The following is a 60,948-nucleotide window of genomic DNA, read 5'->3' on the forward strand; positions in this document are numbered from 1 at the left end:
TTTTGATGCGTTCGGTAAAATGTGTGGTCTAGAACTCAGATCTTTGTTGGCCTCTTTCAAAATCTGTACTAAAGTTTGGGTCTTTGTTTCCATTTCCAGGAGCGCGGCTGTCACAGTGACCTTGGCGTGTTACCAACATCATTACCTACATGAGGCAATGTAATGAAAGTAGTTAGAGGGGAAAAGGTTGCTTAAAGCTTAAGCGTCTCAAAGATAACGGAGTATCAGGCTTATAAAAATACAAACTAAGTTGCTTGTTCAAAGAACAGTCACTTTTCCTAACAAAGGGATCGAAACAAAGGAAAGGTCTGCAGACAAACTCTAATCAAAGTCCATCCGCAATAATTGGCGACCCTATAGGATCTTCCATCGTGTCCATGATCGGACATAGATTCAGAGATAAAGAGCGATCGGTAAAAGCAGATAGTGTAATGGCAAACACAGATTAAAAAGGCCCCATGCCTTGTATTTTGAAAAACCGCACAGCAATTGCATCTAGGTCGAAGGAAGCATGCTCTTGCATTCCCCTAAACGGAGGAACGGGTGTACACAACACAAGACACACGCACATGTACACCCATCCAAGTACATATATGTAAGGATTTCGTCCTCGCAGGGAATTAAAGTGTGCGATGCCGATTGTTTCCCGCTTTCAGTTTAGTTTATTGCATCATTTTAATAACGTACATTCCAAAAGAGTATTGTACGTATAACGATGGAGATCATGAAATTCGTCAGACAGAAGTAGAATGTAAGTAGTCTTGTACGAATGACAAAATGAATGGAAGCAGAAAACTTGGTTACAATTAAAGAACAATGGGAAGTGCACAGTCTAATCTGCAGATGTACAGTCCTAATGTCACCCTGTGGACCAGTTTCCAAGATTATTTATAGACGTCACTCAGATCTGGCGATGATCCTACACCAGCTGAGGGGTTTTCTATGCGTCATTCATACAAATGTACGTTTCACTGTGCTCTCTCTTTTTCAATTTTAACACATGGAAAATTTAAAATTAGTTTTCCGAGGTCTGTCTTTTACGAAAATCAACAAAGCCTGAAGTTGTTACTGTTGCCCAGAATTTGTTTTCAACAATGGTGCGCCGAGTATCATATCCACTGAAAGCATTGCTGATATATTTACTATTGACGAGTATGGCCTGAAAGAATATAAAAGCACAGACAAATAGAAAGACAGACTAGAAACGGGTATTGTTCAAGGTATGAAGCGGTTGCCTAATTCTCTCCATGTACGCCTCGCCTCAGGAAGCTCTCGACTCTGCTTTCCGAAGAGTGCCGAACATGCACTCTTCGGTAGTTTCCGGATTTTCGCCAATTTTTATGCGATAGTATGTTCGGCAAAGTTCGTGTTGTTGTTGTCGTGTAGTGCTGCGCGAAATTGGCATGCTGACGAAAACGGGAAAAGGTTAGAGCCTCGAGAAGGTGAGTTTTAAAATTTTAAAAATCCTCTCACATTTTTATAAATATATAATAAGTGTGTTTGAACCAAATTTTAGAGTTTCTTATCGATACTGTCAGATTTTACTCAGTGATTTAGATCAAACATCGTCTTCTTCAAGTTCGTCATGGGAGGAAGTTTTTATGAAACTGCTGGCGTGTTATGTTTTGATTGGCGTGAAGCAGTGTTTCTGCCCTGAGAGCACGTAAAGTAAGCATGGTTGCAACGCAACAGGCAGTACGATGCCATCTCGTCCTACTTTTCGCATAATCTCGTCAATTATCAACCACGCACCAAGTCTCAAAAACGTTTAACACCAATGAAGCTCATTTTAATATGAAAAGGCCATAGTTTATCGAGACGACCATGACATCAAACAGCGTGCCGCATTTCTAGTCTGTCCTTCTATTTGTCCGTGATGAAAGTAAGTTTCCCTATGATGGCTGATCCGAAAATAGATATCTGCTCTGACGAAAAGTTTTTGTGAAAAATGGTATTCAGACAAACGCTTTCTCGAGCATACGTCTAAACGTGTCTGCGTGTTATGTCCAATGATATCCTAAAATGGTAGGCCGGACAAGAATTCGTTTGTCGATAATGTTGTGAACAATGCGTCTTGTATGTTGGCAAAGACAATTTGCAACAAACTCTTATGGAACATAAGAAATCAAACTTTATTCAATTGCAAACGTTAATATTTTTCCTTTAAAAGAACTAGAACAAAGTATTTGTTTTGATGCTTTTTTTTTAAAAATCACATTCGATAAGGCAGGTATATTAGCGATTTGAAATGTGCTGGACGACACGTCTTCAATTTTTATTACAGACAGAGAAGTATGAAGGAAACGGTGATCAAAGGCCGACCGACTGTTCTTTGCCGTACCGTACAACGAGCTTTTTAATAAGCATCCATATTATGGACAGTGGAAAGTAATTGCAACAGAGAAGATACCAAAACTGACACAGTTTCTGTAATAGTCGCGCCAGCGGCTTACTGACTACGCATGCGCTTATTCATAATATACTATGCGAGTAACCGGAAGTGTACCCTTCTTTCGTGGGCGCCGCCATGTTTTTTTTTTTGAGTACTCGTAAATAAACAAATACGAAACAAATTATTATTATAAAACATGCCATTTATAAAATATACCTCTTTTATTAGCCAGTAAATGTTATTATGCACCTTGTTGCTGATACAGAATATCGTTAATATAGATAAAGGGAGAAAACAGTCGTGCATATGAACGGTGGCATACGCAAAGAATGCTGGGATTGAATTTTAGAAAAGCGCCCCCAGTGTCAATAATTAAATTCAAAAATTGCCAGTTTTTAGACGGAACGCTATAGTTTTCAGCTTGCAAGTGGAAGTTGGGCAGTGCGGTTACCATTGCAATGATAATGATTGCATGATACGTCCCTTGTTTAACGCAATAGGATGTTATCAATGTAAAACTTGCCAATTTTTGTCCAAAATTTTTACACGTTTAATACAGAAAATCTATAGGCCTACCAGCACTGCTGCAGGGTTTGACGTCCGCGCGTGTACGTACGTGAACTGCTTTCATCAGAGGGAAACTGGGCATAGTTGTCATACTAGTATATACGTTTATGAAGTAACAATTAATTACATTTTATCATGAATCAATACAAATAACATTGCCAATCTTAACCCCTGGCGCGACACCAAGGGCTGAGCCCTATATAATATTAGTGAAAATAAAATCATGTACTAACTACACACATAACTGAAATGGTTTGTAGATGGGACAGTTTTTGGGACTCTCAAACATTTACAATACTTAAGTTCTGGTATAGCGCTTGTGTAGGTTCATTTTGTAGTCTGTGTGTCAAATAAAGTCTCTTTTACACCGCCTTCTTTTCGTCTTTGTTGAGTTATTAACAATCAAAATTTAATTTTTCCGATAAAGTTGACATAGATTATAGCGGCCATTTGGAATGTCAGTTTTCAATTATTTCTACTGGGCGATTCATTATTTAAATCCTAAATTTTACCTTTTTACCCCCTATTTGTTACACTTGATTATGAAAGACAATGGTTAACAGTTTCCTTGAGGAAAATTCGAGTAACAGTTCAAAACTCTTTCAGGGCGAGTATATATTTCGTCAGAGCTTCAGGGTTGATTGAACGCCAACATATGTGATGCAAGTCTTACTATACTGTAAAGAAATGTTTCGAGTTTTGATGTTCCAACTTTGTTCGCTTCAACTTACAGTACCATAAGCTTCTGCAGTGTGTGAAAATATGAAAAGAGGGGGCATCTGCCTTGTCGATTTCAGTCTTTGCTCTACGTAGGAACTTCATCGTATAAAGAGCAAACCTGTGCTAGTTTTAACCTTCTTAAATCCCTTTGGACAGTGTTTGGTTTTATTTTGTTGGGTTCATGTTGCAAACATTTCCAATTTACAGGTGCTACTCGAGGGAAAGGGATACATGAACGAGCACTAACTCCTCGTATACTTGTAGCTTCACTTGTGGGTTTCACGCCTCGTCAAAAAAAGAAAGGCTAGAGGCCTGTTAACTTATGAGGGCGCTATAATATCAACTTGAAGTCTTTCAAGTCATAGGTGGGCAAAGGACGTGGGTAAAGGACGGTCATAGTACATGTACGCTGTCCTCCATTTTTCATAATAAGAACTATTAAAATTGATAGTACTTACACGTGAGAAGCCCAAGTGAGTGTCGTCTTGCACTTGACAATGAGTGAAAGTATGGCTTGCTCACATTAAGTGACAGTTCATCAGTTGAGCTACATTTAATTGTAGAATTAGATGAGTTTTCCAGTATATTTATTCTGTATGGAAAATAGTTTTTTTGTACTCCCAAAATCATTTCGAAATGGCTTGCATCTAAATTGTCTACGTAACCTGTATGTTTGCAATGCCATTCAAGTTATTGAAAACTGAATTGTAGTCCAGACTAGAATTTATTTTTCAAAAAAGTACATCGCTTATTTTACACAATGCAGTTCGTTATGATGGAAACATGCCTTTTGACATACTTAGGGGAGGGGAATGAAAAAATGTACTCGTTTTGTAGAACAAAAATAAATGGAAATATCACGAAAAGTCACTACTATTCTCTCTTTAACATTATCACCGGGCCAGTCGAATACGACTACCTGTAGAATGGCCCACTAATTTGTTCGTATGACACAAAAAAGAATGAGTAAGACGTAAACAGTACGGCAAATTTCACCCATTGAACTGGTTTAGGGGTATGAATGGATGCCCATCATACAGACATATGATGGCACGGTAGCTCCTGTGTTTCCTCACACATATTACGTGCATATTCAACTAACAAAGAACAGCCCCGCAAGGGCGAATAAGAAGTGATTATATCAATTTGATCAGAGTGTGCAATTGTAACTTCGAAAGGAGCAATACAGAAAAATATCGTATGGGAGGAACAACTTTATTATGTAGGTAGGAATATCTATAGTCAAATAAAAATGTTGGTCAATATGAGGAAAAAACTCATAAGGAATGTTTTTGATGGGATTTAAAAAAAACCCCGGAGAAATGTGTTGCCATTTTCCTAAATGCTCGCTACAAAGATAGAATGGTCAACATAGAAAAGAGTCCACACGGCGATAAATACGAGGAGACGCACGACGATTCCTCCGAACGAAAGAACTTGTATTTCCAGTAACACACACTACACAACAATACTCCAGTTGTAAAAACACAAACTTTATCCACTGATAAGTATTAAACAATGTGAAAATCACAAGAAAAGGGTTAGTTTATCTTCTCTTTCCGAGGCGATCGTTTGCAGCAAAGGCCCAGAACGAACGAAGAGACTCGTTTGAGCAAGAAAATGGACAGGACCAAACACACCAACAAAAAGGCCATGACGTCAAGTGAGAAATACTGGACGAAATTAAGATTGACTGCCTCAGCTCTGAGATGCTGGCCGCCATGTTTGATGACGTGTTCTATCCAGAAGACGGCGGTGTCGACAGGTGGCATAGGCTTGTCTCTGTGGATCCTTGATAATTGCATAGCATTTTCTTTGTATCTGAAAGTGTATGAAAACTTTGAATGTGAAAAGAGAGTTCAGAACAACAAACAATCCCTCCCTCCTCTATCTGCCCTTTATGCCACTAAGTCGGAACACTGTTTGGTAACAAGCAGAGAAAAACCTTGTTGTTTGGGATTTTGTTTGGCTAGGCTTCAGAGGCGGCAAGTGAAATTTCTTTTATTTTGTTCTGTACAAACCAGAAAAATGTTCCGCTATTTACATGATAGTTACTGATGACTCGGAGTCTAGATTTCACAAACTGTCCACAATGATAGAGGCATTACATATACAGGCAAAGGGTCCTCAGGCTCCGATGATGATGATGTTGTTGTTTTTATTATTGTTGTTGTTGTTGTTGATAGTATTTGCAGAAAAGAACAAAGTATGCGCTGCGAAATTCAATACAGCCTAACTATACATGTGCGTTGCAGCCTAACTATACTATGCGTTGCAAATTCAATACAGCCTAACTATACATGTGCGTTGTTGCCTAACTATACATGTGCGTTGCAAATTCAATACAGCCTAACATTACCCAAGGGTTGTCACTTCATTGCCACACACTTTTTTTCAATCGCCAAAAATGCACCTAGCAAGCATCGAAATCGGTAAAATTCGACGTAGGGTCAAAGCACATTAGTCCTTCTCAATCATACTCAGACATTTTTACCTCTTGCCGATGAAAAGTCGACAAATCGGCAGGTTTTTCAATGCATCTCGTCGTCTCTTGATTCCAGATTTAAAAGGCCGCGCGAAAGATCTAGTCACGTGGGCGCATTTCAAATCGAACCAATAGCAGAGCTGGATGGGCCCAGCGTGAAAACCCGGCAGTAACGCAAGTTTCTTATGTCTTTTGAAGACTATGGGTGACACTGTCTGCGTGCGTCTGCGTATGAAATTCTGGTAACTTTAACAGTTCCAGTTCACCCATAGCAAGAGAACGTTCTTTCCAAAGACGTGAGAAACTTACGTTACTGCCGGGTTTTCACGCTGGGCCCATCCAGCTCTGCTATTGGCTCGATTTGAAATGCGCCCACGTGACTAGATCTTTCGCGCGGCCTTTTAAATCTGGAATCAAGAGACGACGAGATGCATTGAAAAACCTGCCGATTTGTCGACTTTTCATCGGCAAGAGGTAAAAATGTCTGAGTATGATTGAGAAGGACTAATGTGCTTTGACCCTACGTCGAATTTTACCGATTTCGATGCTTGCTAGGTGCATTTTTGGCGATTGAAAAAAAGTGTGTGGCAATGAAGTGACAACCCTTGGGTAATGTTAGGCTGCATTGAATTTGCAACGCACATGTATAGTTAGGCAACAACGCACATGTAATGTTTAAGGCTGTATTGAATTTGCAACGCACATGTATAGTTAGGCAACAACGCACATGTATAGTTAGGCTGTATTGAATTTGCAACGCATAGTATAGTTAGGCTGCAACGCACATGTATAGTTAGGCTGTATTGAATTTCGCAGCGCATACTTTGTTCTTTTCTGCAAATACTATCAACAACAACAACAACAATAATAAAAACAACAACATCATCATCATCGGAGCCTGAGGACCCTTTGATACAGGCAGTGTTGACAGAACAAATTCTGAGCATACCACATGCTCCCAGAAGAAAAGAAACATGTAACAATATGCACGACAAAAATGCAGTTGCAATACGGAAGTAAATATTTAAGTGCCGTGGCCATTAAAAAACCCAAAGAAATTGGCTAGGAAGTAGGGTGCGGTAGAAAGGCGATTGAATAATTGAATTATTCTTCCTGGCCTTACTTGAACGATGACAAATTTTTTTGCGGGCTGCTTTACAAAATAAACTCAAAAGAATGAATTGTTGTCTCTTTTACTGTGGATATTCAAAAAACAAAATTGCATCGCATAGGAGCCGGAAATATAGCAAATAGCAATAGACTGAATATTTAGCTTCTTGATGCAATTTGTTGCCTCTTGATAACACTTTGGTCATTCATGTATTCTGTATATTGGCTAAATACATTTTAAGCCACACTCCATGATCAACGTGTGAAATTAATTGAGAAAACAAAAACGGGCGCATGTACAATTATACAAGTTCCTTACCTTGGTTCGCGTATGATCATGTTGATGGCCTGATGAAGTTCAGCCGAGGTCATTGTCACAACGTTCAAAGTCACCGCCATTCCTTTCTTTGAAAGTCTGACGAAGTTGTCGTAGTGGTCACCGTACAGCGGGATGCCTACCACAGGAACACCATGGAAAATTGCCTCGTACACTCCGTTGATGCCGCCGTGAGTTACGAAGGCCTTGGTCTTCGGGTGACCTGAGAAAACAAATCGAATGACTACATTACTATTGTCGGAGAAACCGTATGACACGAAGTACTAGAAGTTTACTTTGGTGACGTATTTGCACAACAAACTATATAAATATACAAATTATGAAATTATCACATGATTCTCTAAATAAATATGCAATTCCGTTCGGAGCCTTCGCGTGTCCAAACAAAGTTAATCTAGATTTGTAATGCATTTTATCAAATGGAAAAGCTCTCAATAAACAGCACTGACAGAAATCTTTACTGAAAAATGAATGCTCTCAGTTAGAATTCAAAACCCGTTATGAAATAAAAATTAGATGTTGTCGATTAGTAATAAGGCTCGGCCTCAAATATTGGACATTTTGAATACAACAAAGGTGATTAGATTGGAATAGTCGAAACATTCGATGATATGACCTGGTGCTGTACTGCATGTGTTTGTCTGTTTACCGTTGACCGTGTTCTGACTTCTCTTCCAAAATCATATTTCTGTATTTTGTTCACGAGCAAACATCATGGTACTAAAATTAAGCTCATCTACGCCTGCTACAACTTGTGTTCGTCGTCATTGCTGTTCTGTACAATTGAGCGACTATGTCTTTGTGAAAATTACAAATTATGAGTAGAATCGTCTGTCAGTCGAGGTTTTCCTACATTTCGAAAGGTATGAAGCAAATCAAAAGTTCATCACACATCTTCCCACCTAGCAGATCATTCTGCGGTATCCATTCTGCTAGTTTTGTGTTCTTTCCCAGACTCTTGGGTGGCTGGCCTTCGTACCGCATCACTACCTTCTGCGGCAGCCTGGCCAACGCCGCCGTCACAATTTCTGCCTTTTCGGGATCAACCGCTAGGTTCGCGTAACCGCCGAAGGAGAACACAACAATGCCATCATCAGCGGAATCGACAAACTCCTTCCATTCCTAGCGAAAATGGTGCAAAAGGATTCACTTTGGTTTATTACTATAAAGGATGTATATAATAAATAAATAAATAAATAAATAAGTAAATAAATAAATAAATGAATAAACTCATTTGAAAAATATAATAAAATAATTTGATTTACTGAATTTGATGACAGCGAGACAACGGTTCAACTATCGGCCTAGGCCTACCAGCTCAGAAATATTAACAGATACTGAATTTTGAACGTATTCAGTCATGTTTTGCCATACACTGTCGCTTCCTAAGCTTAGTCAACTATCTATGACTTCAAGTGAAATTTATTTTCAACATGTTGAAAAACTAATCGTATTTACGTCTTTAAGTGGAGATGGTTCCTTGGCTAGTAGACCACCGATGAAGACTGTGTTCGGCATATAAGGACGTGGAAATTCAAGGGCCCAGTCCACACCGAAAAGGGCTACTTCTGCACCAGCAAGCGATTCCTGCACGGTTTTATGAGGTTGGATGTTGTATTGTTGTTTTAGTTCTTCGTACGGCTTGAGCATTACAAAGTTGAACATGTAAAAAACGACCACGTTCATGAGCAGGTTTTGCAGCCGCTGTACAAAGGTCATCTGATCCGATAGTCCGGATTGGAGGGCCGGTACGTATGAGATTGGCGTGGGTATGGCTAAATAATTCGCGTCGACTTGAGGCACTGGTCTGTTAGTAGACGCAATTACGAAAGGTAAAACAAGCTTCTGTGCGATAAGTGTGCTGCACGCGGCGACATTGTCCAAAACCACAAGGTCAAACTTGGAGGTTTCCAATCGTTTAAATAACTCGATATCTCGCAGTAACATTTTGCAGTCCTCTAGCATAGGCGCCGACATCAGTTTAGCGTCTTCAAAACGTTGCTGTCCTCTGAGCGCTCTGGAGATAAACGTAGTTTTTATTTTCGTAAAATGGTCCTCGTCCAATTCCGTGTGGTAGTTTTCGACTTTGAAGAGTCTCTCGTGGTCCGCATTCTTCCTGAGATCATTGTAATGACCCAGCAGAAAGGTCACGTTGTGCCCCGAGTGGACGAGCTGCTCACCTATTTTAGCCAGGTACATGTAATGGCTGCCTGTAGAAAGAGCGGGAAGAAAGAGGATTTTATAACAGGAAACGTCCCTGACGAACAAGACACAGAAAGTGACAAACAGATTAAACAGCCCATGGGGCATGTACGATAGCATTCTATGCGAGGACGCCATGTTTACATCTGGTTTGACCTTAAATAACCTTTGTACTGGTTTCACGTCAGCATGCCGAGGTCAACCAACTTGTCCATCGAGAGCTCGCCTGTTTCGACGAAGCTATATGGGACGAACCATTAGATCGCATATTTTGAGCATGACTAGTACTCGTTCTGCTTATAATAAATGCTGTACTATATGCTGTAATTATATCGCCAAATGAGTCCCTATCTGACACCCTGTGTGTTTTGATAACAGATGATCTGCAACACTTAGCAATACTATCAGCCAATAAATCACTTAGCCATATGTATGTTTGGGGGTTATGGTGTATAATCTTTATTTATTTATACGGATGTAGCGAATGAAATTGTCCTGTAAACAGACTTCATCAAACTTAAAAAAATACAAATCTGACCGTTTACTTAGAAAAAAAATAAGCACATCATGACTCACTTGGGAAAAAAATTAAAAATTTACAATTGTAAAAAAAAATATTCACAATCTAATTATGACCAACCCCTCCCAAACTCTAATGGTCGAGCTCAATGGTCGGTCCCTACCTGAGAGATGCTGAGTACGTAGCACAGCCTTGGTGTTGTGGGTTGGACGTGGACGGCCGTCTATTTTTGTACATTCATTCATGGTCCAACTAACAGCATCCAGGCAAAAACCTCGAGTTATGTAGAGTACTGCAGTCGGAACACAGAACAGTGGAACACCTAATCAATTAAAGCCCCAATAGCTGCGAACGTGTAATAAACAGATCTCAAAATATCCTGAGTTTTCCAAGAGTTTTCTTTGAATTAAAGACCCATTAAAGACTGAAAAAGTGTATATATAACACTGTCATAAGTGTCGAAAGTGACATGTATATCCTGCCATTTTTAAAAAAACTAATCATGTGACAGAGAAAATAAATTACAACAACAAAATGATGGCCATCGTATTTGTACATTCAAGTAAATGGCATCATGCTTGTTTCCTTTATGGTCACGATGTTTATGTGCAGGAAATATTGCTTTTTTGTTCTTTTCTGTGGGGTTCCATTTTATGAGTGCGGCACCCGTTTATTATTTAACCTGTTGAAATACGTAGGCATGGTCCAAATCAGCGAGCTGTGATAGTTCTATCAGGGCTGTTAGTTATTAAGTTTTTTATCAACTGGCTGAAAACATTTATCAGGTGGCTAGATAAGGCAGCGACTGAAGGTCGCTGCGGCCGATGACCGAAGGTCATCGGCAGGAGGAGAGCTAGAGAGGGGGTATGTGCCCCTCTCTCGAAGGGGGTTCTAGAAAATTTTGAGATCTGGCTTTTTTACAACTATTTTGTGGCTTTCCAGATGCTTTTCTATGCATTTTAGGAGCTAAATTTATTCAGCATTTTATCAAGTGTGATAGCTATATTTTTTGTAAAATCATTAAAACACAAACAGTGAAACAAAAATCCAAGGACAGCAAGTTGCAAAAAGTGACTGAGGAAGAGACCGCACACTGGTTTGGAAACATAGCGTCAAAGGATCACGCTGTCATTTGACAGCCAGGTTACGGCTACTTCTCCCCATGGCTTTATCTACAGCGGTACCAGTAGAGTAAGGCCCAAGGGTGATCGAGTCACTTGCTACATCATCATAGCTGCAAACAATAGAACGTATTATTACACCTCACGTATAATTCAGGTACTGTGATTGGCTGAGCCTCACTCACGTGATATAGAACAAAAAGTGATAGAACATGGCTAAGGTGATATAGCCCTGTCGCGTGCGCTGATATAGCCCTGTCGCGTGCAGTGATATAGCCCGCTACCACGTTCTGGAATACCGCGCGTATACTTTCTGCGCGTACCACATCATCGCGTAAATTTGCTTGCTATTTTCTGTAAAGCAATGGCTTTTGAAAAGGTTCAAGAAATTAGCTCGACCTGAAGTTCACGACGACTTTTAGTACATTAAATGAGAAATCTTGAACAACACTGTCTTCGTTTTTAGACGTTAATTCAACTTCATGTAGCATTGCGATCGAGCAACAAATAGAACGTTTCACTGTGGCGAGTCTCGATCGACACTTGACTGCATTCTGAGCAAAGTTTCGAAAACAAGTGTCTGTTCGGTGTAATAAAATTAATAACACACGCTAGCTCGGGCAAGATCACGATTTGTTGCCAGCCCTCGGGCTGGTGCTCATGACGGTAATATTGATGATACCCTCGCCTTCGGCTCGGGCATCATCAATATTACCGTCATGAGCACCAGCCCTTGGGCGGGCAACAAATCGTGATCTTGCCCTTGCTGGCGTGTGTTATTATTTAACACCAGTACTCTAGGACTGGCGCGTCCACTGTATAGGGGACCGTGTTCCCTGTAAAAATTACACCGTGGTTTTGATGGAAACCTATCTTCATACATTATTGTCAGAGCTTTTATCATGAAAACGGACGTTGTTAGTGATAATTGAATGATCATTATATTATCTTTGAGTGAATGTCGATATATGGCGTGGTCATTACTTTTAAGTTTGCAACAGCTTTAACTGTTGTTTTGGAAGGCCTGAGAAGTGGTAATTTAAATTTTTATGCACATGTTCAACGGAAAAATAGCTAAAACTTTCATTTATTATTCAATGTGGTTGTAAGTAAAACAAGTGCAGCACTGCAAGAAAGGAACTGAAAGTAAGTATATCGGGTTGGGTAACGCTACGGGAGATTCATAATTTCTGTCATTCGAACTGGATAAAGTGGATGTATTTCAAATTAATCTGGTGACATATTGATTTTTTGTCGTAATCTCATCCTCACATTTAAAGCCCCAACTCTCGTATAAAAGCGCGAGAACCTACGAGAGTGGTCATAATGGTGGGATATTCAAACGTACTCGGTACGCTCTGGACGTCGTCAATAAAAACCGTTAATTTAGAAATCTACCGATTAATTTTTTTCTTGGAAATTGAGGGATATGTGTATAAGTATTTGGAGCACAATATACTTCGTTTCTGACAAAATTAAATTAAAAATGACGTCTGGAACCAGGAAAAGGATAAAATATTTGCCGGTAATATCGCCGGTATAACGTTCGATGTTCAGTTTGAATCTGCATGATTGACATGATATGCAAATTGCAAATGAGTCATGAGCGATACATTGTTTACTTTTTACGTACGTAGCGTTGATTGTTCAACGCGGGGAAAAAAACACCAAATACTCGGAGTGTACCGAAAGATACAAACGCACACACACTGTGTATAATAAATACATGCAAACACATTTGATCAGGTAGTTCTCTTTTTGGAAAATTTGTTGGTCCTGAAAAGGACCGTTTTCATTTATGTTGGCCTACTGTAGTACCTGAGCCGTACATTTTACAGACAGGAAGGCCTATACTGTCATTTATGCCCGACATAAAAAGTACGTCTGGTATGTTCGGGTTGAGACCACGGACAAGTACCAGCACAAATTCTGGCATGATCTCTCACTTTGTCTACAATGTCTGTATATCTTCTGTCTTCTTTTCAAATTTCAAGTTTTACCCTCGAGTCAACGTACTGTTGAAGCGCAATGCAATATCGCAATGCGATATGCGTAACTATCGCTTACGCTTAGCTGTTTCCAAAAGTGATATACATTTTCTTTCCCGATCTAAAGCCGTGCATGCCTATCACAGGCGTGATGTTAACTGGGTAGTTTGTATAAGTGTAGTTTATGCTACGCTCCGACGTTCTCTTCCGTAGGTGATTAGGCTACGGAAGAGAACGTTAACGAACGTAGGATCGTAGCATAAACTACACTTTTACAGACTACCCAGTAAACATCACGCCTGTGATGCCTATGTGACACAAAACAAGTAGCCTCCAGAATCCAATATGCTGACAAAACCGGGATTTTTTTGACGCCTGCTATCGCCTTCGGTCGAAGGCCTAGTGCGCCTTATGCCGCATTAGGTCATCGTGGCGCACTTCGCGTGGTGGCAGCTCGCGAACATGGCTCCCCGAAAACTTTAATTTTCTTCAATGAAAAGTTGTACCAAACTAGACCAAACGGACTTAAAAACAGTTTTGAAGAATCAAAGCTCTTACTGAGCGTTCTGGACGTGATATGAAGCTCGAACTCACTGATTGTCATCATATTCACTTTCGCCTGCACGTAGACTGACGAATATGGCGACCAGCAAGGCACAGCCACATGGTGACAATCGAGGGACACAACACAGCGATACATGCTCAGAAGTTGCGGTGAGTGATACGAATGATGAAAAACGTACGAGAAAAGCAACAAAAAGAGATGATTTCGTATACTCTCTTGCAAATGAAAAGTTCGAAGATAAATTAGATAAACGAAGAGGCAGAGACCGAATGGCTGACGAAAATGACTCGGTAGTACACTATCGCAATACGCATACAGGTAACGCCGAGATCCAGGGCTCGACGTAAGGTCAAATCATCCACTAGCCTGAAGGACTAGTAGCAGTTCATTTTTAGTAGTCCTAAATGAAATCTACTAGTCCTGCTCAAGCAAAGCCAAATGTTGCTCTCATGTTGTAAAGAGGTGTATATATGACCATTCTCATATTTTTTGTCGCAAAGGTTTTTAAACCCAATAACTAACTTTCATGCAAGACTAGCACATTTGCTTACTGCAAAATGTTTAACTTTGAATCATATATAAACCACAAAAATAACCTGAATGAAATGTCCTGTGTAGGAGGAGAGGTCATGAAAATAGCCTATTGCCATCAAGAATAAAATCAGAGGTAGGGATGAATTTGTTGGAAAATCCTTCATAGCTCAGGTAGTGCGCCATTAATTTGCAAAGAACATGTTTGTTCATGCTGGGGATAGATTTGTTTCTCCAGAACTGAAATTCATAAAGCCATTCACAAATGTTCCTGTGGAGTGCCTTCATATTTTTGACATATATCACATTTTAAAATTGACCAGCTTGTGGGGAGGACCTCTCATTTGTAATAATGGTTTGTGAAAAATTTTGTTTTTAATAGTAAAAATGTTGCATTTTACCATTTCATGTGCTTGTGTCTTTTATTAGTTTTCGCCAGTTACTGGAAACAAAATGTGATTAGCACAAAATAACCAATGACTCCCAGAAGTGATTGGATACAACAGTTTGATACACCCATTTCATACGTTGTTTTTCACTACTGTTTTAAGGGTCACTTCACTATTATTGCCCCAATAATTTACACTTTTCCACTAAAATGGCAAAACAATAAGTTGCTAGCACCAAATTATTATCTGTGAGGAATTCCCTCACCTGTACAAGCAGTAGCAACTTGCCATAGCACTGTTTTGGCAAGCTAGATGGCTCTTTTTAAGATCAGCTTCAATTAAGCTAGGGGGTCTTGACTATATATGGAGGTCAGCATGTGGAGGCATTCTAAAGCAGGGTCAAGCTGGCTACGAACTATCGGAGGTGTTGTTTGGGAATGCCCCTGAAGAAATCTTGAGAAAAATCTTCTTTGAAAGGCAAGGATACAGAGTTTGAACGAAATTGTGGGGTTGCTCATGTTTTTAGGCGAAGTGATGAGCTTCAAGCAAACCAAAATACACGACGTGCAGACAATTCCGTTTGATGCTCAGCGTTGCATTGAGCCATGTTTCCCGGGGCCATGTTACTGGCATGTACAGTACAATTTGATTCTCCGTAGCAGGTAAACTGTTTCATTTTAAGTTGGTGATCAATAAAGTTTGCTTCACTGTTTCACTGTCCAATTTGTTTGGGTAAAAGTTAGTTTATTTTTATATAAAATGATCGAGGCTTGGTTCATTCTTATCGAATGAGTGGCCCGGCGTCCCATTAGTTTTGTAGCGATAAACTTTCCTAGACAGCTACGGAACTTGAAAATTGCACTAGTCCGCAGGACTACCTCCGAAGACATTTTTACTAGTCCTCTTGAAAATTTACTAGCCTCGGGCTAGTGGGCTAGCGCTTATGTCGAGCCCTGCGAGATCAATGATATTTGTTTTAGAACGAAACAAGATCGTCTGCCAAAATGGATAGAAGTAGCCAAAAAAGCATACGACAGAGACTTTGAACAAAACAACAACGTACGCGTTACATGGTGCGAAGTACCAGGTGGAGTACAAATGAAATGACTGACGGTGATGCAAACAATCGTCATAGTAATGATATTGACCTGAATAAGCAGATTACGGTTTGTTTTTATACCTCATCTGGAGTCATCTTCATACAAGGTCGTTATATCCAAAAGTGGGCTTCAACGGAATTTTCAAAGCTTCGTGAAAAAGTCAACAAATTAATCAGCGATGACGGTGACGCACCTGTGCCATGTGAAAAGGAAGTGAAGGAGGCTGATAGTGATAGCGGTACAGTTGACAGAGAAGAACCAACAGTGACTGAAATGAAAACTCCGTCACCCATCCAAAATGAATATCCATCATGCACCACACTATCAGCTGAATGTGAAACTGCAATAACACAACATAAACCTGACAAGGTTGACAATGCAGATGATGATGATACCTGCATCATGAAACCATTTAGCAGCTCTCATCCTGATTCCACTCCATCCAGACAGATGTTCCTGCGCAAAGCAAAAAGGCTCAGTATGCAAAGGGAACAGTCATTTATGAGTGCCGTCGAGGAAATTGAAAACAATGTGCGATCATTAAATGAAAAGATGGAAGACTTTGAACAGAGTGAACTTGATAACAGAACATTAATAAAAAATCAAAACAAATTAGTTGCTGAACAGCTGAAGAATACTACAGATGACATGCAGGAACTGAAATCAGTAAGTGATAAGATAAACAGTAAACTTGGTAATACAAATAAAGAACTCACAAATTTGAAAGCAAATATGCTTAAACTACAAGAAGAACAACATAAAATAATCAGAATGTTGTCACAGATTGTGGATAATTCTGCTACTGTGGTACCTTCTACAACAGATCAATGCACACAGACTGACTTTGTTGAGAAAGATACCTCAATCTGCTCAGTACCACACAAATTTGACAAAGAAAGTCAACTTGATCACGTAAATAAGCATAACTCTGATTCACAACCAGGGCACGGTAATGTTGGAAATGAAAATCATGCTCAGAAATGTCCACTTAATATTAAAACAAGATGTTTTGAGCCTATTCCAGTGAGGAATTATTATGAGGTGTTATCAAAACTGAGTGATGATGATACCAGTTGTACTGCCTCAAGCAGTAATGTTTCACCAAATGATGTACATGTAAATATGGGTAATACTAATAAGGGTATGAAGTCACATTTATCCATGTCAAACAACAAAAACAGAGGTAATGTTGACTTTAAGCCTAATAAAGACACAGAGTCAACAATCAAAGGTGGTATAAACACTGTAATTTGTGGAGACTCAACTGTCAAAAGTTTTGATAGTCATAAATTCTCTACAAGTAGAAAAACCTTTATTTCCAAGATGAACGGTAAAGGTATCAATGATGCAACCAGCTTCATTGCAGAATCAAAATTCAAAGATCCTAAACATATTGTATTTGAAGTAGGGTCTAATGATATTGCTAATGGAAAATCACCTGATGAATGTGTTTCAGAATATGACCATCTGATTGATGTGACAAAAAAGAAATACAACTGTGATGTATACATATGTGAGATCCTGCCGAGAATTGGCTATACGACCATTAATGAAAGAATCACAAATTTGAATGAAAGGTTAATGAAGTTGTCACAAATATATGAAAATATCCACTTCATTAAACTGAATTTCACAGATGAATTTGGTGATTTCAAACAGGAGCTCATGAGTGACAGAGTTCATCCAAATGAACAAGGTACTGAAACAATGGTAAGACAAATAAAGAAAATGACATACAATATAACAATGAAAAAGAAGCAAAACTTGCCTGCAAGTAACAGACATGCAAACTTGAAACAAGGTAAACCAAAGTCAACTATATATAAAACTGAGCATGACTCAGGAAGTTTGTCATACACAGAAAGGGTAAGAGGTAATCATTTAGTGAAACACCTGTTCAACACTACTTTTGATGACAAAACAGATAAAGTTATTGAACTAGTGAAAGGATTCACATCCTTGTTTAATTAGATTCACATAAAAGGTCACTGGTACATGCTTTGACGTGTATTTTTGTCAATTGCACAATATGTGTAGACATGTTAGAGATGTTAGAAATTCTGTATCAAAGATTATTGATAAGAAATGTGTTTTGAAGTTTTCTAGTTGGAATGTTCATGGGAATGGAGAGACCAAAGTTTTTGATGAGAGTTTTACTGTTAACGTTAAAAATTTTGACTTTATTACTCTTTTAGAGACAAAAAGTTGTGAAGATTCAAATTTAAACATACCAGGTTTTAAACATTTTCATTCATACAGAAAACAAAAACACAAAAAGGCACCTTATGATTCAGGAGGTATTGTATTTTATTTTAAGACTGAATACTCAAAAGGTGTTTCCTGTGAAAAAAGCTGTTCTGATGATTTAATTTGGGTTTGTCTTGATAAAAAATTCTTTGGTCTTGAAAAAGATATTTACGTTGGATCAGTGTACATTAGCCCTGAAAACTCTAGCATTTATCAATGGAAAAATGAAAATATGTTTGATATTCTGGAAAACGACATAGAGAAATTTACTAAAAAAGGTAATGTAGTACTGTTGGGAGATTTCAATGCAAGGACTGGCTCCTTAGAGGGCTACTGCCAGGATGAAAATACTGAACATTTTACACAACTGTCTTGTCCAATTTATAATTTAAGGGAAAGACAATCACATGATAGCCGTACAAACCCTTTTGGTCAAAAACTCATAGATTTATGTGTAGCGTCAGATATGTATATTTTAAATGGACGATGTCTTGGTGACCTCACTGGTAAATTTACATGCTTTCAAACTAAGGGTAGCAGTGTGGTAGACTACTCCATTGTTAGTAGCTCCCTTTTTAATGATGTTTCATGTTTTTATGTTAAACCACTTGACATTCTTTTATCAGATCATTGTCAAATCTCATTTCATTTAAGAATTAAGAAATTGAATACAGAGTATAAAACTAAACCATCATCAGACATGAAAAGCACAATTAAGAAAAATTACGTTAAATATATTTGGAAATCTGATTCAGCAGACAAATTTAGAGAAGCCCTGCAACACAGAGATACTAAATCATTTATAGATACCTTTCATGAAACAATTAAAATAGATACAACTAATACAGCAGTTTTAAACAATTTAGTTGATAAGGCTACTGAAGACATTACAAATATTTTTCATTCTGCAGCAAGCAAATCCCTTAAACTTTGTGTTAAACAAAAAAACCATAGAAAGAAAATAAATGAAAGTTGGTATGATAATGATTGCTCACAACTTAAAAATGAGGTGAAAAAGTTGTCGAACAGGCTTAGTCAAAACCCATTTAATTTAAATCTAAGAGAGGAATGTCTAACAAAAAAGAAAATTTATAAAAGAGTTGTGAGAAGAAAAAGAAGAGAATTCAGAGAAAACATTCTAACAAGGTTACAGAATTTAAACAAATCTGAAGGAAATGAATCCTGGAATTTATTGAAAATACTACAAAATAAACAAAAACAGGATAACTCACAGTTAATTGATACAGATGATTGGTTAAATCATTTTAAAAAATTGTCTTCTTCAACATTTAAAAATAATCCTTTACATTCTGAACTAGATAACTTAGAATTAAAAAATTCAAATAATATTGATCTTGACTATGCCATAACTTCTACTGAACTACATCAGGCCATTAATAAATTAAAAAATAAAAAGTCCCCAGGCACAGATAGAATAACAAATGAAATGATCAAATGCAGTCGTCACATACTTGAACCACAATTAGTACAGTATTTTAATTTTATTTTATCTAGTGGTCACTTCCCAAACCAATGGAATATAGGTGTCATTTGTCCAATCCATAAATCAGGAGATAAAACTGACCCCAATAACTATAGAGGAATAACCCTTTTAAGTTGTCTTAGCAAACTGTTCACCTTAATTTTGCAGCAAAGACTGCTAAAATACTTGAAAGAAAAAAACATCATAAACAGGGAACAAATAGGTTTTATGCCTAAATGTTCTACTCAAGACCATGTATTTGTGTTGAAACAAATGTTATCTAAATACTTTACTAAAAAGAAATATATTTACTGCTGTTTTGTTGACTTCAGTAAAGCATTTGATACTGTGTGGCATGATGGTTTGTTTTATAAAATGAATAACATTGGGTTGGGGGGAAAGTTTTATTCATTTGTCAAATCGATGTATTTAAATTCTAAAGCTTGTGTACGGGTGCAAAATAAGTTGACATATTCATTTCCAGTTGAGAGGGGAATTAGACAGGGTGATGGTCTAAGCCCAATTTTATTTAATATTTTTATTAATGATATTAAAAGTTGTTTTAGTGAAAGAGAGAGCGCCCCTTTAAAAGTAAACAATTTGATCGAAGCCCTTGGTTCACTTTTATATGCTGATGATTTGGTGGTTTTATCGGAAACTGCCACAGGTTTACAACACAGTATCAACAATCTCAAAAATTATTGTGAAAAATGGGGATTAGCCATAAACTATAACAAAACAAAAATAATGATATTTAACAAATCTGGCCATAAAATACATAAATACAAATTTTTCTATGATGATAAAGAATTGGAAATTGTTCAAAAATATAAATACTTAGGATTAACATTAACAAATAATGGTAAATTTAACTTAGCAATAAATGACCTCAGTTACAGAGCTCTTAAAGCAAAATTTAAGATCAGACAACTATTAAGATCAGAAAATATTCTTCCAGTACGAACATTTTTAAAACTCTTTGAAGCAGTTATTCAGCCAATTTTACTTTATTGTGCAGAAATATGGGGTCCACAGGTGGTAAACTTAGAAGCTTTAAACTTAAACTCTAGTGTTGAAAAGACACAAACAAAATTTTTGAAGTCAGTCCTGCAGGTCCACTGCAAAACAACTAACATTGCTGTCTTGTTGGAAGTGGGTTGTTTACCATTGCAAGCGATAATCGCACTTTCTATGTTAAAATATTGGGGAAAATTATTTCAAGTCCTGAAACTAGTTTAATAAAAGAAACATACCAAAATGAAAGGGAGTCAGAAACTACTCAGAACTGGGTGTTTACAGTACATAAATTATTGTCAAGCTTTGGCTTTGAAAAAATTTGGAAAAATCAATATGTAGACAAAACAGATTTAAAAAACATAGGTTTAAAAATAGAAGAACATTTTAGACACAAAATACATAATGTTTTATTTAATGATAATAAACAGGGCAATATGAAAAATAAATTAAGGACATACCGCTTATTCAAAACACACCAACATTATGAAACTTACTTAGATACTGTGAAAAATCCACGCACAAGGGCTTCTCTAACACAATTTAGACTAAGTGCACATCAACTTAACATAGAAACAGGTAGACATCGTAAAATGGGAACAGAAAAACGTCTCTGCCCATGTTGCAAGAGTAACAAAATAGAAGATGAAATACACTTTTTACTCTTGTGCCCATTATATAACAAAGAAAGAATACAAATCCTCCGTTTAAAAGACAAGAAACAAAGTTTAACTGAAACATTTATTGAAATAATGACAAACAATAACACAGCTGTTTCTTTAGCAAAATTTATTTATTGTTGTTTTGAAAAGAGAAAATTTTATATTATTTCTAAGTGAATCTGGAAGTTTTTCTCTTTAATTATGACTTGTTCAACTTGAAGTTGAAAATCTTTATTGTATGTGCTAATATGCCAGAGTGGCATACAGTTCAATAAAGATCAATTCTATTCTATTCTATTCTATTCGGTCGTCACTGCTGGGTCACTTATGCTGATCAGACGTCGAGTTGACAAACGTCGCCGGCGGCAGCTGAGGTCACCGTACCGATCAGTCCCATAAGTTGCACTCAAATGTCCGCGCTCGATCCCCATCACAGCTAGCTCCAATTCATTCCTGGCAAAGAAAATTCCCGAGGCTGCCTCTAGTGCTCATCAGTGACCACTATCTTCATAAAGCCAGCTGATATAGTGTGATTAGCAGTCTGACTCTGACTACCACGCGTTTGTAATGAACTAGTATCGCGACTGAGTGGACAGTGTAGAAGTGCAAGTGCACTCGATTTTGGCGGGATCGTTCAAAGTAGCGAAATACTAGAGCTCACCATTTTATAAGGAGGGATGGACATTGAAATGAATACTCCGAGAGATCATGCGATTACTTAATTCAGATTTTATTTTAGGTGATTAAATATTAACAGGTTTGATTTCTAAAATAAGTATTTTTCAGAAGCTTTTTGAAATAATCATAAGACAACAAATCGACACCACATTTCATTTCGGTCACCATAAAACGTGTAATCGAAGCCGGGGGAATAGTCGTCGGTACCCTCCCATCCGCGACAACGCCGAGTTCATGAGACAACGAAATTTTGAAAAGGAAACTACAACTACCATCCCAGAACTGTGGAAAACTACGTTTTATAATGGAGACACAGCCCTGCCTCGCTAAACTAAGGTCGAATATATAAGGAAAGGATTGTTTGTAAGACAAAAGCTCTACAAAATTTGGTAGACGACTCGGCCGTTGAGCATTGTGGTAAATGTCCAACGTCGTCCATTGAAATAACCACACTCGATAAATTTGGACATCTAGTAGGCGAATTTGCCGTTCTTTTAGAACTGTTTTGATTTTTTCCCGTTCTTTCCTGAAATGCGGCATTTCTAGGACGGCGTTTGGACAAAACGGTGCTTCATTATCAAGGCAAATACGACTCTGCAATCAAGACTCCCTGCAAGAGTGATGTACACTATGACGAGCCGAGGAAAACTCCGATAATAGATCCCGTGGCAGAAAAACTACTCGTTGGATTTCTGCATCGTTTACCCGTATACAAAGATGCGGATAGCTATTGCCACTGTCTTGATACGCATTACGTCGAATAATTCAAAAACGCGCAGAATATAATGACAAACGCTTCGTTTTCGGACGAGAAACGTATACCATGACGCATGAGATCTAAGTAGTGTCGATCGATCGCCTGGCAACGTCATCACGGTTTGTACAAATCCGAGGCGCCGCCGCGCCGAACCTCTGCTGCAGTTAGACTTCGAAAAAGTCTATGTTCAAGACAAACCTATGGGGGAAATGAGTGGATGTATCGTATGGAAAGTAAACCGTAAAATTGGGTGAAAATAGTATACGTAAAGTCACCGTGCAGTCAATGTTTACATTATGTGGCGTGCACGTTCTATTTTTGGAGGTGTTCAACCAGCTGTTTTAATTTGCTACTTTTTGTTCACAAAGAAACCATATTAGTTATGTTTTGCTCCGCCCATTTTTATCGATTTTTCTCGGTAGGGCCCTACCGAGAGTTACCGGTTTAAGTCTTACTGTTAAAAGAAAAGTAACGAAAATTTTTGGTAAAAAATTTAGTGGCTCGATTACCCTTAAGTCGCACCTTTTCCAATCCGCCCAGAACAAACTCGCCCGATTCCAGTTCGCCCGAAATCAATTTGTAATTTTTCATGAGTACCTCGTCCGGCTAGTTACAAGGAAGGATTCACGACACGACGCACGATACTTGAAATCGACAACAACAATCGGCCAAAACACGCGCAGGACCGTGGCGTACAATATGTTGAATTTCTGACGTATTGGAACTTATTTTGTAATTTTCTCAAGGTGGAACATTGTTTTCTTCATTCAAGTGGAAGAAGAGCAGTTTATTTGTCTGAAATGTGGTGAATATTGGCGAAAAAAGTCCCGCTTGTCAATAGCCAATTTCCCTGGCTCCCAATTTTTGACAATCGCCTGTCAGTGGACACTCCGTAAATTTTACAACACAAGGCAAGTAGAATCTATAACACTACATATATATCTCAAACTACGGGCGAGTTGGTATCTGGCGAGTTGGTTCTGGGAGGGTTGGAAAAGGTGCGAGTTGACTGTAATCCATCTACATCAAGAGCCAGACACACAAAAACAATCGTAAACACAGAGAACGACACAAATAGTACAGGTGATGTGTAGAGCCGCTTTCCCTTTATTACATTTAATAACAATAATGTGAATCGACCAGTAAAAATTATCTTGTGTGATCAGTATAGTATACAACTACACTGGAGTAAATTTTGTTGAACCAAACACGGTCCCTCTATCACGGTGATAGAGTGACCGTGAACCAAACTTAAGGGTGTCGAGACACTGAGGCCACGGTTGAAAGTGGAGACTGTAAAGCCACAGTCACCATGTACGGCATTAAACAAATTAGAAACCGAAAAAGTCAAACTTTTTCCAACCTCATATTGAACGTTACAAATATGAGTATTTTATGACTCATTCGACTCACTATTCAAGGTGAAATATCGTTCTGCAAATTAGCTTTACCCTTAGTGATTGATCGTTTCTCTCGCTGCTCGATCGCCAGAAACGACTACACACGTTCTCCACAATATATAAGTAGTAGTACTAGCCTCATGGTTTTATTCAGTTGACTTCGTGAATCCCAGATTGCAACTACGTAAACGTCCGTATTCCATCGTGGCATAAATTCTTGACTTTCAAGAAATTTGAAACAATTAAAAATTACCTCTTTTCTTTCCTTCCGACCCCCATAAAATCAAACAAAGTCGTTGCCGGCTGCTTGAAATGGCCAGGTCGCTTCGCAGACGCAATTATGAATAGGTAGGGTAGTACACAATATAGACGAATCACATGATCCGACATTTGATGATAGTGGGCATAAATCAATCAGATGACGCGACGCATCAACATTAGGGACGGACCATTAGATCTTGGGAGGGGGTGGTCAAAAACAGAAAAAAAAAAAATTTCAGAGCAAAAAGTTAGGAAAAAAAAATCTTCAAACTAGTTTGCAAAATAAAAAAAAAATAAATCAGAAGACAAAGGCGTAAAAAAAAAATCTGCAAAAGTCTTTAAAATTTTGAATTTTTTTTAAATTTTACCGACAGAAAGCAACTTTCTGTATTTTTTAGTACATCCTCCAGGCACATTTTTAATTGTAATTTATACATTTAGAGTGACTGTATCCCTTATACTGGAAGTTGTGATTATCTTAGCTTTTCAGGACTTTTGTATTCTGATCACTTGAAAATTATGAAATTATAGAGCCTGTTTTCTGCTTGTTTCCTGCGTACAAACCAAGCAGGTACACTAGGTAAAACATTGAAACTATGGTATGGTTGTCAAGACAGAAAGTTGTATTTGCCTTTTAAGATCAAGGTAAACAGATGCAGGCCACATCAGTTTCATTTTTTTCACAGCATTTTATTGCAATGAAGAATGCAAGAATGGCTGAATAAGTAGAAACACGTCAATAATGATAATACAACATATCAAGTCATTATGTATTATTTTGCTTTTAAAAAGGCATTTTCAATTCTTTTTTCTCAAAAAACAGCCTCAAAAAACAACAGCAACACATGTTTTAACATTCAACAATACACTACGTAGAATGCCATCTATCCAACAAATCCCAACACAAAAACACACAAAAGGATTGAACTTTGAAAGTTTCTCGATAGCAAATACTGAATAAATCTGCATGAATAATCGTTTTTGTGTAGCAAATTTCAAAGAAATTGGACAAGCCCTTTCAGAGAATACAGATTTTTTTACCATGAATGGCATAAACTGCCCTAAAAAGACAAATATTGAAATTTCAACACATCTATACACATCCAATCAATTTGGACATGCTGTTACAGCGAAATAGATGTTTTGATCAAAAAAGTGCATCAATTGCTCTAAAAACATAAATATGCAAATTTAACTATTATTTAGCTTATTTTAGCTTCTCAGCTTGTCAAAATCAATTGTAAATCATGAGATATGCATGATGTTTGGTGGGGTGAATGTAGGCATTTCACCACGCAGTAGAAAGGGAAGCCAGGAAACCAAAATAGTCAATTTTCAAAACTTATAGGAAGCTAATGAGGAGCAAGAAGACCATGTTTCAGAGGAAGATGTGTTATCCGAAAAAAATGCTCCCAAAGTGCCACCAAATAACACCATTATAATCTCTATTTTTCAAAAGCTCCAACGGCAGGAGGGGGAACCCCCTCCTGACCACCCCCCTGCAAAAATACTCCCCAAGTGCCACCAAATAACACCATTTTAATCTCTATTTTTCAAAAGCTCCAACAGCAGCAAGGGGACACCCCTCTCCTGACCTCTTCCCCCCCCCCCGTGACCGCTTCGTGGCCACTTGTGGTGCTTGGCACCACATCTTTGCCCTCTTTATCTTCAGACAGCGACGAACTAAAAAAAAATTATAAATCTGAAAATTTACTTTGAAAAAAAAAATTTGCACAGCTAATCTCAATTGGAAAAAAAAAATTTCAGAAATTTACAATAGTAAAAAAAAAATTTTCACAATTTCATTGTGACCAACCCCCCTCCCAAGGTCTAATGGTCCATCCCGTAATCAACTTGATTGGACTATTCGATCATATCTATCTGACTCGGAGTGAAGCTACGTATGCGAAAGTAAGTTGGCGAGGCAAGTTCTGTGTAAAACCCGATCATACTGGGTAAAATAAAGGATCAGTGCTTGTTTTCAACCGGCGTTCCCCGTTGTCAGACGGCGATGACGGCTGTTATTGAATGAAAGCCCTGAGTCTATACATGTGTACATTTACACGAACGAACTTTGATTTGAAAATAAAATCATGAAAATAATGCATAAAATTCGCAGCTATTGGGGCTTTAAGCTTTGAGTCTTGAATGAGAACTTAAGTATAGTCTGGTTGTTGTTCTTGTCAATTTTGTTATTTATTTGCTCATTGAAACTGAAAACACGTACTTGTTGTTGACGTTGTTTCAATCATGATTCGTATTGATATCGTTGCAAGTATATAGTTCTGGTCTTGAGGAGTACATTCCTTCGAAGAACTGCATGTGCTGATATGAGACACCTTCAATACTGAATTGACTATTCATTGTGCAGCGAACGCCAAAGAAAACACAAATTGATTCAATGTTGCAAATATTGCTGAGTCACCAGCGTGTGTGATTGGTTGGTTAAATGACCGCTCTCTTATTGGTCGAAAGTTACCCAGCTATGATCCTCCCGCGAACTATATAAGCAGCGATTTTGGGTCTTGGCTTCACCTCTTTTGTATCCATTACAAGCTTCTCCAAGTGTTGAACAAGATGTCTGGCCGTGGCAAGGGAAAGTCTAAGCGCAAGGGCAAGAGTCGATCAGCCCGCGCAGGTCTCCAGTTTCCAGTTGGACGAGTTCATCGTTTACTGAGGAAAGGAAACTACGCAAACCGCATTGGTGCCGGCGCCCCAGTGTATCTAGCTTCTGTTATGGAATACCTGGCCGCAGAAGTGCTAGAGTTGGCGGGAAACGCCGCTCGTGACAACAAGAGAACAAGAATCAATCCCCGCCACTTGCAGCTAGCCGTTCGTAACGACGAAGAATTGAACAAACTCCTCGGCGGCGTGACCATCGCCCAAGGTGGTGTATTGCCGAACATCCAGGCAGTACTCTTGCCTAAGAGGAGCCAAGCTAAAAAGTAAAGTGTTGTTGGCGACACGCATACCAAACGGCCCTTTTCAGGGCCACTACATCCTCAAAAAAGAGAACTACCGCAACCTTACCAACACATGATGAAGTGTGTCAAGTTCACAAGCTCCAAGTATGAAAGAAATTTATCTAAAGCCCTTGCACAGTCGAGTTTATCATAGTCTAGTCTCTAGCCAGAGTATTTTTGCCTTCGTCCATATGGCAGAAGGCCAATCATCTTCGAAGGCAAAATATTCCAGCGAGAGACTGGACCACAGGTGTACGGAGTTGCCGGTGTACATGCATAGAGAATTCTCTCTATGCATGTACACCGGCAACTCCGTACACCTGTGGACTGGACTTTGTTTAATCTTATTACCTCCTTGATCCTACTAGAATCAGGGCTCGACATAAGCGCTAGCCCACTAGCCCGAGGCTAGTAAATTTTCAAGAGGACTAGTAAAAATGTCTTCGGAGGTAGTCCTGCGGACTAGTGCAATTTTCAAGTTCCGTAGCTGTCCAGGAAAGTTTATCGCTACAAAACTAATGGGACGCCGGGCCACTCATTCGATAGAACCAAGCCTCGATCATTTTATATAAAAATAAACTAACTTTTACCCAAACAAATTGGACAGTGAAACAGTGAAGCAAACTTTATTGATCACCAACTTAAAATGAAACAGTTTACCTGCTACGGAGAATCAAATAGTACTGTACATGCCAGTAACATGGCCCCGGGAAACATGGCTCAATGCTGCAACGCTGAGCATCAAACGGAATTGTCTGCACGTCGTGTATTTTGGTTTGCTTGAAGCTCATCACTTCGCCTAAAAACATGAATAACCCCACAATTTCGTTCAAAAACTGTATCCTTGCCTTTCAAAGAAGATTTTTCTCAAGATTTCTTCAGGGGCATTCCCAAACAACACCTCCGATAGTTCGTAGCCAGCTTGACCCTGCTTTAGAATGCCTCCACATGCTGACCTCCATATATAGTCAAGACCCCCTAGCTTGATTGAAGCTGATCTTAAAAAGAGCCATCTAGCTTGCCAAAACAGTGCTATGGCAAGTTGCTACTGCTTGTACAGGTGAGGGAATTCCTCTCAGATACTAACTTGGTGCAAGCAACTTATTGTTTTGCCATTTTAGTGGAAAAGTGTAAATTATTGGAGCAATAACAGTGAAGTGAACCTTAAAACAGTAGTGAAAAAACAACGTATGAAATGGGTGTATCAGACTGTTGTATCCAATCACTTCTGGGAGTCATTGGTTATTTTTGTGCTAATCACATTTTGATACCTATGTCAAAAATATGAAGGCACTCCACTGGAACATTTGTGAATGGCTGTATGAATTTCAGTTCTGGAGAAACAAATCTGTCCCCATCATGAACAAACATGTTCTTTGCAAATAAATGGCGCACTACCTGAGCTATGAAGGATTTTCCAACAAATTCATCCCTACCTCTGATTTTATTCTTGATGGCAATAGGCTATTTTCATGACCTCTCCTCCTACACAGGACATTTCATTCAGGTTATTTTTGTGGTTTATATATGATTCAAAGTTGAACATTTTGCAGTAAGCAAATGTGCTAGTCTTGCATGAAAGTTAGTTATTGGGTTTAAAAACATTTGCGACAAAAAATATGAGAATGGTCATATACACCTCTTTACAACATGAGAGCAACATTTGGCTTTGCTTGAACAGGACTAGTAGATTTCATTTAGGACTACTAAAAATGAGCTGCTACTAGTCCTTCGGGCTAGTGGATGATTTGACCTTACGTCGAGCCCTGCTAGAATAATTCATATTTACATTCTTCCTTACACTGAATATGAATCCCACATACGGAATGTATTATATGCAGTTTCAATTCATTACCATTCTATATGGTTGCGTCATTTTGGCGCTGATTTGGAGGGGGGGGGGGAGTAGAATTGGTTAAAGTCTGTGATTTGTGAATGTTTGAGTGGAGTGAACGCAATGATTTGTATTTTGCTTTCATGTGAAACCCGCGCGTGAGTAGAGCACAGGTACTTTTGTTTATTTGTGTCTGTTTGTTTGTGTGTGTTTGTTTGTGTTTGTTTATTTGTTATTTTTAGTAAAATAACAGCGAAAAGCTGTTTTGTTAATATTTGTCAATAAAGAGCAGTTTATTTATTTGTTTGTTTGTTTATTTATTTGTTTGTTTGTTTGTTGATACGTATTTCCGATGGTTAGGATTAGGGACAAATATTAACAAAACAGCTTTTCGCTGTTATTTTATTAAAAATAACAAATAAACAAACACATACACACAAACAAACAAACACAAATAAACAACAAGTACGAGTCCCCTGTGAGTAGAGTGGACGCGCGCTATGCAGTCACGACGCAGCTCCGCGATTTGGCGGTTAATTTGAACTGCGCACTTTTTCTGCGCAGGTTGCCAGGATTGCTCATGGCCGATTGAGCTGTACGATCATATAAGGGATGGACCATTAGACCTTGGGAGGGGGGTGGTCACAATGAAATTGTGAAAATTTTTATTTTACTATTGTAAATTTCTGAAATTTTTTTTTTCCAATTGAGATTAGTTGTGCAAATTTTTTTTTTTTTTCAGAGTAAATTTTCAGATTTATAATTTTTTTTTAGTTCGTCGTTGTCTGAACATAAAGAGGGCAAGGATGTGGTGCCAAGCACCACAAGCGGCCACGCAAGCAGTCACGGAGGGGGGGAGGTCAGGAGAGAGGTGTCCCCCTGCTGCTGTTGGAGTTTTTGAAAAATAGAGATTAAAATGGTGTTATTTAGTGGTACTGGGGGAGTATTTTTGCGGGGGGAGGTCAGGAGGGGGTGTCCCTCTCCTGCCGTTGGAGCTTTTGAAAAGTAGAGATTAAAATGGTGTTATTTGGTGGCACTTGGGGAGTATTTTTGCGGGGGGTGGTCAGGAGGGGGTGTCCCCCTCGTCGTCTGAACATAAAGAGGGCAAAGATGTGGTGCCAAGCACCACAAGCGGCCACACAAGCGGTCACGGAGGGGGGGGGGTCAGGAGAGGGGTGTCCCCCTGCTGCTGTTGGAGTTTTTGAAAATTAGAGATTAAAATGTTGTTATTTGGTGGCACTTGGGGAGTATTTTTGCGGGGGGAGGTCAGGAGGGGGTGTCCCCCTCCTACCGTTGGAGCTTTTGAAAAGTAGAGATTAAAATGGTGTTATTTGGTGGCACTTGGGGAGTATTTTTGCGGGGGGTGGTCAGGAGGGGCCGTTGGAGCTTTTGAAAAAGAGATTAAAATGGTGTTATTTGGTGGCACTTGGGGAGTATTTTTGCGGGGGGAGGTCAGGAGGGGGTGTCCCCCTGCTGCCGTTGGAGCTTTTGAAATGTAGAGATAAAAATGGTGTTATTTGGTGGCACTTTGGGAGCATTTTTTTCGGATTACACATCTTCCTCTGAAACATGGTCTTCTTGCTCCTCAGTAGCTTCCTATAGTTTTGAAAATTGACTATTTTGGTTTCCTGGCTTCCCTTTCTACTGTGTGGTGAAATGCCTACATTCACTCCACCAAACATCATGCATATCTCATGATTTACAATTGATTTTGACAAGCTGAGAAGCTAAAATAAGCTAAATAATATAGTTAAATTTGCATATTTGTGTTTTTAGAGCAATTGTTGCCCTTTTTTGATCAAAACATCTATTTCTCTGTAGCAGCATGTCCAAATTGATTTGATGTGTATAGATGTGTTGAAATTTCAATATTTGTCTTTTTAGGGCAATTTATGCCATTCATGGTCAAAAAACTGTATTCTCTGAAAGGGCTTGTCCAATTTCTTTGAAATTTGCTACACAAAAACGATTATTCATGCAGATTTATTCAGTATTTGCTATTGAGAAACTTTCAAAGTTCAACCCTTTTGTGTGTTTTTGTGTTCGGATTTGTTGGATAGATGGCATTCTACGTAGTGTATTGTTGAATGTTAAAACATGTGTTGCTGTTGTTTTTTGAGGCTGTTTTTTGAGAAAAAAGAATTGAAAATGCCTTTTTAAAAGCAAAATAATACATAATGACTTGATATGTTGTTTTATCATTATTGACGTGTTTCTACTTGTTCACCCATTCTTGCATTCATCATTGCAATAAAATGCTGGGAAAAAAATGAAACTGATGTGGCCTGCATCTGTTTACCTTGATCTTAAAAGGCAAATACAACTTTCTGTCTTGACAATCATACCATAGTTTCAATGTTTTACCTAGTGTACCTGCTTGGTTTGTACGCAGGAAACAAGTAGAAAACAGGCTCTATAATTTCATAATTTTCAAGTGATCAGATTACAAAAGTCCTGAAAAGATAAGATAATCACAAATTCCAGTATAAGGGATACAGTCACTCTAAATGTATAAATGAAAATTAAAAATGTGCCGGGAGGATGTACTAAAAAATACAGAAAATTGCTTTCTGACGGTAAAATCTAAAAAAATTCAAAATTGTAAAGACTTTTGCAGATTTTTTTTTTACGCCTTTGTCTTCTTATTTATTTTTTTTATTTTGCAAACTAGTTTGAAGATTTTTTTTTTCCTAACTTTCTGCTCTGAAAATTTTTTTTTTTCTGTTTTTGACCACCCCCCCTCCCAAGATCTAATGGTCCGTCCCTAAGTGGTATGAGTTAGGAATCGTTGGAATCCTCGAACATCTGTTAATCTGTCTGTCTAATTCAGGAAGTATGTATTAAAGGAAGACGTTGCCTTTGTGTGGACGATTGCATGATATTTGTACATACGACATCGACCCGACAGGTATCCGGCAGAAACTAACTCACTACACAGCAAAGACTCAAAGGTAATACATTCAATGGCGGGGAAAACCTCGCATGGGCTGCCAAATTCCGAATATGTTTGTACGAAATAGGAGAGACACAAGAGAAACTATTATAAATGATTTTATTCACCGACTTGAACCAAGTCTAGGGGGGAGTAGCGTATGCGCGATAATTAGTTGTGTTTACCGTGCGGATGTTTAAATTATTCACGGCCCCTTAAAGTCCCAACTCAATTATCAGATTTATCTAATATAATTTTATTATTTCCTTGATAAAATATTCAATGGAAAACAAAAGAATGACAAACTGTTAATGGGCTGTTGACACATTCGCTAATGCAAGAACCAGGGATTGAGAAGGGCGCCTTTAACCCTTTCACCCCCAGTTCCCTGTATACAGGTCAAGATCACCATTGATAACAGTGGGTTTGGGTGGAACCATGGTGGTGAAAGGGTTAAAGCCTTAAAACAATTTGAGGGCCTGGCCCTACAGTCACAGCAATATTTGGTTCAGGAATTCTTGAGATATCGCCAATTACACTAATAAGATTATGCTTCAAAGTACCAAATTGTATGATATTTTGACAAAGAAATTTTAACCTACAACTTGAACAAAATATTGATAGATTGATGGACAGACAGAATGATATAGACATACACAGACATTCATGTGACACTGGACACTGAGCTTCTGGCTCACTGTGTCAAAAAAACTGCATTTGCAAACACAACACAGCAAAAGGAGTGTGCTGTAAGGACAACATAACTGCTTTAGTTATGGATAAATTGGTTTTGCATTTTATTTACACCTTACACACATTTTTTCAGTTATCCTGGCATTTGCAAATGTTCAACAATTGACTATTGTAATCATAATTTAGGAAAAGTGTTGGAAATTAACAAATGATAATCAGCAAGTTACATGTACATTGCAGCGAATCTCGAGGAGATTATCCGGCAAAGAGAATGTAAAATGTAAGAAAACGTAAACCTAATTGTGTCTGTAGAGGTACACCATCACCATATTCGCAAAGTACTACAGTGATAAAATATAAGTATTAAAAAAACGTAAATACATATACATGGTGTTAAAATCTATTTCATCAAAGAAGTATGTTATTTGAACGTAAGAGTAAAAAAAAACAAACCATAAAACATCATAACCTTACAATTATTTCTGTTGCACACCGTCTTTTCCAATGGTTTAGGAAAAAAATGTCACGTTCACCAAGTCAATTGTCACAAGTTGATTGCCAGTTTTAAAAACTCACAGATACTATTACAGCAAATCTTTTGCATTATAGAAGTCATCTCTGCAGTGATAAAATGCCGCAAGCATGATGGAAGAAGCCCTTTTTGTATTTTTAGGAAATATTAAAAAATAAAACTGGCTATGTGAAGAAGAATTTGCTATCTTGTGGCAAACTAGGAAGCATCTTTGTAAAAATTCAACATAGGAATGTTGAGGAATAAGACAATTTCACATGATCAACTGGCTTGAACAATGTCCACTGAATATATGATACCACACACCTGGACATTCAATTACATCATTTGGCTCTTAATGCAAGCCCTCTTCAATTTTTGAACAAATTCTGTATTGTTACTTGTTTCAGTAGTTGTGAACAAAAACATTTTGTTAAGTGTCTATATGAATAACATATTGTGGATGAAATTCACACAAAACTAATATTTTGGAAACATTTCAGCCAGCACCAGCTTCTGAGTGATAAATGCATTTTGTGTACAGCAAGGAAGTCAACAACTTGACCTTCATCAATTCCTTTTTGTGCTGTATTGATAGTTCAAGTACGTATATCTTGGTACATTCATTGGAAACATAATTGATAGATATGTAAATTACATTAAAGGACAGCCCTTTTGGTTGTGCTCGCATACATTTGGTTTACGTCATCTGGTGAACAAATCTTTGCATAGTATTGTATGGCAGAATAAAAACTAAACAGATGGCGGCAATAGGGGACCGTCTCAGATTGTCGCAGAAGTTCAAGAAACGAAATTTCTTCGTTTAGATCATAACCCCCTCCCCCCTCCCCCTAAACGAAACTTCAAAAGTGCGAAATGTTCATGTCTGCCTGAGAGTACAATGTTGCATTTTGCTATAGCTACTAAAGTAAAGACGTATATCCCTTGCCACATTACAATTAAAGTAATCGATCAGATTTGAGTACTAACAGGGCATTTTACCGCATAAAAATTTCATTTTATTTTACTTTCTCTTTTTGCATCTCTTGTGCTGTTCTTTGTCTTTGTGAACACGCAATTTGTACTTGGTAGGGGGGGTAAATAAGCGAGAAACTTTGACAAGGGGGCCCAGGCATTTTCAATCATATTCAAAACGACTTAGACCAGGTGCATAACAAGTGAGAATAAAGACATCTAGTGGTTAGAGCAGACGCTTATAAATAGCACATTTTTAAAAAAATGATACTTTTTGTCTTTGTATAATTTGATGAATGAAATGTTTAGGATACAATGTTCCTATCGGTAAATTGTGTTTGGGGCACAAACGAGATGGAAACAGTTACAAATTTGTTGGCACGAGTGTGCAGTTTTTCTTTAATTTAAAATAAACACACGAAAACTTGTGATCACAAAATAAAAGTGCGAAAGTGAAGTTCATTAATTGAATGGAGGTCAACCCCCCCCCCTAAACGAATAAATTTCGCTTTTTGAACTTTTGCGACAATCTGAGACGGTCAATAACACAGGACAGATTCAACAGGCATTCTTGATGAAAGAAACGAGTTGTGATGACTGGATGGAGTTTTCTCAAGTTCAAGGTATTTTAGGGTGGATGTCTTCACACTGCAACTAACAGGGAGAAATGTGGATGGATTGGTTTCAAAATGGACGGTGATACAATTGCACAATACTGCCACCAGGGAAACAAATTTTGAGAAGAAAACTGACCCAATGTTTTAACCTGATCTATTGCCATGTGAAAGCTTTTATCAACTTTTTGCACAGCATAAAATCTTTGTTAGGAATTCAGTGTGGTTACCAGTATGTGATAATTAAAGCCATATATTGCTAGTTAAAAGGGAGTAGTGTATTACAGGTAAAATAAGACTGATTCAAAATGATATTACAATCATTATTATGCAACAAATAAATCGTCTGAACTTCATGACTTTTGGAAAGTTCAGACAAAGGACTCAAGAAATTGGAACTTTGTTGCCAATGTTGTTGTTATGGAAACCATAAAAATCACGTGACCTGCATCCATAAACACAGGTGAAGAACAAAGAAAATTTGTCTGAATTTCTGTCCTTGGCAGCCATTAACAATGTGGCTGCTCATACAATAGTTCAGTTATCAATACTATTATGTAACAATTGTGGTTAGTGTTATTGTTCTTTCAGCATTATAGATATACAAAATGGCTACTCAGTGGATGGTTTCAGGATGGATTAAAATAAAAACAAGAAATTTCAACAATGCACTCTTGTAGATATTCGAAAAGAGACTGCAATAGATGGAAAAGAAACTAAATTTGTGTACATGTATTTGTGTCTATCTAAAATGACGACAATGTGACTTTCCTAAATGGTTGAAGATTTGTTGGCCTGTCAGTGAAACAGTAACATGTACTTTCAAAATTTCATTCTCCTTTAAAAGGCATTTGAACTTTTTCAACTAACTGTCAATAATACTTCAACCCTCCTTTTTCGATTAAAATTGGACAAAATGGACGTACATTTCATGTGAAAATTTCTGCGTACTCTAAAATGGACAAAAAAGTAGTGAGGTCTGTATACTTTCTGAAGTCCGACAATATAACCAAGAACTGGCAAATCAGTTGCAAAAATGGACATAGAGGGCGCTGGTTACATGTTAGCTTGGTATTCTAAAAAGAGGAGCTGGTCAATGAGAAAGCAGTCACTAGGGTTCTTGACGAACTTCTTCAATCCTGCCATTAGTTTGGCTTCATCCACAGACTGATCTCCATGGCCCTCCCCAAACCTTGCCTGCTTCAGGTAGTCGTAAGCTTGTTTGAAAGCCTTCTTGCCAAGCTTTCGTTCGCATTCACTGGAACAAATAGTCAAGGAAAATCTCATGGGCTTTGGCAATTGATTGTGGAAACTGCTACAGTATAGAGGAACTGGGGAAGTACCGCACTATTCATAGGTTGTCACACATGAAGTTATTACTATTAGGAGGTTATGAGTTCGAACCTGATTGAAAACACCATACTTTCTACCCTGGGTTGATAGCTCTGCTGATGGACAGAATTGTCCCCACGGCAGGCTTTCACCCAGTTTAAGCTGTGTATTCATTGCTTCGATAAAGTTTGACTCTGCGAAGTGTGATTGCGAGTGTGCAAGCGTGAGTGCGAACTCTATAGCATGTGGAGGGGTCTCAGTCAGTAAAATGTAACAACTTAGGCGGTTATTGAACCACTCTTTTTTGAGAGTGGGAACTTGGCTGAGCGGTACTATCTGTTGTTTCTCTGCTAGGTGACCGGATACTGTATCTTGTGAGTTCGAATCCGATTCAAAACACCGTATTGCCAAGGAGAACGGGCCACAGGGGCGGAGTTTTAGAATCAAAGTATCTTACAACACATTTTCGTTGCAGCTTGAGTACTGTCATATCGAAACCAGTTTTGTGAATATCATTAAAGGTCTGGTGAAATGCCCATGTTGCAAAATCACAGAAATACTGTTGATAGTCTATAGAACAGTTATGTTTATTTCTTTTGTCGTTTAGCATGTGCGATTATTAAATATGGCAAAAGGAAAATGCAATGTGGGCATGTCCCCAAACCCTCTCCAGTCAACTTTTTTCGGCTTTCCGAAGTTTGCCTGACGTCCTATCTTATAACACTGATAATGGCAAGTAAGTATTTCACACCTTCGTAAGCTCCCCACGGGGAGTAAGCTTAACTTCCAGGGTTTCCGCTTGCATAATTAGTATCATACTCTGTTCACGCTAACGCTTGCAACACTTGCAAAATGCGCTAAATGAATAATTGAATGTGGCGAACATTCTATCAAAACGATTCTCCACGCTGTATATTTCGACATGAAATTCGGTTTCGCCAGCCAAAACTAGAAGTTTTGCAGATTGATCAAAGCGGCTAGCCGTCAGGCGGCGGAAAATCGCTGCCTAAAACAGGACGATCGCCGTGTGAAATATGCACAGATCGTTTCTTTTACCCTCTTCCATAGACAATAAGGCAATTATCTTTCTAAAATTGAAAAGAAAATGTAACTAACGGGATAGATGACATACTCTTTTCTCGCTAAGTTACTTCCGGGTTTATCGCTTAACTTACGGCTCAATCGAGGTCTCCTTCTTGTCCTCCATATATCCAATCATGAGATGTACAATCTATGTATTGTATTCTGTGATTTGTTCGTTTACATCCCCGACATGTATCGGCTGCTCTGATTCGCTAAAATTTTTAACGCAGTCAATTGCCATAGCCTTTCACAAAGGCGTCGTGAAGTTCATACCGTCGTCGATCCGGTTTTTACAAGGGATAATTACCGGCACTAAATGTTTTTTTTGGTTCGAAAATGCAATCGAAGCACAGCGAAGTACGTCTGGTTGTTTTATCTTGTTTCTAGTCATGAATTTGCGTAATGTGGTCTGACAAGTCGATGTTGATTGCCCATGCTATTCTTATGCATGTGTGCATCATATACCGGTACATTGCCGGTACAGAGTCATTACTGATACGATTTACGTGAACGAGCAAAGCCGACCTTCATTGACCGTGGTTTTCGTTTACATGTAACAAAGCAGACGGCGCTTGTAGTATTCTTTTGGTCGAGCAATAGGAAGTTTTAACTATTTTTCTATGCATACCACGCGGCCACCGCTATATATCGAACCACACTAACTGTGCATCAGACGTAGCACTTGCGGGAGAGTTTGCTTGCGAGAAACGGACGGCTAGCATAGTTTGCCCCGTAGACGTACTACCTCCATGGTTGCACTGATCACACACTGTTGTGTCAACGGATACGGGGCAGAGATAAGGGTGGCGTGGGGACCGCTATTTGATGTAAATGATCAGCGTTGTGACGTCAGAGTGTACCAACGATGACCAAACTAAGGGCGTGGCCTAAGTTTGGCAAATTGACCCCGAATTGACCCCGCACATAGAAATATATAAACATAGCACTCGCGCATACTTTTATGTAGAAATTTTGTTGCGAGTGTAACAATATTGTCACCCGGAAGCTAAATAGCTCAGCAGTACAGGTTGATTTCACCAGACCTTTAATTGCACACATTTTAAGTTAAAAATAGAAGAAGATTTGTGGTAGTTGTTTTTCTCTCTGATATCCACACAGTAATGCAAATTTTAATCACGGGTGTGAAAGAGAATGGTTTACAGTTTCATGGGGGAAAGTTTGAGCAAATGTCTAAGTCTTTCACTTTTGAGTCTTTCACATATCTGCTTCTATTAGGGACATGGCTGTGATAAGGAGCACAATGCTTTCAAGGTCAAATCAACTTAGTAAATTCTTGAATCAGGTCAATTTTTAAAGGATACGCTCTGAGACTCTTGATTTTGCTGGTCCTCACAGTCGGTGAGAAAATCCCCAGTGAACCGTCTGCAACGGTGTCTTGCGCTGCATAAAAGGAAAAAGAATAGTAACAGACTTGGGTAATACATTAACATACATGCAGTTGTGAAAAAGAGACGTGTTTCACAGTTGGCATTGCAACTCTTTTCTGCTTCAAGAACACACAGGATGGAAAGTCAGTTTCCATACCCTTCGAAATAAATATGCCAGTTTGGTTAAGTATTGGATTCCTCCTCAGAGTTGCTTGTATATATTTTCAGCAGAAAATATCACGTAACAATCTTTTCCATTTCTGACAATGCTGATGTGGATGGATACAGTTGCGGAAACGACTTGAAGTACAAACCCTCTGATTGTGCTATGTCGCAAAAAAAACCAAACCAACATACCAGGACTGGTGTGATCCAAGGCTTGTTGCATGGCAAATATCAGGGCATCTTCATCATCCTAGTACGACGAACAGAAAGTAATCACTTATCAGAAACATACGATGGTGACGTTGAGCATTCTGACTGTTTCATGAATTCATTATTTGTGAGAAACAGCAAGAGTGACCGACACAGGATTGTAATCACACTTCTATTTCCAATTCACTGTCATTGAGGAGTGTACCCTCTAGGCTGAAATGACATGCCACTGGCTACGGTCAGTTACATGTATCTTTAATGCAAGAACATTTTTATACATCAAAGTACAGGTCTGGTTTTAGGGCTGACAAAAAAGTCATGAAGTTCTCAAATCGACTCAATTTGGGTGTTGGTCAGGAAAAGAAATATGAAGCACTAGTGTGCACAGAATCAAAGCATGTCAGGACTTGACCCATACACATCAATTACAAGGGCAACACACTTCAACATCTCCAATCCCTCCATAGTATTCTTCTGTACATGGGAACAATGGCAAGATCAACAACATACAGTAAGATTTACTCTTCAAATTATCAATTTTCATGTTATTAAACCTATATTTAGCACACTCGTATTATTCTCAAAAATTTTAATTATTCAACACCGTTTAACACACTTACATCGCCTTCAGATTCAAAATCTTCATGCTGTGAGTAGAAGGTTTCGGCAGCATCTGCGTCTGCCGGCACCTCTCGAAGGATTTCCTCTGGAATTTGGATTTCCTCTGGAATTTCTTTAAGGATGTCATTTGGGTCTGCCCCAAATACTGGTAGATCTTCTTCGACTTGTTTGTTCTCCGGTTGCCTGGCAACAGGTTGCCTGGCAACAGGTTGCTTGGGCAGATTCTTTGCTGCTGCTGGTTTCTGCGTCTTTGGTGTTGGTTTGTTTTGTGGTTCTTTCTTTACTGGTTGTTGGTTCCTTGGTTTGTTTGGTTTCAAACCAGGTGGGACGGCATTTTGGATATTGGGATCATTCCAATCGATAGTTTTCTTCATGGGCGTGATTGGACGGTCGTCGTAAGTACCGGTGCCAAATGGAGCTGTAAGAGGAGACAGAGCCTTATCATCAGATGATACAATCCAAACATTATATGATGTTTGATGTACATGCAGTTCTGTGCACATCAATCATGCATTTCCTGTAATTGACCATGGTACAAATAAAACCATGAGCAAAAATGTTCATAGAATTAGGAGCATATCTGTTTATGTTTGTACACGTGGGGTTTTCTTGTACTGCCATCCGGTCATCTTTTGGACGTATTGAGTCTGTAGAACATTGCACTAGAACCACTGGTTATCACAATGATATTAAACTGATATTAAACATTACACAAGCCCATAGGATAATGTACATGAACATCACTAATATGATAAACAAAATGGCATTTGCATCAATATTTTAGTACAGTGAAGGTGCATAATTCTATGTCTACATGGATGATGTATGTGTTTTGACGAACAAGATAACTAATACCAATTTGCAGGGGTGAGCAATCTGAGGTCTGGGACAACCAACTTTTTGCTAAAGACCCCCATGTGTTGCTGTCAATGGTTTGATCGGACAGTGCATAATGGGATATAATAATGACACTCTGATTGAGAAAGAAAGCAGTACCACCAGCAAGGTTGCAGGACCACCAGATTTATGTCGATATTGATTCTGGACCATCAGTTTCAAGATTTGCTAACTCCTGCCAATAGTTTAAGTGATATTGCATTTAACAACTTGAATTGACTCAGTAAGTTTTGATACATGTTGATAACATATGGCCTAAACAGCTGATCTTTATTTTAAAACTTTAGCCATGAACTCCATCCAATGTTTTGCCTCACAAGTCTCAGTACGATATACTGTAGGGGAACTTGTTTTGGTCTTTGCAGAACACAAAGGACAGTCTTGCATTTATATTAGTTTTGATGCACTATACGATGTAATTGAAAAAAAATTGTGAATCATTTTTTCCCAAAATGCAATAGATCTAAATCTATTTACCTGTAGCAGGTCTGATTGGCCGGTCATCATAAGAAGCATAGGATGTAGGTGCTGTAGGGGAAGGAAGAAACTCAATTAGTTCAATTAAAGATATGTCTTTGCCCCTCCATGCTTGGAGACATACATATCTGGAATAAATCTACGGAGAAAAAAAATCCTGATGGAACAGCAAATGAACACGTAGTCATGTGGTCAGAATGGCTGTAATTATGACAGACTGATTTTATAAAGTACAGTATTTATGTAGATACAAATTAAGAAAAGAAACAAATTGAAAGTTGTAACTAAGTTACAAAAAATATCATACTTTCACTCTCATGAGACTAATGTTCATGCATAAATGGATGTATGGGGGTGCTGTTGATGAGCAGACACTGTGTGCAAATGATCTTCGTGAGACATAGAATCGTGTATTTCATCATGTATTTCTTGCATACAAAATAAGTATATGAAGATATGGTCAAGTATTTCTGTATCTTTGAGCCTTATCATGTGTACTATAGAGACAATAGGAGACAAGGAAATGACAGAACCACTGGTCAAAAATGCAGAGGTATCACCTTGTCTTTCATATCTTCCAGTATAAATGTATGTGTTATCAATTACCAAGGTTTTTGCAAACAAATTTTTAGGAAATTATTTTTAGGAGGAACAGCTTCCATCTTTGTCAGTTCTAAGACCGCCTGAAAAGTGAAAATGAAGAAAGGCAAAAACTTTGATGAGGGTAAGTTCCCTGAATAGCAAGCACCGAGTGCAAAGCTTATCTCATTGCTGTAGAAGCTATTAAATTGATTTTCTCTATAGCACACACAATCGATGATAGCATTGCCACACTGACTATGAAAACTTCCTCACTTATTTTGCATGCAAATTACAAAGTAAAATGCTGTGCATATCACCTCGTGTACGGTATGCCAGTCTCCACAATATAATGCTGACCTTCAAAAGCCCAATTCAACTTTAGCATACCTTTAATGGTAGGGTACATAGAAGCTTCAAGAAAATGTTATTTTTGTTGCTTCTTGGAGAAGTAAAAGTCACACAACAGTGATATGCACATTGCTGCTTCACTTTGTAATTTGCATTTGTAAGATTTACAGAATAGTTAAAAGCATGCAGTTAAATGCACCAATGTCATTTTAAATACTCCATAGAACAGTAAATACATGTACGCCCTCAGGCAGTCATAGATTAAGAATACTGTATAAGATGAAGCATGAGGTAATACAGGTGTCTACTAAAGGTAGAATGCCATTCGAGGGACAGATATTTAGATTCTCAAACTTTTACAGTACTTTTTTGGTCTACCACTAGTGTGGGCTCATTTTTAACCTCATGGCGTAACAAATTTTCACTATCTTATTTTTGTGAGACCCAAAAATTTTATTTCTCTAAATTGAAATATGCCATAAACATAGGGATTGCGTCAATTTTGAATTTCCAGTGTCAGTAAATATTGGGTATCTGTTTCCGTAGTGTACAATTTTGCATGGTGACCCCTGGTTTTTATTCTTTATTTCAAAAGGACAGAGTTCAAAGTTTCCTCAATGCATGAAATACCTTAAACCCTGGAAGGATTTCATGTAATGAAGCTGGAGCACCTGAAAACAGTGAATTAGTAAGCCACCATGCTATGCTGTTGGACACTTGTCAGGCTTGACCTGAAAACGTAACATGTTTTAGTAAACTATGAAATCAACAAAAATGGAATGCCGCCATGGAAACCTGAACAATGGTCATGCTGGTTAGTATCTGTAACACCTTAGGTCAAAGGTCAGTGAAGTTAATGCGCCAAATATGGCAGCTTATCATAAATGCTGCAAGTGCCATGATCAAAGCAAGCTGAATGATATCTCAAAATCAAGGCAAGTTTTTTTGGCACTGCAGATAGTAGACACACTCTCATGCAAAGCACACCATCCCAAAGAGATCGGTAACTTAGCCACCAACTACACACCCTTGTTTCAGCTGGCTTACCACTTTCAGCTGTGCTATGATCTTCACCATTGACTTTGCTATGAGAGGTTAGTTGGCTGTCGCCTTTGTGGACAGTGTAGGTGGCGGAAAAATCTGAGGGTCCTGCAGTGCAGAAAAAGGCATTAACCCTTTCACTCCTGTATTTCTGTATTATGATTCCAACCACTCCATTGAAAAACAATGGGCGGATGAACCAAATTTTGGAGTTGAAAGGGTTAAACTTGTGAAAAAAGTGTGCACAGAGGTAAAAAGATGGTAATTTGTCCAGAAAACAGCAGTGAGTAACAAAGGTAAATGTATGAATGTGAAAATATAGATGATGACATGTATGTATATTATCTACATGTTGTAATAGACTGCAAGATTTGGTTGCGAGCAGGTGCTTCTGTTTCCGACTCAAGCCATTATTGAAGGCACAGAGTAGACTGCTGCAGTAAACTTACAGAAATAAAGTACTGCCCACAAATGACAAAGCACACACCTCAAACATGGAAAATAACGTTTAGCCTGATTGATACAATTATGTCACTCAGATACATACTAACAAAGTGATCATGTAACTTTGACATGTCATGAGACATCTGGGTGATCTAATTTTTCCTGTATACTGTCAACAAACTCTGCGGTGTATTACGCTTTTTTGCAACAGATATATCCACGATGTGCCTTCAGTCAATGTTAGGGTCAGACATGGTAGATCACTTGCACATAACTGGATCTTTCAGTCTATTCTCAGACTACTACAATTCTGATACAGATTGCGTGACAGCAAAATGATTATAAACTTTGCACATTTCTCTATCTGTCAGTGAGATCCTAAAATAGACAAGTCATCGTTGATGACACAGTCCCCGCTTGTCTGCTTGGTTATAATCTTTGGTGTCTTGGTTGCTGTGGAATGACCTTGATGCAAATTGCATGAGGCCTATGATTTGCAAACTAATGTTATTTGTGGAATGTTCAATGAATGACCCATTTCGAACAAAATCAGTTCACAGATGTTTGATTTATGGTTCAAAGACATAAAAAAATTGCAAAAAAAATGACCACCTTGCGGCCATATTCAAACTTTTCGCAAAATAACTTTACATGCATATGTAGGTCATAGTGCTTTGCCTTTGTGCCAAGTTTGAACATATCAGTTCATGGATGTTTGAGTTATGGTTCAATGACATGAAAAAATCGCAAAAAATGTGGCTGCCTCACGGCCATATTCGATCATTTCGCAAAATAACTTGACGTGCATATCAAGGTCATAGTGCTTTGCCTTTGTGCCAAGTTTGAACAAAATCAGTACATGGATGTTTGAGTTATGGTTCAAAGACATGAAAAATCGCAAAGAAATGGCCGCCTCGCAGCCATATTCGATCGTATCACTAAATAAATTGACATGCACATGTAGATCATAGTGCTTTCCTTTGTCTCAAGTTTGAACAAAATCAATTCACAGATGTTTGAGTTAATATTCAAAAACATGAAAAATCGCAAAAATATGGCCACCTTGCGGCCATATTGAATCGTATCGCAAAATAAATCGATGTGCATCTGTAGGTCATAGTGCTATGCCTTTGTGCCAAGTTTGAACAAAATTAGTTCAGCAGTGTCTGAGAAACTGTTGATGACGGACGGACGGACGCACGGACGGACGCACGGAGGGGACCCAATCTATAAGTCCCCGCTGGACTTCTTCCGCAGGGACTAAAAATTATGCATTTGAAAATGTACAACATTATGGCACAGTAGATGTGAAATTAATTTTAGTCTCAACTGGTTGTTCTCTTGATATACATGAAAAATTCACCTTGACATTGTACATACATGTAATGTACACAACACGAATATGTATGGACATACAAAAATGTACAAACAAGTCCGAGTTGACTGACCGACTTTGGGCCGTTTAAAAGAGAAAATGCTGTGTACCCTGTAGCTCTTAAATTCTCCAAACTCTTTGAGTAACATGTAAATTTGGAAATTTTCTTGTTAGTAAGCCCTATACTAATACATGTAATGCGTACAATTTTCTTGAGACAAAAAAGAGAACTCTTAAAGGGATATAGTCGTCGGAACTGCGCTCAAAGGTCGTATGGGACCCATACGACCCATGGCAACAATGTATCCAAGGCACAATGGTGATTGATGACAGTTAAAACATGTCTGTCATAATCTATCATCATATAATTTAAATGTTTCAGCTATGATGATGAGGTGCATCTTGATATCGTGCACTAAATACATTGTTTGTAAACAAGAAACTCGCACAGGCGCAGTTCCGACGACTATATCCCTTTAAGTCAGTGGTGCTTAAAATTGGCCAATCGAGCACACTGTTCAAGAGCTTTGGCAGTAACCAAGACACTTGTTTGTCGAACAGAACAAACCAATAGATAAAAACTAATATATAGCAAACAAACAAACAAACAAATAAATATCATTATCTATAGCTACTGTCATTAATATAGACCTTATAAGTTTTTTATCAAATTGCAGTACTTCTGATATAGTGGTGAGTATGTGAACTTTAAAGAAATCATACTTTTATTGGATACAAGGATATGAATTTCTTAACTTTAAATCTGTTAACTTAAAAATGTAAAATTAGTACAATAATTATTAAAGAAAGTTTTAAGCTAAAAGTTTATACAGGAATGTGAAATGCTTTGCTTTAATGTCTGGAGAAGAAATGTAACAGTTGCTGGAATGCTTTGCAGTCTTTGCAATAGGGTAGGTAATGGTTGGGTACATGTATGTATGCTTACTGATGGAAGTGAGCAGGGTTAGCGAATCTAAGTGCTGTGGTGACTAAGTCTTACCAAGATCTGCTTGGTTGTTCCCATTAGTGCTAGGGAGGTCATATATGGAGATGTCACGCATGGGAGAGATGGGCCTGTCGTCAGGGTTAAGTGTTGTGGCAGGAGAAAGACCACCTAGAAATTGTTAGGGACGTACACCGGGGCAAAGCAAAAGAAAAGCACAGTTGGGTAGTCAGATAAAAATATATTGTTAGATTTTGACTTGTGCACATAGTTACAAATACCCGGTATGTGTATCAATAATTGTTCGAGCATACATTCCCCAAACTTTAATTTGTTTAATAATATCTAGGGTTCATTTCCATAAGTACGATAAGTTCTACCATAACTACATGTATGACCGCTACTATTATAAACTACTACCGATACTCCTATGACTACTACCGCTACTATTATAACTGATACTGATACTACTGTAACTATTATCACTCCTATTATTACTACTACTGCTACTATTATAACTACTTCCACTACTACTTAAACCACTTGTTTCCATAGTTAGTGGTCATTGGCATTTTGACAACTATACTTCAAAGTTCAATATACACTATACACTGTACAATGTCAATGTGTATGAATCTCCTACCACAAACATATACATACATACATACATACATACATGTATATGTACAATTTGCGATTTGAAAGAATATGGTACTAGTGCTATTTTCACAAAAAGTTGCCGAAGTAAAATATGTGATGAAAATCTTCACACTGATGTACACTTATTGATACAGAATGTCTTTTTATTTTCTTGAAACATATCAGCGAACACATAAAGCAACCAGACTGTGTATGTTAACCTACCAGGTTGCAATGTTGATGACATGTCGCTTTGTCCCTGTATAGTTCCCATTTCTTCCAGCTGGCGTTGGTACACAGTACCCAAGTCTTCTCTCTCATACAACATGGTGCCAGAGTAATCGTCCTCTTCATCTGGGTACTGGTCCACGTACCTGCCTTCCTGGACATATACCACGGTGCCTTCACCAGTATGTTCAAATGGATGGCCCTGTACAGAACGATAGCAGAAAAAATAACACAAATCAGATGAACAAGAAGGGGTACTGTACATTTACAGTGTGAGAGTATGAAAATTGGCTTTACTCAACCCTGTCACCACAATGGTTTTGCCCAATTATATTGTTTTTAACTGTTAAGTTTGACCTTTACATGAGGAAATTGGGGTTAATGGGTTAAATTACAGGTTTCCAGATACATAGGTAACATTGATACACTGTAGCTGTGTTAGGCAGCTTCTAACTTTTGTTTGTAAAGTACTGGAATACTGTCCGTAAAAATGAGCGTTTTTTGCACATTGTGTCTCATAATTTTGGGCATTGGCATTTATGAGTTAATTTATGTGGATCTGTAAATAACAGCACAGAAAAAGACATTTGCAGAAAGTACCATATAAAACATTGGAAATATCTCTGTAATACAAACAACACATGATGAATGTTCTTGATCATCATTGATACACTGAAATGAAAGTCATCAACAATCGCAGAGATGTGGTAGGCTTAGTGATTCCAGACTTTCATTAAATCACCAGGAGTCCATCTTTAATCAAATTAATGACAACAAATGTCGGCAAATGGTACAACAAGTATGAGAAAAAGTAAACTAGAGCCACATCCTTTCATGTCTGGGAATTTTGATAGGCAGAGACACTATGGACAAACAGATGTAATGTATGGGGTAACAAATACCCCTGATACTATCCCGCTGCCTTACCTCGCCCCTTCCTCCTTGCCATGCTGGTCTGTTGTAGGAGCCCATGGTGCCTTGTAGTACTGCTTTCCGGTAGATGTTCTCAGCCAGGTTGGCCCTTGTGTGGTGCCTGGCAAAATTGATAAAAAGTAGGGAAAGAGTGAAGACACAGTGTGGGTACAGAGGTCAAAGGTCACATCAGCATGTAAGCTAAATCTGATAGTACTTGCACCATCTTACATGATGTGGTTCATATGACAGGAAATGTATCTGGGAAGCTATTTGAAAACAGATGACTACAGACAGCAAAAATTGACAAACAGCTTTTGAATATTTTTAGGGTGGTAATAATTGGTAAAATGCGTGTATCACTCATAAAGTTGGAAGCTGAAGAGGTGCACTTGCCAAGTGTAAATTTATGGAAGATCACGTTCTAATGAGCAATCCACTTAACTTTCATACTTTGAGTGAAAGAAAGAAAAATGCACGTGGGAGGATTCCCTTTCGGTGAAGTGGACATACCGGACACATGCATGTATGATCTAGGTATAACATTTCGAGCAGAGTGTGGTCTGAAAATTATATCCTCTCACTGTCATTATCAAACATGAATTTTGATGAAAGACTCACTGGGGACACCCTGACATTGAACTTACGTTAGTTCCTTTGCCTTTTCGTCAGCTTCTCTCATTTTGCGAAGTCTCATTCTCTCCCTGGGAGTCATTCTTTTCAGAGATTCTTCCTGCAGATCCTGTAAATGTGTTTTCTCCCGTGTCAGTGCATATATTTGCTGCTGTTGTTGTTCTCGGTCTTCTGCATCCACATCTCGATGCTCTCTGATCTCTGTCATCCTATTCTTCATTTTCTGTCAGAGGATTTGAAAATTATTTAGCTTCTGATATATATATATATATATATATATATATATATATATATATATATATATATATATATATATATATATATATATATATATATATGTAGGTATGTATGTATGTATGTTTGTATGTATGTATGTATGTATGTATGGTGTATGTATGTATGTATGTATGTATGTATGTATGTAGGTATGTATGTATGTATGTATGTATGTATGTATGTCTTTAATTTCAAACAATTTACCAATTAAATGCTATGTTTATATGTTATTTACAATGTAAATTTTTGTCTGAGTCAGGTTCAAAGGGTTAATGATATAGACAAAATTCATCCTCTAAAGTGTTTTTGCCAAACATGTTTGTAATGTTTGCAGTGACTGTGAAAGTTTTTTCTTGCAACTGTACATGGGCATGTATTTCTTGACACACATTAGTAGAAATAGTCATATCAGATGTGTGCTTTGGTCCATTGTCAAATATTTGTCACCTACAGGGGATTATACAAGGCCCATTCCCTTTAAAGCGTGTCGTCTGCCCACGTTGTAGTTTCAGTTTTACAGTACGTGACCACCCATTCGCTACATAATACACATGACTCTGGGCCAGTGTCAGCGAATGACCAATTAGGATTCATCAGACGAAAATATACTTTGCATTTATGATAATACAGAGTTTGGGAACAAACAGATCACACACTAGTGTTCTAACACTCCCAGCCTACCAGGGAGGTGAGTGATCAATCTCATTCTAAGCTATATGTAATGCTGCACTTATCAACTAGTGAAAAGAGGATTTATACTACACACCTCCATGTGTCTGTTGACAAATGGCATCTTCAATATTTCTGCAGCTGATGGTCTGTCTGACGGATCTTTGGTCAACACTCTGAGAAAATGGCGGAAGACATATTCAGTATGTTAACAGGGATTTCAAAAATGGGAAAAACACTACAACATATCTTTTTTATTGTGTACCATTGCACATTTGCTAGGTACTATGATCACATACATTACATACATCTCTAAGATTGAAGTTGTGATGAACATCAAAATGCAAACTTGACTTCTCTCTTCTCTCTCATTGAATAACAATACATGTATCTACATTCATGTAAAACCATCCTTGCAACATGAAAGCACTGATTTCAGAATTCAGAAGAATTTTGACTCTAAGGTATACATGTATATTTGTAGAGACTTACTTTTCTAATACTGCTTGTATGTTCTTGTCGTACTTGTCTGGTACCTTGGGAATCTTGCCCTCAACAATTTTATACATGACACCCATGAGTGATTGTCCTTCAAATGCATGCTCCAAGGCGCACAGTTCGTACAAAATACATGCTATTGACCTGAAGAAGAAAAATGTATGAAAAACAGACCTACATATGAGAAATCATGCAGGGAATTAAACTTTCATCCTATCAATAACTGTCTTATATTCCTTTTTCTATCAAGAGTTCATTCATCGTACACAGCAATTCAGTGAAAAATCTCTTATCTATTGGGAGAAAGGCATGAGGTGATGATGGACAATTGTATTAATAGTTCTTAAATGTCAGGTATTTTTCAAAAAACATCCTCATATGTACCATTTATCTACACACTGTCAACACTCATCTGGCTAAATGATCATCTTGCACTACTCTTTAACCCTTTCACTGCCATGGTTTGGCCCAAATCCATTGTTATCAATGCTGATTGTGGATCTGTTCACAGGGAATTGGGGATGAACAGTTTAAAAGATTTTCCTAAACGTGCATTAAGTCCCACTATTTTCAGCACTGTTTTGATAGATGAAAAATCTGCTGGTGTAATTGCACACTGAGAATGAAGATGTGATGCATGCATTGTGGAAATTCAAAAATATCCAAACGATTCACTCGTCTTTCAGCATTACTATAGCCACAGTGAAAGCAACTAGATAAGCTTACCAAACGTCTGATTTGGAATTATAGCCTTCGTGTTTGAGTACCTCTGGACTCATGTAGTAGGGAGTGCCTGTGAAAGTACTAGCCATATCTGTGGTGCCCATCAAAACCCTGGAGATACCAAAGTCTCCTATCTTGCACATATTGTTCTTTAAAAAGATGTTCCTAGTTTTCAAGTCCCTGTGTAAGACTCGTCTGTTTGGAAAGAAAATAAAACAGTTTTGTAGACTTGAAGTCATAACAAATCAATATTCTTTATACTCCCAGAAATACATGTATAGTACTTCTGTTCTGGAGTTATATGCTTTTACCATCTTCAGTATTTATATTTAGATACAGTCCTGTCATGTATTTTCTGGCCACAGACTGAAGAGTACCACTAAAATGAACTTGTATTTTTAAAGGTTAGTATGCATATTATGTGTGTCGCGAATACATGTACAATACTAATATGTATTTTTATTATCTTTTCATAAGCACATCAACCAGGCTATATTTTCAGAAATGCAAAAAAGATCATTCTGCATCAAGAAAACACAAAGGAAGAAAATTTCTAAGATTTAATGCTTTTGGTTCAGTTCATTTTATATTTTGCATTTTCATACAATTAAAGCTACATTACATTACATTCTTGAATAAAAAAAACCCCACATGATAGACGTTGCAATATTACCTTCCATGCATGTAGTCTACAGCTAATGCAAGCTGTACAAACCAATCCATGACTTGGTTTTGTTCAAATGATTTGCCTTGCTTCTTGGCCTTTGTTATCCTTTCATCAAGGTCACCACCCTGCAGAAGAAAAGAGAGAAAGGTTTTGAAATCAATAAAATAAATTTCAGATTAGACAGACAGATAGATAAACAGATGTATAGATCAACCAAACATGAACACTGGGGCTAAAAGTTTGATTTTCTTTTACAAGTGTATCCTGATGTCCGTCTCTTTGTATCAGTGCTAAGCATTCTATCTCAGAATGCTTTGTTAAAAAAATTAAAAAAATGTCTAAACATGACCGAAAAAATTGTTTCTATTTTTTCCAATATTGATACTGTATTTGCCAGTGATATCAATACAAGTTTTAAAACGATTTTGAATAATTTAATAAATCATACGTTGAATAGAGCTATTTCACTGTATTGTAGTACATAATTTTTGGCTTTCCCTGCAGACAGCTGATTTCTAATTTTCCAATCATTGATCTGGCAGTCTCATGTAAAATTTGAATTAAATTTTAAAATCAATCATGAATGAGAGAGAACAGAAATTAAACACTGCATTTCTGAGGCAGCAGTGTAGATGTTCATGTAGTACATAATGTGCTAAACACAAAAGGGTATATACCGGTCAAGGTACAACTGAAATTTTCACCTATATAATCTATTGACTAATGTCATCCAGGGTCATGACCTTATTCAATGGGTTCTTTGTGTGGTGTTTGTGGCCTTTCACAATACCCAGGGTCAACTGAGGTCACATTGTAATTACATATACATCATACAATTTGCTGAGTAGTTCACAATATCATGAATAGCTCTATGATAAATTAAGAACTTTACAGCAACAATTCATCTACACAGCGTGCTTTATTAATTTACAGACATAATGAGAAATTTATCAAACACTGTAAAAGCTTTACTATATTTGCACTTTTGTTTTAATAAACCATGTGTTATATTTCCCACTGATTAAAATTAGTATTAAGAATATGGGCAAGACAAGATTACATTCTCAAGAAAGAATTTTTTAAGTGATAACGTGATAAGTGATAATGATTTATTTCACCAGAAAAAATGTGTCAACATTACTGGTGGGGACCAGGGAAGTAGTTCTAGTGGAACTAATCAAGTCCCTTGCCCTGAATTCATACAAATTATGAAATCAAAGTAATATAGTTTGCCATCTTTTTCAATAAGTATATTTTAAATTTCAACAGGGAAGTGACATTACATAAAAAGAAACAAAATACAGAGATTTCACTATTCTGTGTTCAAAAGGAAATTTTAATGTGAAGTTTTAAATAAATTACACAAAAGATTTAAAATTTCTCCAAAATCTGAATGTCTCTATACTTGCAATTGAGCGTGTGTATGCAATATTGTTTGAAGAATTTTTGTAGGTTGAAAGTACACACATACACCACTGTTACATGTAATATCATAGGCAGGTGAAAGCTCTCTTTTTTCATATCCAAAATGCAACACTTCCTTCCTGATCAATTAGGAATACTGTCAGCGGGATACGTTTGCTGGAAATAATAAATCTACGACTTGCAGTGCCATGAACCTTTACAACTGCCGACAGTTACACAGCATATTCTGTCATTAGTTTCTTGTCAGCTGTTAAGAGGACATCATAAGTTTGTTGATTTTGTGACAGTGTCTTTCTACGATAAGTACTGACGCCTACATTTTGTACATGTACAGCGTCATACTTTTAATCAACAATGTTGCACCTGATTGCAAATTTACTACATGCTCAGGTGAATATGTACATATACATGTAAACATGATCACTCCTGAAGAAACTCAGTCTAAAACATCAAAATTCCAACTCATGACTGTGAGATAGTATTAGCTGAGTGGAGTTGACTATATCATGGTACAGTACTCGATGGTGCTTAAAATTTTTTACAACACTACATTATGGAACAGCTAAAGAACAACATGCAACGACATAATTATTAATGGAGACTATGTGTACAGGTATTATTCAAATAAAACTTGTAAATAAGAATCTGTATGTAATATTGCCAGGAAATCTTTGACACAGCCAGTGACTTTACAACTTGGCGTATTGTGGTGTCATTGCACTAGTCTACTACGGGTATATTGGGCTCACCACGTACGCACTGTTGAGAAATAATCTACTGCTGAAATCACTGATGTGTTCAAAACGTCAAAACAAAGGCCCAGCCGCCAGCGCGTCTTACCGCAAGATATTCCCAGCTGTCACTCAACTTGTCAAGTGAAAACATCGACCCGCCAAACTCAAAAGATCGTGGCGCGAAATAGAAAAGTTCTACCCACCAGAGCAAATCTGTTAAACCACGCCTCCAATTTTGACCTCAAATTTCACGATCAACCACTTTCACATACGTTTTTCAGACATTGTGGTCCTGTCGACTGGCGCGGCCGGCGGACATTCTGTCGTTCATCTTTGGAAAATTGTAAAATTGTGAGACGATGAACAGGATTTACCCGAACAGAACATCGACACGCCGCGGGAGATTCAACTAGAAGCATGGCTCGTAATCATGGACTATGGGACTTTGTGAAATATGCAAGAACTGGAAATCAAAGAACTGGATTTTGTTTGAGTGTTGTTCAGAAAAAAATTCACATATTCATCACAGTTAGCAATATTCCCATCGGTGAATTTCTCATAGGCTACTGGCGTCAGTTTTTTAAAAGTCTATTCCCAAACTGACCATCGGCTTCTCACACATCGTGCGACGGCACTGGTTGAGACATCTTCTTCACTATTGCCATATTCGTCATTTTCTTTTTCTTTGTTTTTCTTTGAGAGATATCTAACACTTCACTTGATACAAAGCGTTGCCATAAATTTCGTAACCCACGATCGCTGAAACGGAACTTTTCGCCACCTCTCTGCATGACGAAAAAATCGCCAGTAACTTTATCCCCACCACGCGGTAAGATTTCCATGACAATCAAATCCTGTAACTTGGGCAAGATTGTCTTCCCACTCCTAAATCTCCGTTTGAGCCATTAGGGTGTCACAGAACGAAGTAAACCAGAGAATTGGTTCAAGTCGGTAAATTTTCGAAAAATAAAATGATATGTAAAAGTTCATCGTGTAAAATTTGGCAGCCCAGGTCAGGTTTACGTAGCGATCAAACGCGTTTTTATTTAGTCTGTGCAGCTACAGTGAGTGCCAGGTGAAACTTCCCTGTATCGCGTTCACCCCACTCAATGCGTTCATATCCTACTCACACGTTTCACTTGAAAACAGAACACAAAACATTGCAATGCATTCCAAGCGTTCACCCAACTCACACGATCACAAATCATGAACTTGAACCAAGTTAGTAAACCAGTAAGCAAATCAAGAGAAAAGCTGTGCACAAACACGCTTCAAACACAGTGCACAGTGTAAGTGTGCGGTGGTCGGCGTTTGGAAGATGGGCGTGGTTTAATGTTTTTGGTCTGGGCAGTCAAACTTTTCTGTTTCGCGCGTCGATGTTTTGAATGTGGCGGGTTCATGTTTTTGGTTGACATGTCTTGCTGACAGCCGGAAAAAGTTGCAGTCAGACGTGCTGGCGGCAGGGTCTTTGTTTTCACCTTTTGAACACATTAGTGATTTCAGCAGTACAGTACATAATCTACAGACTGCAACTAATACTTGTATCATTATGGCTAAATTAAAATATATTTACTGACATTTCAGATTTAATTCAAGGCTCACATTTACAATTCATGTGTACTTTGTCCCTCTAATATGCAAAGAAAGCCTACATGTAAGCGTCCAGCAACATGTACCGGTAACAGGTGTACTGAGCTTCAAAATTTCTCATTGAACAAATACCACTTGATCTCGCCCATTGTCCTATCGCATGGGTCCATTACTTCCCACTAACTATCTGAGAGCATCGGGGAGCATCCAGCTGCCCAAATAAGAGACCTTGGCAAGTGAAGATGAATCTCACCGTGAACCTGCAGTACGTGTACATGTACTTCTCATCACTAAATGGGTCAGAATTTATGAGAACACGCGCGGTCGTCTGCCTCACAACCTCAGTCAACAAAAGCATGTAAAGAATGTACATGTATGGACTGATTTCAAGGCAAGGTGCCCTCATGCTAGTCACAGTAATATTTCATTTAATGCCCTTACAAAACAAATTAGCAAATAGTCATTTTACAGGATTTAAGCTGTAAAGGAACAAATCTTCTCTTTTGGACTTTTTTCCTGTTTTTCTTATCACCGGGAAAGTACATGTAGCTTATATGAGAGTGGTTGACAAATATGCCTGCAGCACAGCTACAGTAGCCGACAGAATGTACAGAGAAAGAGAATCAAACTTCTGGTATATTCCAGGAAAGAGATTGGATGAGCTAACAGCCACTTCAATCAATTGCAATTTCATGGTGCAATTTACAGTGAGGCTACAATGTACACTCTCATTTATACAGAATGCATCAGCATTATGGAGTTTGTATTCAGTTGGGCTAATTTCTCCCTGATAACAAAAACGGTCAAAAAAGGAGAGGTTTAACAACTATGCCCCTTTCAAATAATAACCCTTTAACCACTATGGTTTGACCAAAACGTACATGTATCATTATATCAGGTGAGGATGGTGTACATGTATATCACTCTAGGTAAAAGCAGCTCTGGTGATTGGGGTAGCACTGGAATGTTTATGGTTGTGCTGCTGTACGACACTTATAGATTTGACAAATACCAAGTAATCTCATAATTGGTGATTGACAATCAGACTTGAAATACATAAAACCCTAGAGCACATAAACTATCACAATATAGCATTATCATGATTAGTGACACACAATTTAATATGCACTTTCTGTTGCTTATGCTTATGAATTTGGGATCAAACGTCATGGGTGTTGTGAAACACAATTTGAAAGACCTCCTGTGTAAAACAATACCTTATTTCTTTCAAAGAATGTGACAAGGATACATACAGTAGTAGTATACCACCTTACAACAATTTTGAATACAAAGTCCACTCCTCCCATATCATTTCATTATACAATGCAGATCACGTGTTCAATATTGGGTGCTGAATGTTCACGTTACTGGCTAAACCAATAAATACGTTTGTCGCTGCAAAAACCAAAACTTCTTCATGAACAGAAAATTGTCTTCAATTCATTCATAATTGTTCAGTATACTAGTATACCTAAACTCTTAAAAGGCAAGAATACAACAAATGACCCCATATTTAACGACATTTACATTAAATTCAAAATGGCCAACATTCAACCCTGCTTACACTCTACAGGAAAAATTAAATTGTTCATTTTCAAAAACAAAGCACCACAAGTGGAAGACCAAATAAATATTGTAAAAGTTTGAGAGTCCGAATATCTGTCCAAAAGGCATGTTCTGCCTTAAGATGCCCAAACGTTGGTTTATCTCCACCCTATACATGTACATCTTGAGGTAAACGTACCCATCCTAGGAGTCATAGCTTCTTTGTGCCAGCAGACACACGGTAGTAGGCAGTGCTGCCGTAAGGCTGACTTTGTCAACTCACCTGACATGTGATCTAAAAAAGCTTTGTGACTTTTAAACTGTTGCTCAATTTCTGTGATTCAGATGATTTTCATTTACTTTCTAATAAATGTTCAATAGAAGAAGTTGTTATATCAGTTTGATACTTTTAACCATGAAAGGGTTCAGTGACGATGTGTACATATAGCATTATGACAGAATGGTTGGACTGGCATGTTACAAATCATACATGTTGACTGATAAGGTAGGGTCAACAAACTGAATAATGATCATAGATGTCTACCCAGAAATTGTATTATCCCTTCTGATGTCTGCATGTACCTAGAAATTGCATTATCCCTTCTAAACACTATCAGCATAAAATCCATACAGAAGAAAAACAATAGGTTGTAACAAGTAACTACATGTAGTATACAAGGTGAAGTTTGTCAAATGAACCTGAAAATATTGATTTTTGAAAAGATCTCCTATGACAAATACTTACATTATCAGTTGTAGTCAATAAATTTCATGTTATTTATTTACCACATTATGAATGATTATGTCTTAATATCAATACATAAAATAAATCTTTGCATTTCTATGTACTGTGTGTGTTCACACTGGTCATCAAATGGTCAAATATTTCAAATATGTTTCATGGGATACATAAGAAGTGAAACTGGACAGGTCTTTCATTGCTGGTGTTTACAAAGTTGACCAGATACTAACAGATGCTGTGGGATAAATACCATGCTCCTATATTGATCGTGTGAAGAACAAATATTGGAAGTGGTAGAAATAAGGAAATAACAGTTAAACTGTATGGCTTCAAGCAATGTACTTTATTTTTAATGGCAAACTGAAGGCGGCCTTACCTCACAAAATTCTGTAATAAGGCAGAAGAATTCACCATCTAGGAAACTGTCGTGGAATTTCACGATACCAGGATTTTTAAGTCTTGACAGCAGTTTGGCTTCATGGACGGCATCAACAGTTTCATCTGGGGCAAGCTCACCAACTGCTATCTCTTTCAATACTTTGCTGTGATAAGGAAGACAAATGAAATTAGTAAATGTTTATGTTTTATTATGCTTGGTGTAGCAAAACAATAGAAAGGCGTTCACACACTATGGCATCAATTGTAAACATAACCTAATAGTAGTAACATATGACTGATAATCTCGAACACATAGGTCACGAAAAGTTCAAATAAAAGGCACTGTAAGGCATGGCAGGCGATAAGACATTCCTCAGATTTGATTTATGGGTAAGACAGTAGAGGCAATGGATTTTAATTTTTCTCATGAGGGAGTTAATTTTCCAAACTAATGTTAGTTCTATACTACAAGTATTGTCTGACCATAGCCTAAAAAGAAAAGCCTCTACTGTACTATAGAAACCAACATACATTTTGTATTTCCAAACTCATGTTTTCTAGCAATCACACACTGTTTGTAATCTAATTTGGAAGAAGGAGAAATGTATCAAAGACTGTCTAGAATGAGCCTTTATCGCCTGATTCATGATCTTGGAAACAAAGTATGGACATTCTGAAAGCAAATGACCGAGAAGGCATAGAAGGGTGTTGATCACAGTGGACACTAAAATTTGTAGGCCATTTTGTCATCAATGCCAGCATGACACAAACGTTAAAACACATGTGTATGTGTATTGAAAAACATTGACTTACAACAAGGATATGAGTATGGATTATTAAAGACACATTTATGATTTTAATGTGAACAAGAAAGGTTTTATCAGAGTGGTCTCTACTCCCTACAATCCCTAATCCTAACGACTCCCCAAGTTACAAGTGATAAATGAAAAATGCAGTCTGTGTCCACTATGGCACAAAGCCTAACTCCTGCCAAAAAAAAGATCAACCGTAGACTATACTTCTCCAATGTTTATGGTTACACTTACTTTTCCTCATCGCCTTTCTTGGCTTTCATATCAAAGACTAAGAATGCTGTGCCAAAATTGCCGCTGCCGAGTTTCTTCTCCACTCGGTATCTGTTGGCCAGCACCCTGTGGTCACTTTTGTCCACCTCCTTGGGTTTCTTCACTCCTCGTGCCGGTGGCATGATTGCGAGAGTTCTTTAGGTCCAAGCCTAATCCTGATGTACACCTAGCACAAATGGTGACCCTCAGGCGAGTCAGTCCATCCGATTAAACTTGCGTTGTTGTTATTTTTAAATTGCGTTTTATGAAGTTTTTGAAGAAGTTACCACTAACAACCTTTGTACGTGAATTCTTCGGATTTCCAAGTGTAAGTTCACTTGAACATAACGTGCAGACAGTCTTTATCTGATGTGGAAAGGAAAATACAAAGTCAAATTAAAAACACAATACAGTTTATTTAATTACTGGCCTTTGTACATGAATAATAATAAATTGTTTTGTACATGATATTGACAAGTAGTTGTATCTATTAAACTAGTACCAGCAACCACGAAAATTGATGCAAGTTAAAACGCAGTCTTTCACTTACTCGCAGAACAGAAATATTAGAGAGTGTCGACATAAGAAGCAGAATTAAAAGGTTTACCATCAGAGTACACACAAACACGGGAACAACAAGTGTCAATCGATTTGAAGTGCAGGCGAAACAAACCTGGGCAAATTCAGCAGCAGTACAGGGACGCAGCCATCTTGAAGCTAGGCCGGGGATCTTCGGGACTCCCAGTGGCTGCCAGGCGCTTGTAAAACCTCCAGAAGTATGCGAAACAAAGCAATTCTGTGCAACGTCCGTTGAAACTCTTATAGTTTTCAAGCGGAGACGTTTCAGGGATTTTTTTCCAAAGTTCTGCAGGTAGCTACTTGTGGTTCACTTGGTGTTACGTACGCGATGCACCATGGGAACATGTACACTAATGATACTGAGCATGCGCAGAAATTTTATGAAAACGAGGCTTAGGGAGATTCCCGTTTTACTTCCGGGTTGTTCGTCAGATTGTAAACACGTCCCGACATATATCTGACGTTTCTCGTCTCTCTTGCTCTGATGTCTGGTACGTTCTCCAGCTGAGACATCAAAACATCAACAGAAGTGCACGTAGCGCAATTATTCATCCTTAAAGTACGTATAGAAACTTTAATAGATAGACCATGCATGGTACATCCATTGACCATGTGCCACTGTTGTTTGTTGCATGTTGGTTAAAAAAGGGTACCTAGCTGCAAAATTGTAGCGCTACGGTGAGGCGGTCGGTGATTTTTGGGTTTTTGCGACTTCGCTCACCAGTAGCGCTACAATGCCGATGGCCCAAGGAGTATAAAATAAGCGAAGCCATCCCACTGGACATGCGTGTTGATGTGAAATGCTACATAGTTACTGCATTTGGTCGTACCGATTTATCACTACTGTAGCTGCAAAATTGTAGCTCTACGGTGAGGCGGTCGGTGAGTTTTGGTTTTTGCGACCTCGCTCACCAGTAGAGCTACAATGCCGAAGGCCCTGTAGCATACAAAATAAGCGCGTCACACATGGCGCGGCATTTTCATGTAAATCCCACATATTTACTGCATTTGGTCGTACCGATTTATCACTACTGAAGACTAAACACTATACTACACTAACCTTGTCGTTTATGGGGTTTGTATTAGCACAGACACGTCGATCGCGTTCCATAAACATTGAGCCTGTTTCTGGGAGCCGCCATTACCGGAAGTTGGTAATGGCGGCTCCAAGAAATGTTTTTGGAACGCGATCGACGTATTTGAACAAATACCAAACTCATACACGACAAGGTTAGTGTAGTATAGTGTTTAATCTTCAGTAGTGATAAATCAGTATGACCAAATGCAGTAAATATATGGGATGTTACATGAAAATGCCGCTCGCTTATTTTGTATGCTACAGGCCTTCGGCATTGTAGCTCTACTGGTGAGCGAGGTCGCAAAAACCAAAACTCACCGACCGCCTCACCGTAGCGCTACAATTTTGCAGCTATCACTACTGAAGACTTAAAAAACACTATACTACACAAACCTTGTCGTTTATTGGGTTTGGAATTAGTCAGAAACACGTCGATCGCGTTCCATAAACATTGAGCGTGCACGTGTTTCTGGGAGCTGCCATTACCGGAAGTTGGAAATGGCGGCCCCAAGAAATGTTTTTGGAACGCGATCGACGTATTTGAACAAATACCAAACCCAATACACGACAAGGTTAGTGTAGTATAGTGTTAAATCTTCAGTAGTGATAAA

At 38.1% G+C, this 60,948-nt stretch overlaps 2 protein-coding genes across 4 annotated transcripts; both read right to left on the reverse strand.

Annotated features, from left to right (window-relative positions):
* Nucleotides 1-5,151: 5,151 nt before the first annotated feature.
* On the reverse strand, nt 5,152-9,982 carry LOC139147464 (UDP-glucuronosyltransferase 2C1-like). Its single transcript, XM_070718571.1, has 4 exons — nt 9,070-9,982; nt 8,514-8,733; nt 7,594-7,813; nt 5,152-5,500 (listed from the first exon to the last, which is right to left on the reverse strand). The coding sequence occupies exons 1-4, from the start codon at nt 9,949-9,951 to the stop codon at nt 5,221-5,223; spliced, it is 1,602 nt and encodes a 533-aa protein (XP_070574672.1). The 5' UTR covers nt 9,952-9,982; the 3' UTR covers nt 5,152-5,220.
* A 25,004-nt stretch (nt 9,983-34,986) lies between these two features.
* On the reverse strand, nt 34,987-59,611 carry LOC139147467 (serine/threonine-protein kinase Nek11-like). 3 transcript variants are annotated; one of them, XM_070718572.1, is made up of 17 exons: nt 59,354-59,611; nt 58,663-59,046; nt 57,615-57,780; nt 51,209-51,327; nt 50,539-50,730; nt 49,807-49,956; nt 49,412-49,490; nt 48,384-48,592; nt 47,752-47,857; nt 46,822-47,026; nt 46,015-46,128; nt 43,202-43,303; nt 41,225-41,275; nt 39,850-40,268; nt 39,212-39,269; nt 38,789-38,867; nt 35,919-36,309 (listed from the first exon to the last, which is right to left on the reverse strand). In XM_070718572.1, exons 2-17 carry the CDS (start codon nt 58,821-58,823, stop codon nt 36,108-36,110), a joined length of 2,412 nt encoding a protein of 803 aa, XP_070574673.1. In that variant the 5' UTR covers nt 58,824-59,046; nt 59,354-59,611; the 3' UTR covers nt 35,919-36,107. The 3 variants fall into 3 exon arrangements, with proteins under 3 accessions (XP_070574674.1, XP_070574673.1, XP_070574675.1); XM_070718573.1 differs by lacking the exon at nt 46,015-46,128 and having other exon boundaries at nt 34,987-36,309; XM_070718574.1 differs by lacking the exons at nt 43,202-43,303; nt 46,015-46,128.
* Between the last annotated feature and the right edge of the window lie 1,337 nt (nt 59,612-60,948).

Source organism: Ptychodera flava, chromosome 13, assembly GCF_041260155.1.
Source record: "Ptychodera flava strain L36383 chromosome 13, AS_Pfla_20210202, whole genome shotgun sequence".
Lineage (NCBI taxonomy): Eukaryota > Metazoa > Hemichordata > Enteropneusta > Ptychoderidae > Ptychodera > Ptychodera flava.

What these genes read in the sequence shown, in the direction of transcription:
- LOC139147464 (XM_070718571.1), bottom strand. Translation starts at nt 9,951, where the DNA reads ATGGCGTCCTCGCATAGAATGCTATCGTACATGCCCCATGGGCTGTTT. An exon ending in ACCGCAGAATGATCTGCTAG is followed by an intron (nt 7,814 to 8,513) that starts GTGGGAAGATGT and finishes TTGTTTTCTCAG; the next exon opens with GTCACCCGAAGACCAAGGCC. An exon ending in ATGATCATACGCGAACCAAG is followed by an intron (nt 5,501 to 7,593) that starts GTAAGGAACTTG and finishes ATACACTTTCAG; the next exon opens with ATACAAAGAAAATGCTATGC.
- LOC139147467 (XM_070718572.1), bottom strand. Translation starts at nt 58,823, where the DNA reads ATGCCACCGGCACGAGGAGTGAAGAAACCCAAGGAGGTGGACAAAAGT. An exon ending in GGCAAGGAGGAAGGGGCGAG is followed by an intron (nt 47,027 to 47,751) that starts GTAAGGCAGCGG and finishes CGTTCTGTACAG; the next exon opens with GGCCATCCATTTGAACATAC. An exon ending in CTTGGATCACACCAGTCCTG is followed by an intron (nt 38,868 to 39,211) that starts GTATGTTGGTTT and finishes CCTTTTATGCAG; the next exon opens with CGCAAGACACCGTTGCAGAC.